At 40.9% G+C, this 69,239-nt stretch overlaps 5 protein-coding genes and 1 non-coding gene across 8 annotated transcripts; 4 read left to right on the plus strand and 2 right to left on the minus strand.

Moving 5' to 3' along the window:
* Positions 1-231: 231 nt before the first annotated feature.
* On the minus strand, positions 232-2,733 carry MRPL18 (mitochondrial ribosomal protein L18). The gene is made up of 4 exons (XM_064649009.1): positions 2,563-2,733; positions 1,947-2,127; positions 703-937; positions 232-439 (listed from the first exon to the last, which is right to left on the minus strand). Exons 1-4 carry the CDS (start codon positions 2,618-2,620, stop codon positions 368-370), a joined length of 546 nt encoding a protein of 181 aa, XP_064505079.1. The 5' UTR covers positions 2,621-2,733; the 3' UTR covers positions 232-367.
* A 1,148-nt stretch (positions 2,734-3,881) lies between these two features.
* TCP1 (t-complex 1) lies at positions 3,882-12,535 on the plus strand. 2 transcript variants are annotated; one of them, XM_064649001.1, is made up of 12 exons: positions 3,882-4,064; positions 5,550-5,635; positions 6,343-6,471; positions 6,985-7,082; positions 7,370-7,480; positions 8,152-8,333; positions 8,916-9,042; positions 9,364-9,539; positions 10,281-10,404; positions 11,347-11,539; positions 11,830-11,993; positions 12,234-12,535. In XM_064649001.1, the coding sequence occupies exons 1-12, from the start codon at positions 3,992-3,994 to the stop codon at positions 12,445-12,447; spliced, it is 1,677 nt and encodes a 558-aa protein (XP_064505071.1). In that variant the 5' UTR covers positions 3,882-3,991; the 3' UTR covers positions 12,448-12,535. The 2 variants fall into 2 exon arrangements, with proteins under 2 accessions (XP_064505071.1, XP_064505072.1); XM_064649002.1 differs by lacking the exon at positions 3,882-4,064 and adding an exon at positions 5,067-5,087.
* Positions 4,878-5,013, plus strand: LOC135412539 (small nucleolar RNA SNORA29). Its single transcript, XR_010429735.1, has one exon. It is a non-coding gene; the product is annotated as a small nucleolar RNA SNORA29 (small nucleolar RNA).
* A 164-nt stretch (positions 12,536-12,699) lies between the features above and the next one.
* On the minus strand, positions 12,700-21,917 carry ACAT2 (acetyl-CoA acetyltransferase 2). The gene is made up of 9 exons (XM_064649008.1): positions 21,688-21,917; positions 21,444-21,578; positions 20,065-20,246; positions 19,116-19,233; positions 18,199-18,342; positions 16,491-16,613; positions 15,635-15,789; positions 13,518-13,628; positions 12,700-12,939 (listed from the first exon to the last, which is right to left on the minus strand). Exons 1-9 carry the CDS (start codon positions 21,734-21,736, stop codon positions 12,772-12,774), a joined length of 1,185 nt encoding a protein of 394 aa, XP_064505078.1. The 5' UTR covers positions 21,737-21,917; the 3' UTR covers positions 12,700-12,771.
* A 7,639-nt stretch (positions 21,918-29,556) lies between these two features.
* On the plus strand, positions 29,557-54,898 carry WTAP (WT1 associated protein). 2 transcript variants are annotated; one of them, XM_064649012.1, is made up of 8 exons: positions 29,557-29,664; positions 33,763-33,800; positions 33,885-33,940; positions 39,196-39,254; positions 40,951-41,078; positions 46,742-46,920; positions 51,656-51,810; positions 53,674-54,898. In XM_064649012.1, exons 2-8 carry the CDS (start codon positions 33,771-33,773, stop codon positions 54,255-54,257), a joined length of 1,191 nt encoding a protein of 396 aa, XP_064505082.1. In that variant the 5' UTR covers positions 29,557-29,664; positions 33,763-33,770; the 3' UTR covers positions 54,258-54,898. The 2 variants fall into 2 exon arrangements, with proteins under 2 accessions (XP_064505082.1, XP_064505081.1); XM_064649011.1 differs by having other exon boundaries at positions 29,606-29,711.
* Positions 54,899-57,963: 3,065 nt separating this feature from the next.
* Positions 57,964-65,151, plus strand: SOD2 (superoxide dismutase 2). Its single transcript, XM_064649013.1, has 5 exons — positions 57,964-58,088; positions 59,252-59,454; positions 62,405-62,521; positions 63,123-63,302; positions 64,635-65,151. Exons 1-5 carry the CDS (start codon positions 58,060-58,062, stop codon positions 64,778-64,780), a joined length of 675 nt encoding a protein of 224 aa, XP_064505083.1. The 5' UTR covers positions 57,964-58,059; the 3' UTR covers positions 64,781-65,151.
* The last annotated feature ends 4,088 nt before the right edge of the window (positions 65,152-69,239 follow it).

Here is a 69,239-nt window from a genome sequence, read left to right on the forward strand (position 1 = left end):
TTCACATAATGACTACATTTTGCTAAATTAGACTGGCAGCATACAGGGATCAAATATCAAAGCATTTCCAGAGTTCATGTTAGAACAAACAAAATCAAATATCAAAAATAAAATATACCTTAAAATTGTTGAATTATGAAGTAAATTCTGTCAACCTATCAGGCTGACCTATGATAAATTTATTCTAGCCTTAAAGGTGTTGATCATTTTAGAATCAAGAATATGACACAGTTTTGCCCATTTAAAAGTATTTTATTATAAGATGACACATTTCAATTTTTTCCAGCTCTGGTCCTTCACTGTGCTAATACACAGACTTAAAGAAGTGATCATTTTTCCTTGGAAAGTCTTCCTAGAAGTCTCTATTTTACCGATAGATTCTTCGTGGCTCGCGCAGAACAACACCACCCTCCTCCATTGCTTTTTCGAATTCCTGAATCTTGTTTAAAAGATAGAGACATGAATAAATACAAAGAAAAGCCATCAGTACTGAAATATCAGTGAGGACATGTTAGGTGGAGGGCAGAGCTTTACAGCCTCACAGAAGCATACTACCAGGAACTGCAGCTTGTCAAAGCTGCCTTTTTGAGTGTTGCAAGGAGGGACTGTCAAACCACATGAAGAAAATTAAGAGGGACGGGATGTAAAATTAATGCCTAAAAAGGAAAAAAGAGACAAAGAAATAAGGAGATGGGTACTTGCCGAGTCACAACGATATTCCCAGGGGATAATGGCTTTAAAGTTCACAAAGTTGATTCCTGCTTCCAAACAGCGCTGTGCCATTACACGGCCAAGGTTTTTGCATGCAGCTACTCCCTTGGGACTGTACAAGTGTCTTTTTATGGCCCACTCTCGGGTGGAGGCAGATACCACAACATCCCCATTGGAGCGCTCAACAAAGGCTTCTACATAATGCTGTGTCCGCTCAAGCCGCAATCTAAGTGCAGGAAAGAAATAACACGGGATTATGTCTTTTCCAGAGAACACATTCATATGCTTAAATTACTCCCTTTGTGAAATAAAGCTGAATGTACTAGCATGATATTATATTACATTACATTATATTATATTATATGTAGGGTTTTGCTTATTAGGACAGAAATAAGAATCGTATTACTGGTTGAGAAGAGTGAAATTCCAAGAGCAACTTTTCATCAGTTACTCAGGTCCTACGTTGCCTCAGACCAGCATGCACTCCAAACCAAGCACTGTACACCTGCACAGTGTGGAACAGGTACATATGGGCTAGATGAGGGGAACTTCTCCAGCAGAAAAGGAGCTTTAGGGCTGCTATACACTCTCTTAGGGGCTTGTGCTGCCACAGCAGGCAAGAAATTGTTGAGAAAGTTGTCAGAGAAAACATCATAAATCTCTACACATAACTACACAGTATTTATTAGGAACAACTATTTCTTATTGCACTGAGGCAATTACCAGATTTCCCGGTGTGAACGAACTGAATGTGGATCTCTCCTCAAGAACAAAATAATGATTTTGAAACCCTAGCTTAAAATGAACTTATTTTCTAGAAGACAAGCAAATAAAAAATAAACCAACACAACCAAGCAACCAAACCCCCTCCACCCCAAAACCCCACAAAAGAAAAAACCCAGACAATTATGTTGCCTCAAATAAAACAATGAAGCTGGTCAGCACAGAACTAATAGAATCCTGAGTTAAAAAGCAGTTGCTTAAGCAATATTACTGCTGCCTTAATAAGAGATGGAAAGATCTTCACTGCACATGGTGAGCTTCATGTGATGTTAGTCTGCTGTTTTTTAACACAGATACCTGCTCATTAATAAACACTAGCATGATAACTGATGCATCAACCCAGAAAACACATTTTGAATAGTTTCCACCTGGTGGGTTTCTGGGGTTTGTTTTGTTGTTTGTTTTTTTTTTCTTTTGGAGTCTTCATTGCTGCTGGTGACTTTCTGACTCACCTATGCCAGAACTCACGCTTTGGCCATGTTGTCTTCCAGCCACGCTCCTTCCTAGCCAGGGCCAACTGCTCCAAGTTACGAGGATTTCTGTTAGTGAAGTCTGGGGCAACAACCTCATTTTCACTAGTGTCCACTTTGATCTCAGGTTTGAGACCGGCTGTAGTTGATGCAAAATGAAGACCTTGGGGGGAGAGCCGAAAAAAATACCACACAGGTTAAAAAAAACCGTAGTGCAAACAGTAGAATGAATACAGTACAGAACGATACAGCTTGTAAAAGTCAGCAGAGCAAAATCAGGTTTGTGGTGTTTTTTTTTTAAACACACTTAACAGATGTATAACAAGACCTCAACCTGTTCCTCCAATTTATGAGGTGAACTGCTAGTATATAAACGCTGTTTCAAAACTTATATGTAAAATATAAACTCACACGTGACTAGGAAATCGCTAGGACCAAGGCTTTACAAAATACTGAAAACGAATTACACAAGGAACCAATGACAGCGCTACCAAATAACAGGGTATAATATTTCATTCCTTGGCACAGCAGCACCGCCAAGACGCCCCGGGAGCGTTCCCCCGCCGGGAGCAGCCGGCACGGCGACCCGTGAGCTTACCCGCTGCCCGGAGCCGGCCGGCCGCCAGCAGCAGGCGGCTGGGGCTGCTCAGCGCCATGAGGAGCCGGCGCCTCCACAGCCCCGGGGGGCGTCCCCTCTGCTCCCTCCGCTCACGGACACCTGGGCGCCGCCATGAGCGTGGGGCGGCACTTCCCGCGGAAGCGGCCGCGAGAATTCCACCCGACGCGGGCGGGGTCAGGCGGAAGCAGCGAGCGCCGGCTGAGCGCCGCTTCCAGTGCAAACGCCCCGGGGAACTGTGCTCTGGTGTCAGTCACGTCTCACAGAATAGGGCAGAAAACACTTACCCGACTCGAGGGGTCATCTTTTAACTCTTCCCCGTGAGAAGAGGGCTTGAGGGAGATACCGGGTTGCAGAGGCCAGGTCTGCGTTTCTTGGGACGGGTCTAAGAAAGCGGGAGCTGGGGACATGGCAGAGGTGGGCGGGGGGCTGCGAGAACCGCGGGGCGGAGAGGCCCGAGCCGCTGCAAGAGCTCCCTGGCGCTGCTCATGGTAACACGGTGCCGCTCTGCCCGGCGGGGGGCGGCTCTGTCGCCGCCGAACGGGCACACGGGCCCGCGGCAGTGCCGGCCTCGGCTCCTGCAGCCTCGCTCCACTTGCGGGCAGTATATGGGAATATTAGAAGTATAATGGGAATAGTTACAACTCAGAGACCTTCCCTTCGAACAATGCAGTTGTTGCTTTTGCTTTAGAGGAGTAATGGCAGCGTTCTAGAAGAAATAACATTGTACCAAAGGTGCCATTATCAAGTGCAATCTCAGTCGCGAATTAAGGTAATTCTAAGTGTTCTGCCTAAAGCGTCACCAGAGCTGCAGAGCTCTTAGGATCATCAGGGAGCAGGTCTTCAGCTTTTTCCTTTGTCTACTCAGAATCTGAGATCGGTCTCGGAATTTGCAACATTCCCCCAGGACTTTGGGTACAATCCTAAGCGATGTGGAACGTGTTTGAGAACCACAATTAAAGACAGTTATCCCGAGGACGGCCCCAGTTCCAAAGGCAGCCTAGTTCCCTGTGCTGGTCAGCACGGATCTCCCGCTGCCGCTCCCCGCCTACTCCGCGCCCATTCTTCCCCCCAGCGCCCCCCAGGACCGGAGGAACCCCGCACGCCTGCGCGCGCAAGCCCCCAACACCTTCTAGAAGCTCCTGGAAGCGCCCCCGCCCCACGTCGCGCGCCGGCTTTGTTCAGGCGCGCCCGCCAATCGCGGCTCGAGGCTGGGCGGTGCCGCGCCTCAGGATTGGTCAGGCTCGAGGTGTCCCCGCCCCCGCGCGCGCGCAGGGCCGGCCCCTTTCCCACCGCCCTCTCGCGGGGGGAGCGGGAGGCGCGTTCCCAGCGTGCCTCGCGCCGCTCCGGCGATCGTGCCAGTCCGCGCCCTGTGTTGCCTGTGCCTGTAGCGCCGCGGCCGGGCGGGAACATGTCGGCAATGGAGGGGCCCTTGGCCGTGTTCGGCGAGCGCACCAGCGGCGATACGGTCCGCACGCAGAACGGTAACGGCGGCGCGCCCCGGCGGGGACCGGCGGAGGGGGGGCAAGGGAGGGGCATGAGGGAGTGAATATGGCGCGGCCATGGTCACCGCCGCCATGTGCTCGCCCGGGAGCGGCCGCGCCCTCCCGCCAGATTCCCTGCGCCCCGGGCCGCTGCCGCCTGCGGGGAGGGAAAGAAGGCGGGGGGAGGCACTGCTCCTTCCTGCGGGCAGATAGGGGATACGCGCAATCCCGCGCCTCTCGCAGGCGTCCGAGTGGCGGGGGGGATCCCGCGTCCCGCGACCTCCTCCCCTTGGTAGCGGCGCACACCGGGGGCAGGGCGGCTGCTGGGCGGAGGTCGCTCGGTTCCGTCCCGAACTGCGCAGGGTGAAAGCCAGCAAGGCCTGCGGGCTGGCCGAGGAGCCGGGCGGGGGAAGGGACCTGCTAACCAGCCCGGGGGAATAACCTGCTTCTGGAAGTAGACAGCATCCTCGGGATGAGCGTCTTTAATTGTGGTTCTCAAACACGTTCCGCATCGCTCAGGATTGTACCTAAAGTCCTGGGGGAATGCTGCAAATTCCGAGACCGATCTCAGATTCTGAGTAGCTAAAAGACAAAGGAAAAAGCTGAAGACCTGCTCCCTGATGATCCTAAGAGCTCTGCGACTCTGGTGACGTTTTAGGCAGAACACTTAAAATTACCTTAATTCGCGACTGAGATTGCACTTGATAATGGCACCTTTGGTACAATGTTATTTCTTCTAGAACGCTGCCATTACTCCTCTAAAGCAAAAGCAACAACTGCATTGTTGGAAGGGATGGTCTCTGAGTTGTAACTATTCCCATTATACTACCACTTTTTCATTTTCTAGATTAAGTGGCTATGCTTGTGGGATAGAGAAAAACTTGCCACGGTCTGAAGGAAAAGGTTGATTGTATCTTTTTCCTATATGAAGTTGGCAGAACAACCTTTGAATGAGCTTGTATCTTTGCTTTATGCTACTTTGACTTAAAGGTCACCTTTTTGCTTCAGTGACTTAGTTGCAGAGTAAGTGTTTTGTTTCCATCACGGAGCAAAAAGATGTTTTACTGATTGATATACGGTGATACCATGGATTTCTGGGTAGAACTAAGGAGTAAATGAGAATGAAGTCTCATGGCGTGACTTGCTGCAGTCAAAAGCAGCAGTACTCTGCTCTTCTGACCTCAGTCCTGTCCTCCATTTTACCCAGCCAACAGAAAAAGGATTCTTTTTCTATCAGTCAGTTTTGCCAGGTTAGTTAGCTAAACCAGCGTGGAGGGAAGAGTAAGGTTTGGCAGAAGTGTATTTTTTAGTAGCAGCAAGGATAGCAAAGTAAGATAGAGCTTCAGGTTAGATAGGCTGAAACCTACTCCTAAACTAGATCACTTTATTTCTAGTTTCTGAATAATGGGTTCTTGGAAACCTGAGACTCACCCTGAAATTAAAAGATAAAACTTTATAGTTTCTTTTTTAATTTCCTTTATTCAGTTACTGCTGCATCTGCTATTGCCAATATTGTGAAGAGTTCTCTTGGGCCAGTTGGTCTGGATAAGATGCTGGTGGATGATATAGGGGTAAGTAAACTTCCTTTAAGAAATGTCCGGAGGACTTGTATTGCTGTGTAAAAGTGCTTCCACGCAGTGTGCTTCATAGGCTTAATGTGCACGTGCCTTTTTTTCCCATGGTTCTGAGGGGGGGGGGATAGGAGAACTCTGGTAAAATTGACTATCAGGTAATGTGTGCTACATCGTTTTAGTTTCATCTGTTGTGGTAGTTTACGTCTTACAGTTGTCTCTTTTCTGTATGTAAGTTCTTGTCACCACTTTGAATATATCATAAGATTCCAAGAAGTGAGTATCACCATTTAAGTCAGGCTCTGGTCTCCACATCAGGAGAAGTAACCAAAAAACCCCAATTTAAATAACCCCATAATGATTTTAAGGCAATATTTTGTATTTTAAAATATTTCAAGCAACTGAAGAAAGTGTGTCATTTTACAGGCTGTTGTAATCAAATTGTGTATTAGAGGGTACTCATTGCACAACTACTAATAAGGTACGTGCAAAATATGTGATGAGATTCTGTAACATAAAGGCTTTTCTGATAAAAAAATGCAGATTCTGCATTTCTGTTGTTAGAGCGGGACTTCTGGTTAAAAAGAAGCAGGAAATTTTTGGTATAAATATTTTATGGATATTTGCAAAGAATAATTATCTTTGTATGAAACACAACAGTAAAAATGTAATAGAAATTAACATCACACTTCATTTCTGAAAATTAGGATGTGACCATTACTAATGATGGTGCAACCATTCTGAAACTACTAGAAGTGGAACATCCTGCTGCAAAAGTTCTTTGTGAGCTGGCAGACCTGCAGGACAAAGAAGTTGGCGATGGGACCACCTCAGTGGTACGTAGAAAGTTTTACAGACAGATACATCAAAAGTTAATGTTTTATTATTATCACAGTGCGGCTTTTCATTTACCTGTTACAAGTGTCGATGCAGCGTTGATTAATGACATAGAATTAAGAACCTTGGGGTTGATTGTAAGCAGTTTTTTAAAGTTGGTTGCAGAATAAAAAAAACAGACTTTGTGTTTTTCTAGAGGTGCTAGTTTCCATAAGTACCTGGTGCTCTGGAAGGGAATTTGCTTCCCTCTTACATTATTTATTTTTTCTTTCTTGAAGGTTGATGATAGAGGCTGAATTAAAGTTTTTAATTTTTAACAACCACGAGAAATTAAAGTGTTAGGACTAACAAGGATGCTGAGTGTTGAAAACTTGCCTGAGACTTTAGACAGCTTGGTGGGGGGTGGAATCAGGTGGCCTTCACCTGATGTCAGAAACTATTCATAGTTTTAGGTTGCAACAGGTAGTTATTTTGCTTATATGGAATATATTTAATGTTTGTATTTCAAACAGGTAATTATTGCTGCAGAACTTCTCAAAAATGCAGATGAGCTGGTGAAACAGAAAATTCATCCGACCTCCATTATTGGTGGATACCGACTTGCTTGCAAGTAAGAAACTAATACAGTTAAATTTCTGTAGTTGTGACTGTATTAATAGAGACTTCTTGGTGCCAAGTGGATATGGTGCTTTGTTGGGGGGGTGTTGGGTTTTTTGTTGGTTTTGGTTTGGGGTTTTTTTACTTGTATTTCTGCAGTCTCATTACTGTCCTAGGAGATGAATTGATTTCATCTCTTTGTTCTTTGAGGTGATATTTAAAAGGACTGAAAATATGTATGTAAGTTTTTTGTCTTTTTGTTGGGATAATTCTTTACCAGTATTTGTCTTTATTCTACAGGGAAGCTGTACGCTACATCAATGAAAATCTTGTTATTAACACAGATGAATTGGGCAGGGAGTGCCTAATTAATGCTGCTAAAACATCAATGTCCTCAAAAATTATAGGAGTGTATCCTTTAACTTGATCGAGTGAGTTAAGTGAGAGGAATTGATTGGAGAGCTTGAGGAGCTGGGCTAGTTTCCTTTGCAGCAGTTTATATGAACAGGGTACAATATTTAAGCTGTTGTTTTTATAAAAGGAGTGTGAAAAATGTTTCACAGATAATATTACCTGGCATGGGAAAACATGTTCAAACTCTTCCAATTTATTTAAATCTTGATTGACACTGGTAATAGCTTTAACAGCACATTGTTTCCTAACATTTGCATTGCTTGTTAGCGAGACTGGATAAAGAGTTGTGTGAATGGAAGAACGTGTTACAGAAGTACCTGGCAGTGAATCTAGAAGAAAGAAACTTGCATTTCATTCCATAGTCACAGAAAACCTAGCATTTTTAGCTTTTGTGAAGACTGAACATAGGATAGGTTTTTTCTTAAAGAACAAAAAGTGCATAAAACGCAGATGTGACAGTGGCCTGTCACAGTTTTCTTACCAGTCTTTCAGTTTTTATAATTACTCATTCCTTTAAGGCAATAGAAAAGAGAGCTAGCACTTTGCCTTTCTGAAGTTCTTTTTTGGAAACTTAATTTGGGCACTGTTAGTTACGTGTTTGTTTTGGGTTTTTTTCTTAAGTGTAATACTAGTTTTCTTCTTCAGTCTTAACCTTAACAGCATTTTAGTGATGGTGATTTCTTTGCTAATATGGTGGTGGATGCTGCCCTAGCAGTTAAATACACAGACCAGAAGGGGCAGGCTCGGTATCCAATCAACTCGGTTAATGTTTTGAAGGCCCATGGCCGCAGCCAAAAAGAAAGCATTCTTGTGAACGGTTACGCTCTGAACTGCGTCGTGGGCTCACAGGGTAAGAACATGCTCTGTTTCACGAATGTTTTGTGTGAACTCAGTCCTCTTAGTCTTTCTGTGTGGCTGTTCTTACTGAGTGCATTAGTCGCAAGTGAATTCCAGAACAACTAACCAAGAACACAAAATACTGCACTTCAGCAGTGGTTTTTAAACTAGAGTCTACCAGCTAGCAGTGATCCACAAATTGTTGGTACACTGCTGTAGTTTTCCTAGCTCAGTGTCAGCATGGTAACACTGTGATTTGATGGAACTTTACCATCTCCCTTGTGAAGAGCCAGTGCCAGGTTTGTGGGGAACTGTTACATTTAGCAGAACCGCAGCGAGGTAACTTGGAGGATGCAAGACCATAGGTCAGATTTTCGTGGTCATTCGCATTTTGGGGACAGGGTATGTAAAACGGTAACAGGTTACAGGAGCATCTTTATAAGCATTTTTCTACACTGTGGCAGAACTGGAGGTGGAGAAGCAAACAGTAGAAATATGAAACGTGAAAATCTAGTTTTCATCTCTAATGCTGACTTGATGTTCTGTTAACTCAATTGGACAAAAACCCTTTTTCTGTCTTGTTTTTACTTGCCAGGTATGACCAAGAGAATAGTTAATGCAAAGATTGCATGCCTTGACTTCAGCCTGCAGAAAGCAAAAATGAAGCTTGGTGTTCAGGTTGTTATCTCAGACCCTGAGAAGCTGGACCAGATAAGGCAGAGGTGTGTGGAAGCTTGAGTAACTGAGACAGTGGGGTTTCACAGGCTTGATTTGGTTTCTCCGGTTGAGTGGCTCGATGTAATTTTGTCTGAGTGCAAGAGGTAAAAATATTTTGAATGTTTACATTTCCCAACAGTACGAAATGCTAATGGTAGAAGTTTTCGCTTCTGGAGGCAGAACTAGTTTTAAGTCAGTTTTTGAGAAATCCAAGAGTGTTTGTGCAGTGGTCCATTCTTGCAGAGCTCTGCATTAAGTTTCCAGGAAATGGGTTGACAGGTAGATGGTAGATTTTTAAATACATTTTTATAACTTTATCTTTGTAGAGAGTCAGATATTACCAAAGAAAGGATCCAGAAGATTTTGGCCACTGGTGCCAATGTTATTCTCACCACTGGAGGTATTGATGATATGTGTCTGAAATACTTTGTTGATGCTGGGGCTATGGCAGTACGAAGAGTTGTAAAAAAGGACCTTAAGCGGATTGCTAAGGCATCTGGAGGTATGTGTGTATAAAAATAACTTTTTTTTTTTAATGTATTCTTTAAAGTAAAAGCTGTTGTCATATTAGTTACTAATTTAAAAAATACAGCTTCTTAACATGCAAGGCCTGGATGAGTAAAGCTGAGCCACTTGTTTTTAACTCTACTGTTGCTTTTAAGTGATTTCTGTCAAAGTTAATGACTACTGTAAGGGTTGATTGCTGAAGATTTACAGTGGGGGAAGAAAATAACTGCCTTGCACTGTGAAGACTGGCCTCTTGTGGAAATGGGAGCCATAATCTCTATTTATTTAGAAGTTTTCTATTATGCATGCATTCATAAGCCTCTGTTTAGACAGTTAAGTATGTTGTTTAGATAGTTCAAGACGAATGAAGAACTCCTAAATCACTGAATACGTGCTTAAAAAAATTCTGGTCCTATACGGATTTTATCTGTCAGTTCTAAAATTTGGAAGAAAACATTTTCATTTTGGTAAAGCATGGGAGCTTGTCCTAGCTGTGGAAAAGTAAGTGCTGTAAAAGCTGAGCAAAAAGAGGCAGTGTCAGTTATAAACTGTGGAATATTAAATTGCTGCCTGAGAATTAGAAGTGCTGTTTAGTTTAAGAAAAACCTACTTATGCAGCTTTTATTTCTGTTTTCAGCTTAGTTTATGTTTTTCTTTCCATATGTCTGTTCTGGTAAGTTGGCAGGGGATAACGTGCTGGAATTGAATGCTAACTTCACTTTTTTGTTTGTTAAAGCAACCATATGTTCAACCCTTGCAAACCTTGAAGGTGAGGAGAGTTTTGAGGCATTAATGCTCGGACAGGCAGAAGAGGTGATTCAAGAAAGAATCTGTGACGATGAGCTGATTTTAATCAAGAAGTAAGGATCCTTTTTAAAATGCTCAGTTTTGTGTATATTTTCTAAGCTCGAGATAAAATCTCACTTATTTACTTCCATGCTATCACAGTGGTCTGAGTAGTTACTGAGTGCATGGGAAAGAGTATACAAATCCAGTGCAAATTAGAGGTGAAAGTATCAGTTTTTAAATCTCTTTTGCTGGGGCTGATCAGCAGTTTCAATGTTCAAGACTATCAGGTTGGTAGACAGATTTTAGTTAAGTTTTTGTTTATAAACAAATTGTTTCAAAACTGGCTTTCCTTTACAGACAGTAAAGGGCAATAGGTACCATCTGAGTAATTTCATATGAACAAAGAGGTGCAAGCTAAGTTTTTCCATTTGTAGTGGAAGACAGTATTTAGTTGTGCTGGTTTCATTGTTGTCTGGTACCTTGTTAGTTCATTTAAGTAACACTGCTTGTTAGTTCATTTAACAAGAGCATACCTCGGATATTAACTTTTCCACTGCTTCAGTATCCTTCTTAAGTGTTTAACTTTCTGTAGTCTCATTTGTGTGTGAATGAAATGCTCTGAATGTGGCACTTGTGGGGCAGCTACATGATCGCTGCATACACAGTAATGTTGGCAGTCATTAGCTTACTTGATGGGTGTGCAAAAGAGATCTTTCTTAATATCTAACTACACTTTCCCCTGTTTGATGGGAAAATATCTTGTCATCATACTTTGACAGGTGACTTTCTTTAAAAGACTAAAACTCAAACTAGGTTCTTGCATATTAGAAATCAAACTATTGACTTTCCAAGTTACAGTGTACATATCCTGCAAGAATGTGCAACAATGTTAAGAATTTAAATGTTGAAAGAATGGGGCTCAACTGAACTTGGCTTTAGAAGAAATATTTTTAGCAAGAAGAGTTTTATATTCTGTCCAACACAGCTGACTTCTGGTTCCTTTTTTCTCCTAGCACAAAGGCTCGTACTTCAGCATCAATTATCTTACGAGGAGCTAATGACTTCATGTGTGATGAAATGGAGCGATCTATACACGACGCTCTCTGTGTTGTCAAAAGGGTTTTGGAATCCAAGTCTGTTGTCCCAGGTGGTGGTGCTGTAGAGGCAGCACTTTCAATATATCTTGAAAATTACGCAACCAGCATGGTAAGCCTTGGACAAAGCAGCAACAGTGTGTGTGTGTTAGACTGGGACAATGAATTTTCAAGCATTTGTTTTCATTTATTAGAAGTCATTTCTGTGGGTCACCTAAGATGCTTCTTTAAAATGGAGGATACAAATTATTCTTTCTCTGATAATTGGACTATATGGTTCTTTGACCCAACCACGTTTTGCATGTGAAAACCCCTACCTATTATTGATGTTCTTGATAATGGCTATATTTTTTCCTCTTTTGTGGCAGCCAATTGGTTTAAAAACTTTTTTCCTCTTTCTAGGGGTCACGTGAACAACTTGCAATAGCAGAATTTGCAAGATCCCTCTTAGTAATTCCAAATACATTGGCAGTCAATGCCGCTCAGGATGCGACAGATCTTGTTGCAAAGTTGAGAGCATTCCACAATGAGGCTCAAGTTAACCCAGAGCGCAAGAATCTAAAATGGCAAGTATCTGTCTGTTAGGAGGCAAGTAAAGTGATGTGGGTTGGTGGCTTAAAAGGAAAATTGTTCTCCCAGTGTGCTGAACCATGATTTGTGTGGTAAAAAAAGGGTGTATGTTATCACTGATTTTCTGCCTTTGCCCTTCAGTCCTATGTCTGTCGCTGTGACATAGTAGTAGTTACACAGCATACTGTATTTCTGCTTTTTCTGCCTCTCCATCTGACAACATTTCTTCTTTGCAGGATTGGTCTTGACTTGATCAATGGAAAACCTCGTGATAACAAGCAAGCCGGTGTCTTTGAACCCACCATGGTTAAAACTAAGAGCCTAAAGTTTGCAACAGAAGCTGCAATTACTATTCTTCGAATTGATGATCTTATTAAACTGCACCCTGAGACGAAAGAAGAGAGAGGGTGCTATGAGGATGCAGTTCAGTCTGGAGCACTTGAAGAATAACTTAGGCTTTATTTATGTTTGTTTCACTTACACTTCTCACTCTTATAACTAAAATGTTAATAAAACAGGTGGTTGAATGTTGCTGCTATTTTCTTGTGAACAAACTAATTTTTGAAAGCAAGGTTGGTCCTTGCACTGAGAACTTAAGTTCTAGTGTGTGTTAACAACCAGTCTCTGACAAGGCAGTGATTGAGTGGCAAAAAGTAATGGTGTAAGCTTATTTAATTTTAGGCAAAACAGACAACTGTGAGCTCCATTAGTAGAAGTTTATTAGTAAAATGTTTCAAAGCTAGTTAACGTTAGCTGTTCATTCATTCATTGTGTTCATCGCTCAACGCACATGGCAATTCCCATTCCTCCTCCGATACAGAGAGCAGCAACACCACGTTTTCCGCCAGTTCGTTCCAGTGCATGTAGAAGAGTTACAAGGATGCGACACCCAGAGGCACCAAGAGGGTGGCCAAGAGCAATAGCTCCCCCTTGGATATTAATCTTGGGGAGGAAAGAAAAAAAGAAAACCCAATATAGATGGTAAATCAAGAACATTTAACTAGCTTAGCTGACTTTCAACAGGAATGACTTAGCTGGATCTAGCCCTTTGATTACACGCGACCCTGAAACAACAAACACCACTTCACAGAGAAAGTGAACAGGGGTGAAACAGCTGTTAATCAGTATTTCTTCTGAAAGGACCCTGTCTCTGAAGATAACTGAGGTGAATTCAGGGATGGCTTTTTGCCATCACTGGAATAATACCGTGGCACAAACCACTTTCAGCATGTTCAAATTGTGAATTAATTACAAGTATGCTCAAGCAGTTGCCTAGATTTGCATAAAAATCCACTGCAACAGAAGTTGTAATCTCTTCAGCTGGGAAACTGTGCCTGCTAGCAAAGCTAGCTGATGGCATAGCAGTGCAAAGAAATGCCTCCTGGGCCTCCTGTCCTATTTGCTTACAGCAAAATGATTGCAAGAGGGCCATGCTCGCCAATACAGTCCAGATGCACAGAATGGAATAAGTTTGAATTACAGGAGGCAAAGTAATTCCAGCCTACAAATATATTCATTACCTTTTCTGGTTTTACTTTCAGTTCTTTTGCTATTGCAACAGATAGCGATGCAAAGGCTTCATTAATTTCAAACAGGTCAACTTGTTCTAGAGTCCAGCTGGCTTTGTCAATCTGAAAAAAACAGCACAAGTAGGAGCTTATTATCTTTAAGGTTTTTTTTAAGCATCAGAGGAAGATTTTTAATAAGATTTAAATTGGGTAATTTAAAGCTACCACTTCTAAAAAAGTTAAAGGAAAACAATTTTTTTATAGCCAGGGCTGACGACAGAATTCTTGAAGACAGACAAAATTTCAGTGTCAGCAGCAGTCAGTACAATGTGCTGTAATGTGCTGGCTGCTCATAAAAATCCTGACTAATTTTACACACATAGTGGTAGTGGGGCAATTATGGGGAATCAAACTGTTCATGATGCCCTTACCAGAACAAGTACTAGAAGACTGAAAAGTAGGCTTTAACAGAATAAAAGCAAGTTTTTCAGGACATAGTCAGACTATTATTATAGAGATTCCCTACTGAGTAAAGACTTCTATACAGGAAATAGTGAGGTGTCGATCATTAGTGTCATGTGTAATTTGTACAGTCCTGCCTTTAAGTCATAAGTTTCCATTTGAAGGAAGCTCTTCACAGGCAACTATTTTGGACGATGGTTTGGCTCATGTTTTCACTTGAGAAACTTGTGATGCAATTGCCTACTCTGGTACAGGCTTGGACATGTTTCAAGTGTGTACATTTTTACTTCCACTTTGTTTCTAACAGCAGTACTTTCTCAGCAGAATCATCTGCAGCAATGACGTTTTACAACCTAGGCTAGCCAGATGGGTACACCTCCAAGGCTACAGGCAAGGAGCAAGGCCTCTTTCTATAAAAGACAGTATGGAAACTGTTCTCCCTCTGGGAGAGGGTTAAAATACAGTACGTCATAAAACTAAAATGTATAACCTAGTCATTCTCTCACTATTTAGTGCTACGGTAAAAATCTGAAGAGGTAAGCAGATAATATATGAAGGATGTGAAGTATTTGATAACACACATTACAAAGTTTACATTAAGAAGCAGTGTGCCCTTTTTCAGAGTACCTACGCAGTTATAGGTACTGTTAAATACAACTTGTCTGTACTACAATTTAAACTAAAACTGTATTGTATATGCATTTACAGCATTTTTGATTTAAAAGAACAGTTTGAGATCTGGTAAGAAAAAGCTTCAGCATTACAATTCTGAATTTCTTGTCAAAAGCCACAGAGCTTGGGTGAGTTCAAGTTAGCCTTCCATGTTGCCAGGACATTTCAGAGGTGAACAAAATAAGGCCGTTACGTAATATTAAAAAAACTAAGAAGGAATACTGAAGCAAATCTGTTCTTAGTTGTACAAGAGTTCTTTTCGTGCTCAATTTCATAGCGCAGTTTTAACAAATAATCAGCTGGGGTTGCAATGGGCTACGTCTTTATTAGCAAGCAGCGTGGTACCATCAGGGCTGCTCACTGGGGTGTTCTGTTTGAGAACCTTGTCCTGTGGACTGAACCCTGAGCACATCAGTGGGTGCAGTAATGGTCCGAGCACATTAGATGTGGTTTTGGAGTGCACATTGTTCCGTTTGACCTGAAAGAAATCCAGTTTGTATGCTCCAACCTTTTCGCAGGACAAACTGAAACACAAAGGGCACCCTCCCATTGCAGATGCACTCACTGGCCCTTCTTAGTGTTGTGCCGTCGCAAATACAATCAGGCAATGATCTGAAAATTAACCTGGCCAGACGCATTATCAGAACCATACCATGGCAGGACTGAATCATCACTAGGTTAGTACACACACCCCTGAAATTTGACCTTTAGCCTCCAAGGTTGCCTAGGTGCCCTTCCACAAACCTGACTAGTTTATGCTCTAAACTCCATTCGGACACCTATATATTTGGGTTTTTTCCCAACAAGTAGGCACTAGCCTGATGGCACTAGAAATCTTCATCTTACCTACTCTCCGCTATTCTGAGTCTTGTTTTCACTTAGTTTATTTTTTTCTACTAAGTTTTCCTCAGAACATAGAAAAACCAAGGCATGGCTGGAAAATGAAAAGCAATTACAAACAAGAGTTTTAATATAATAGTTAGATTATTACTTACAGCTTTCCTTATTGCTGAAATGGGCCCTACTCCCATTATAGATGGATCTATGCCTGTCTGAGCCCAAGATACAATCCGAGCCAAAGGCATAAGACCTCTCCTAGCAGCTTCCGATTTCTTCATTAGAAGTACAGCTGCAGCTCCATCATTTAGACCTGTGGAATGACAAATAACTTGTATGTATTTGTTGGGCTTTTACTGTACCAGTTTTTCCTGCTTGCATAAGTTCACAATTTAGACAAAACAAAAATCACAAATATTTTATTGATTTAGGTCAGTACTGTTCAGATCAGCCAAGTCTAATCTCTGCCACGAACACTTAAAAGGGAACTTTTAATTACTGCTGGAAATGTGACACATTTGTGATTCTATTTGGAAAGCAGCAGGTGGAATAACTGACAATCTGAAAAAGAAGTACATCAGATTTCTTAGGTAGACTTTGGAAGAGGACAAGGGAAGAAGTTTCAAAGCTGCCTGTGGCAGTCTCACACAAGTAACATATTCAAACACGAATCATTCAGCTTTCCAGACCTGCAGTATCAGAAACTCCTAGACAGCTGCTTTCAAAAAGAAAGGATGTAGTTTCTATTCATTCCAGTCTATCAAATACTGATGTTAATCTTCAAAATCTTGTATTGTTTCATAGAAAACAAGCAAACAAAAGACAACTCATCTGTAAAGAAATCCTCCAGCACATCTAAAATTGAGTTCTACCTATGTTGTCAAACACATTGCCATTTCCTGCAAAATACATTCGGCAGTACCCACAAGGCAGCCAAACCCCTTGTAGAGACCCTGCCTTGAGCCACAGGCAGCTATTGTTCTTTTCCATTTCATTTTAGCCAGATGGACCAACCTGAAGCATTAGCTGCTGTGACTGTCCCAGTTCCATCTGTCAGGAAACAGGGCTTTAACTTTGCCATTGTTTCCAAGTTGCTCCCATGTCGAGGGTGTTCATCTGTTTTAACTTCTATAGGACCTGCAAAACAGAGCATTATGCCCTCACAGGAGAGTCTAATCACACATCTCAAACAGAAAGCCAGCACAAATAACAAGCTGAGTGAGAATATACACCATATTCCTTTTAACCAACAAGCCATTCTTATGTCAGAGTCCAACCCAGTCCAGTTTAACAAACTGTTGTAACGCTCCAGCTCCTTCTAGCAGGGCAAACAGCTCAGGTTTCCTCAAGACAAACACTAACAACTGAAATACTGGCTAGTTGTATAGAAGTCAATCTTGTTCTCACTGTTCCTAACCCAATAGCTTCTCTTCTGGCAGAAGGCTATATTTCAAATGACGCTTGTAGTAATCTTTTTACAAAGAGCAGCCAAGTGTCATTAAACATTATTATCTAAAGTGGTGTCACAAAAGCCCTTCATTGGTTTATAACTGGCCTAAAGCCATGACTCTTCCTGCAGGATCTAGTCAATGCAAATGTTGAACAACTTTCTGGAAAATTCAGTTTTTACATCTACTTCACAAGGTGCTGGGGAATTCCCCTACTCTAGAAACAGACCTCTGGCTCCAGCACCATAATGGGCCTGTTTATATCCCAAAATAGAAGCACACCTAAATAGAAGCACACCTAATATAAGTAACTTCACCGAGTTAATTATTGTCATAGTGTATTGTACAAGGTGGGCAATGTCTGCCAGATCAACAAGACTATTTTTAAGTTTGGTGCAGCAGGAGCCTTAAAAAAAATGAAAAATACTGATTTTGGTACCATATCCCAGCCTATGTTAAGTCAGTGATTTGTCTAGGTAGTAGTCATGGTTAGGCTTTGCAAATGAAGATTTGGGAAGGGCTCTACCCACATTTGTTACAAGTGCGCTGGTGGCTAAAAAGGCCAATACGAGACAGACATATCCGGTTGCAAAAGGCACAGCAGAAAGATTCCTTAGGTGGTATATTCTGCAAGACACGATTCTTTCTCCTCGAGAGTGATCCTGCGTGCGTTCTCAAAGGAAGCAGCAGCATTAAAGATAGTGTGTCTGACCTCCTGATTGAAGGCCAGAGTAGACCAGTTATGTTGATCAATCTGGCCAAGACTGAGATGTTGTTTCAAGGGAGTCCTTGTATCTCCTCTTCGGGGCTCCTCTCTTGCAGCAGCCAGCGGCAAGTTCACCATAAAGCACGTACTTAGGAAGGCGGTGGTCCTTCATCCTTGAGACGTGCCCTGCCCATCGCAGCTGTGTTCTCAGCAACATGGCCTCAATACTCGTAAGTGCTGCCTGTTCTAGAACAGATGTATTAGTCACATAATCTGACCAGTGAATGTTCAGGATTATATGGAGACAGCGTTGATGGAAGCGTTCTAGGAGTCGCAGGTGGTGGCGGTAGATGACCCATGATTCGGATCCATATAAAAAGAGTGACCCTGACCCATGATGATTTGTATTGCTTCTCTTCTTATTTAAAAATTATCCACTGAAAGCTGAAAACAGGCTACATACTTACAAAAAGGCTGTGTAAGTGGGAAATCATTAATTGATTATAGGAGACACAGTAGAAAACAGATTTTTCTTTAAAATCACCTCTCATTATCCATTCACACCTACCTTTTTTAGAAGGTACAAGAACAGAAACAATTTCTTTTGTAAAATAGCCAGCTTTCTGTGCTGCCTCTGCCCTGTTTTGTGACTGTACAGCAAGCTGGTCTTGTTCCTCTCTGCTGACTTGCCACTGTTTGGCCACATTTTCAGCTGAAATAGGGACAAAGTGCAAACTGCCATCAGGAAATGCAAAAATTTTAAGTTGTAAAATTGTAAGCACAAATGTAGTCATTAATGTTTGCTCTAGCAAGCAGCTGAGCTTGTTGAACAGTTTCCATTCTGACTTCCTCATTTTGTTTGTTCATGATGCTCATAGTTTCTCTTGAGGGTGAAAATTTCTGTGTGGGATCTCCCAGATGTTATATCAAAATAAATAAAAATGCAAACAAGCTTTTTCTAGTTTTTTTTTTTTCCTAGTTTATTTCTTCTCTGGACTATTAAGATCAGTTCTTTCTACAGCTGCTTCAGAAGAGGGAACAGTTCTGAAGTTACTCTGTTTTCTAAGCAGGGTCTGAAAAAGCAGTTGGCTGACTATCCATCCAGGGTGCAATAACCTGAGGTTGTGGAACCATGTGTACCCACAGGACACTACGTAATTCCCCCTAACTGTAAATCTGTGCTGCTAAGTGTTCCAGTTACATACAGGGATCATTTTGTTTATTTTTTTTTCTGAAATTAAATTTCTCAGATGTGGTGGAGATTAGCCCATACAGAAAAAACCCCCAGAACAGTAGCTTTACAAACAAAATGGAAGATGCCTTCAATGTCTTTCAGTATAATGGATTTCTTTCTTTTTCATGATTACAACTTAAGGACAGCTTGTAACACCTTATTTGTAACTTCAGGTTTCTGAAATTTCTTGTCAGTGAATTCTTTTTTCCTCCCCAGTTAAGCCTTTCCTTTTCTGGACTGTCATTACTTACCTGTTATACCCATATGATATTGATAAAAAGCATCTGTAAGGCCATCAAGGATTATGGTGTCTTGCAAGGAAGCCTCTCCCATTTTCACTCCAGCTCGCATGTGAACGACATGAGGAGCCTGCAAGAAGGTATTTCAAAAGGAGTCAGATGGTTTACATCTCTCGTGCACAATACCGCCAGACCACTGAAGAGAGAGACTCCTGCCTTGCTAGTAGCTACCCCAAATCCCAGTAGTCTTCCCAGCTGTCTGCTCTGCCTCTCCCTCCAAAGCCTGCCAGCTGGCATGTTGTTTGGCCTGTGCGTTCCCCCAGCAACAGATCATGGAGAAGCATTTCTTCTCCAGACTGAATCAATCGTCCCTGGGGCCACAAGGCCATGGGTCTCTCATCCTACCAGTCTGCTCTAGAGTGCCAACATCAGTCTCAGCACAGGCAGCTGAGCCCCAGCAGAAGAGGCCATCCCTTTCTTGGGCATCAGACCACCAGCCCAGCACCATTCCTGAATACAGCCTTGGGATGGACACCTTGAAATAAAACTGCTTTGCTTCCTTTCCAAGCTCAAATTGCTTGATGAACAATTAACATTTTCAGTTATTCCTTCTTTGGGCTTCTTGTAACACAAAAAAACTGTCTATTGCCAGCTGTCACAGGCAAATCATTCAGAATAACAGGGCTAGATGGAAATGAAAATGGAATTTGAAGTGCGGTATGTGTTTGCATGGCACCTTTTCAGTAGCTACAATATGAAGCCTTTTCCTTTTTTAATTTTTTCAAAGCACACAACTGAAGTCAACTGTTGCATGTATAAATTCATTCGCAAGCAGAGAAATCACAGCTACTCTTTTGATCTGTCTCCCAAATGTCCGCCTACAAACACAGGGTTTCAACATAACTTAATGCTGTTTGCTCCCAGTAAGCCAGAACAATGTGAGTGCAATCCTTTGCTTTACCTTGCTCATACTTTCCATGCCTCCTGCAACAACGATGCTGGATTCTCCCATCAGTATGGACTGAGCAGCCAGACATACCGCTTTCAAGCCTGACCCACAGATCATCTGGCAGCTCCAGGCAGGCACAGAGTATGGGATTCCTGCACCAACACTCGCCTGCCGGACGGGGTTCTGGCCAGCACCTGTGGGAACAGGCAGCATTTTATCTTTGTTCTTAAAAAATGAATGTTGGCCTTGTCGCTTTTTACAACAGTACCCCAATTCCACCAAAATTTAGAGCTTGCTCCTACTTTCAGTTGGTAGGGAAGTTCCCAGCAGCAATATGTAAACAGGAGTCTCTCTCATTTACACTGTTGATCAATAAATGCCTGTAAGATCAGGGATTTACTACAGCTAGTTTTATATCTGCCACTCTGCTTTTGATGGCAGGTCAGATGAAACGCCCACTTCAGATTAGCGCTAGCCCACTGCACATCTGTAAGATGATAGCTCATTTAAACTGCTACTTTAAACTCTTGCTGAAGAGTTTTTCTTTTGACATCTATACATCACCAGCAGACAATTTTCCCTAAAAGTTCACATGGAAACCAAAAGCACAGTTATACAAGAACAGTTTCTGAAAGTTTCCAGTCTTTGTTGTAATCCCGATGGATATAATAGGAGCGCTATATTCAAAGAAAAGAGTCTTCATCTGCATCTCCCCAGGCCAAAGTAATGTCGGCTCTTTATATGCAAAGAAATGGCTAAGGAGAGCACATCATTCGGCATGCTAAAAATATATAGGAATCTAGTTCAGCTTTAAGTAAGACAAAAATATTTATTTCTATTATTTTCTTCCTCCATCTTTAAAACACAAACCTGTCCTATGACTCTGCTGATCAAACATGACCCTGGAACAAGCAGGAATCTGTTAAAACAAACGATTCCCTATCACCCGCATTTTCATTAAATCAAAATATTTGTCTCCGAGCAAATGGCATTACAGATCTTGCAGGTCGATCTTGCAGATAAGCACAAATGCTGGCCTGGCTCTTAAAATTTCAGAGTTATCATTACTTAGGACGTTAAATTTAGGAGCAGATTACCAAGGTGAGAGAAGGGATGCTGTAACAAAGAAAATAAACTGACATTCACACACACACTGTTACCTGCTTCGGGGATTTAAAAACACCCCAAACTATCCTGCACCGCATCCTTTCCAAAAACCCAGCAATGGGTTCGGTCACCCAGAGCACACGGAGAAGTGACCACGCTGCCGCTCAAGCGCTTTAATAAGGAACCGCGTGTTTCTAATGGCAAGGGATAACGTCCTGGAAGATGAAACCTGAGCTGTTTCACTGGGGCAATCACGGAGAGATGCGGCCGTGGAGAGGGAGTACCTGCGGTGAGGACCTGCCCCAGGATCACCTCCGACACCTCCTCGGGGGCCAGCCCGGCCCGCCGCAGCACCTCCTTGATGACGGTGGCGCCCAGCTCGTGCGCGGGGAGCGCCGATAGCCCACCGTTGAAGGATCCTGGGAGAGAGGACACAGAGGGAGAGCGATCAGCACACGGACATCCGCCCAGCCCTGAGGGAAGCATCTGCCACCCCGTCCCGGCGGGGCACCCGGCGCTGCCTCTCACCCACGGCGGTCCTGGCGGCGGACACGAAGACGACGGGGTCCGTGCTCATGGCGGCGGGGGCGGCGGAGCGGAGCGGGAACAGAACGGGCGGGAGCTGCAGCGGGAGCAATAGAGGGAACAGCAGCTAGGGCTGGAGCGAAAGCGGAGTCGGCGCCGGTCCCGCCCCTCCCGGCGGCTGGCGAGGGGCGGGAGGAAGGAGCCGGCGACGCGGATTCGTGGCCGGGCACCTGAGGAGAGCGCGGGGGCCGGGCGGGCGGTGGCGCGGCTGGGCCGGCCCACGGGGCGATGGGGCGAGGGCGGCCTCAGCCGCCTCTCTCCAAGCTCCTTCCCAGCTCTTTCACGGGCGGGGCCGAAGAGACGAGCGGCTCCGGTGGCCAGGCCGGGCCCGCTGCTGAGGGTCGGTCACTTCCCTGTGGCCCCCCCCGCGCACAGAGCCGGTGCCTGTTCCGCGTCCGCTGACAGCGTCGTCTACTTCTCTATAAAATAAAGCATGCGGATCAAATGCTCTGCTGTCACGTTGAGGCTTTAAGGACTGTTTGTTTATTTCATGACGGCATTTCACGGGATCTGTACGAACAGGAAGAAGGAATAATGATTTGAATTAAACTGTGCAAAACTGCCTGTCGCTGGTTTGATCTGCTCGGCACCCGATGCCCAGAGATTACCAACACCCTACTCGGCCTTCTCGGCCTTTTCTTTTTTTGTTTCCTAAATTTAACAGAAGCCTAACATATATATGATATATATATTAGCATAAACCGCTGGCCTAAAAGCTGTTTCTGTCTGCCCTGCCCAAAGAGGCAAGCAGGGAGCTGCTCCCAGGCTGCCTGCATGGGAGGTGAGTGCTGCAGGGGCAAAGCCGAGTTAGCCGAGGAGGGCGCGGCGCTGGCCGCAGGAGGTCCTGGCATCCAGGGAGCTGGGAGGAGAGGAGGCGGCTGCAGCAGTGGTCGCAACCCTCAGCAGGACGGGCAGGCAGGAATGTCTCTCTGCCGGGAAATGTGTGTGGGAAGCCTAGAGATCCTTTTAGATATTTCGGTCTTACTGAAGAATAAGGTCAAAGGAGAGAACCGTGTGTCGTAAGATTTCTTCCGTTACTTTGGCATTTCCAACTTTTAGCAAGAGAAGAATTCTCTTAGATATCTTTAGAAAGGAAATATCAGGAAAATCCTGTGGGCAGCCAGATATTTAGGTGGACTGATCTGCCAGTCTCTTAAGGATTCACTGGCAACAGGCGTGCAACACTGCTTTTCTTTAATGATGCTGTGCACTCAGAGGGGCTGATAACACTGACTAAAACCTCAGATTAGGTTTAAGTCTTTTCAAAAGACTTAAAAGCAATTTGTAGATCTAACATAGAAGCAAACCTCAGGAATATATGATTTTAAGCAATCCAGAGTGATTATTTTAGAAAAGTATCGTATGGTTCTGGAACAACCCTTTATGACTGAATGTAGTCCCTGCACATTTTCGAAATTCAGTAGAGAGTGAGTAATATAGACGTATGAGGGCAGGACACATACCAATATGTAATTCTTAATGCAATATTGACTGATTACAACTTAAAGTTTTCAATGCAAATACAAAATCAATAACATGAGATGAGCTCAGATTAACACTAAATGCTAGCAGGTGTTCAAAGTCCACAACCGACAACACACCTGAAGTAAGCCTGACGGACAGGATTGTCTTGTATTTGAAACTTTTCAAATATCACCATAAATACTAAATTGAACAATTCCCTCCCCACACTTCACTAACAGACAGAAAAAATTTGAATGTGAAGCAGCCCTAGGGACTTCAGGCGAGCTCACCCCAGTGAGCTGACCTGCTGCACCTTTGCTCTCAGCCCTAACTAGAACTGTTTTGTAAATCAAGACTAATGATGAACCAACCTGCGATGTTGGGCCACCCTGAAAGGACAGAGATGAATTTTATCTTGGTATGTTTATCAGATCTGCAGTATCCTATTTACCTCTGCTTGGATGGTGTCCAGGATTGAGATCCAAATGGATAAAAGGGGCGTGTAACAGAACAAAATAACGTAGCAATTGCACAAGGGCAAATAGTTATGAAACATGTATGGTACAGATCAAAGTTAAGTTATTTAAATGCAGAAAAAAACCCTAGTAAATGTGACTAGGCAGGTGTGGTTTTAAATTCAGTGTAGTTAATGAGCAGCATAATACACAACAGCAAACTACTGCCCTATGCTGGTACATTTTGACATTTCTTGGAAAATAGTTCTGTGAAATTAACTAAGTCAGTATAATTAGGACATCAATTCAGAACAGAATGCGTACCTGCTATCAGTAAAACAGTAAGGCTACATTGCATTAGGTTTATTTATTACCTTGCTGTGAACACAATGAAATGGACTTATTCCTTCTTGGAAATATCAGAGTGCAAATATTTTGGCATTTTTATTTGGTAATGATGGCTCAGTTTTAATAGAAATAGGCTAAAATTTGGAGGATTTTAGTGTTCACAGATTTACTCTTCTGCTAAATAATTTTTTTCTAAATTTGACCTTTACAAAGAGCAATGTTGTTACCAAAATGTGAAACCCTTGCTTTTTACCATAAATCTGACACTCTGTTGGTGAATATTTACAAAAACAGTTTTGTTGGGGATGCGCCTTTTATAGGCAAAAACATAAGGACAATTACTTGAAATTTATAAATCTTGATGTGAGGTAATTCTTTAATTTTTTTTAAAATTAAATTTACCACTTTCCTGTAATAGTCAATTCTCTAGTCTTTAAAATCTTATACACAAATAGTGGTACAAATATCTGCTTAGGGCACTCAGGCTTGCTGGACACCTTTAGTACCTTAAGGCTCTTCCTCATGTCTAGAAAGACAATTCATTCTTTGTCTACGTTTTCTTAGCAGTGGACTGAAATTCAGTTTTCTGTGGGTAGGTTCAGCACATAAGGCATGTCTCAAAGAACACACTGTTTTCCCATTGAGGACGAGATCTACATTTCCTAAACTCTCCAACCTCATTGACTGTGTCCTTGGAAATCAAGTTCCTGATAGGCAGAAAAATGTTCTTGGCTGTGTTAAGAGCAATCTGTGTTTTCCTGGAATCTATTTTTGTTAGGGAATGCTCATAATCTAATCTGTGTTTAATTAAAAAATGCTGGTTTTCCCTCAGACAGGAAAACATTTACACTATTAAAAATATCTGGGCCTTTCTATGGTTTTAAAAAAAAAGTATAGTAAACCCCTGGGTTTATATCCTTAGCACCTATATGCACACCTGTACTCCAAATATAAGCTGCGGTATTTATCAAGCATCCTCAAAAATGAGTCATAATTTGTTTGTAATTGAATTTGGATTGATTATCAGTCAGGGGATGTCTTCAGGAGAGGCTCTGGAGTTTACTCACTGGTGTGGTCAGACCTTAACATGAATAAAATTTCTGACCACTATGTGGCACGCACCAATTCACAGGTGTATGGGAGCATCACAAGTGCTGCAATCTGGGAAACAAAAGTTGCAAGTCAAATTGAGTCTAAGTAGCTGTACATTATCATAGTGCTGATTTTAGTGCTGTTTTCCTGGGGTCTTTTATATATATTTATGCACAAACACACACATACATATAAATTGGTAAACACACTAGTAATTAAAAAAGAAATCCTTGTAAGAGGTTCCTGAAGAAGTTTAATTACTTCTTGATATAAATATGTAAGAAAAATATGTGATAATTCCACTGAGACCCTTAAAAGCATATTATCAGGGGATATAAAGACAGCATTAAGCCTGCAGCCTAGTATTCAGGAAGCTTGTCTAAGAGAGGGAGAGTTCACCACTGTCAAATTTGGGCTTTATGCTGCCCAGATCTTTACCTACCCAAAGAACCTGTCTTTATCACTTTCTTCTCAGTGAAGCAATTGTACATTTTATCTTTCCCCCACACCTGTTGGCTATAGCAACCTTTTCCAGTGTGCCTGAGAGCTCATTCTCTGCTCCAGCAGATGCACTGTGGTTTTGCCTTGCTCCATCTCCTATCCTTCCAAGTTAAGGACAGCCTCTGCAAGAGCCGACTGGCCTTTTTTTAGTTCCTGATATTTCAAAGTATTTTAAAATGCTAAGAAATTTATGTACAGCACTCCAAACAGTTTTTTTAACTTTGAAAAATGCTTTATCTTCCTTTTACCCTAATTCTTAGCTTTCCTGAACTGCAGACAAATTTTTCATAAGTGTTTTACACTAGGAAGCGTTTCCCTTGGAGCCTGCCTTTTCCTTGCCATGGCATGTCACCCGCCCTTGCCCATGGTGTGGGAATGGCCCACGTGTTCCCACAGGGGGTTTGGGGCCACTGCACTATTGGGGCCCCACATTGCTCCCCCTGCAGTCACCACTGGGGCCTCAGGAGTAGCCCACGCAGAGACATGGTGGAATGCAGACAGAAAAATGAGCCAAAAAAAAAGAAGGGACAAACAGCATCCCTCTGAACTGAGAAGTGTTGTGGTGTTTGTGTTGTTACAACTGGCTTCCGTCTGAAACCAAAGCGTAAAAAAGAAACGCAGAACCAGGCAGGTGAAACCAAGGAGGAGCCATCCAGTTAATTTAATTAAGTTAACAAGCAACATACTGTCATTAGAGGAACTTAAAACTGGGCTAGCTGTCCTGCCCACTCATTCGTAATCTGGTTCTTATTCTATCTTATCATTATAGGTGAATGAATATATGAAGTTTGCTTTTGTGTTGGTGCTTGGATAGATCATGGTATGTCCTCTCATCTGGGGACTGACAATACTGCTGGGGGTTATGCTACCACCTATTACTTGAAAGCTTGACTAATTAGAGGACTGGGCAATCACCAACCATAGGAAATTCAACAATTCTGGGAATGGGGTAATTCTGGGAATTCTGGGATGGGGTAACCCTGGATGCTCGTACAGACTGGGGAACGAGATGCTGGAAAGCAGTGCTATGGAAAGGGACCTGGGGGTCCTGGTCTATGGCAAGTTGAATATGAGTCAGCAGTGCCCTGGCAGCCAGGAGGGCCAACTGTGTCCTGGGGGGACATCACAGAAAGCATTAACCTTATCTTGAATATCGTGTGCAGTTCTGGGCACCACAATATAAGAAAGTATTAAGCTACTAGAGAGTGTCCAAAGGAGGGCAACAAAGATGGTGAAGGGCCTTGAGGCCTTGCTATATGAGGAGCAGCTGAGATCACTTGGTCTGTTGAGCCTGGAGGAGACTGAGGGGAGAATTCATTGCAGTCTACAACTTCCTTGTAAGGGGAAGAGGAGGAGCAGGCACTGATCCAGTGCTGTATCTGTGGTGACCAGTGACAGAACTTGAGGGAATGGTCTGAAGTTGTATCAAGGGAGGTTTAGGTTGGATATTAGAAAAAGGCTCTTCACCCAGAGGGTGGTTGGGTGCTGGAAGAGGCTTTCCAAGGAAGTGGTCACAGCACCCAGCCTGACAGCGTTAAAGAAGAGTTTGAACAGCACATGATGTGACTCTTGGGGATGGTCCTGTGCAGGGCTAAGGGTTGGACTCTATGATCCTTGTGGGTCCTTTCCAACTCAGCATATTCTGTGATTCTGTAAAAAAGCAAAGTTACTCCAGTTACCATGCTGTAAACACAGCCCAATGTGGGTGTCAACATGTTTGTTCCAGTAGCACTAAAAGGTCCCAGATTAGTTCTCACTGTGTTATGGGATGTGCAAACAGAACAAAAGAGTATTTCAGTTAAATGTTCTCTTCTCAAAGGTATCAGAGGACTGGTTACCAAATTGCTGCCCTTATTTTCCTAAACAAAAATTATAGGTGTAGCCTGATAATACATGTATTAATTTGAAGGCACAGAAGGAAGGCAGTCCAGACTATGAAGCTCTGCAGGCTGATTCCACTTATTTCTAGATGTCCCTCGCTGCCTGCCTCTTTCTCAGCTAGCATATTTCCCACAAACGTAATCTAAACTTGTAAAGATAAATTTCAAATAACTACATGCTGACAAGGGGTAAAAAATGTAGGAATATTTTCTACATGCTCATGAAGACAAACAATGGTGGAAGGTTTACCATCCTACACCTTACAGTGTATCTGAGCTAGGCCTTTATCTGTACTACTAAAAAGACACAAAGGAGGCCCAGGTTCTGAATTTAACAAAAAGTAGCTAATCTCCAGACAAAATATTAGGAAATCTTCTGTTTAAATCACCACTAATACAGAGAAAATGTTGGGTAATTTATATACAAAATAGAAATATACAGAATAGAAGCAGCCCCCAAGTGTATATCTCCATCTACTTTATGTGGAAAAAGTTTTAATTTTTTTGTCCTACATGGCTTATATGCATTTTTAGCATTGTAATGCTTACATCTGCACTCAGGAAAATCAAGCCAGTTTGCTATATTACTGTTCATATTGAAGCCTACTCTAATATTTCAGCGCCTCTTCCATGCCACCATATCCTGTGATGGTTCCATCTGTCAACTGGTATCTTGAATGCTTGAAACGAGTATCTGCAAGGAAAGCAGATGCAGGAGCATCTGAGTTGAAAGGGACTCACACGGATCATTGAGTCACACTCTTAAGTGAATGGCCCATGCAGGGAACGACACCACAACCCTGGTGTTATTAGTGCTACGCTCTAACTAACTGAGCTAATCTCAGTTGACAGAAAACACTGTACAGTAATCACAGGTTATCTTTTTTGACTTTAAAAATGAGGTAAGACTTCAAAGAAGTTTATTCAGGTCCTTTTTCCTTATGATCACCTTACCTGGGGTTGCCATGTCAAATCACATGTAGCATGACTGAATGTTTCAAATTCTCACTGAAATATCTGTGTATTCATACACACAACACACACACACATATCTGGTTGCCAGGAATCGTGCATTGGATTCTATACTGTAGTGAATATATTCTCTCTGCTACCAGTAACAGTCAAGAGATTCCTGGAGCATCTTCAGCAGTGATGTAGCAAGTGACAGTCGATTTCACCTGCGCAACCCAGGTGACAAACTAATTTAGCCTGCAGTAGCTTTACGACTTGGCCGGCAAGAGGGAAGAGTATTTACCTGTCCTAATAGCATTGCTTGAGAAATCATGGATAGTAAGTAAGAAAGGTAAACTTTAAAATCGATTTTAAAGTAGCAGCTCAGTGCTAGACTGCAATGAAGGGCGAACAGTGTGCTGTATTGTTTATTATTCCCAAAGGCGGAGACTGATGTTTAATTTCTTTGGAAGCAGCTGGAATTGAAGTCCTTTATCTACCATTAACGACACTGGCCTGCACCGGCACTGCCGGCGAGCAGGAAACCCCGGCAGTCACGCCGAGCAGCCCGGCGCCCATCTTGCAGATTATTAACTGCTATGCGCAGTTTTCCCTCCCAGAGATCCCATTTTCTCTGCCAGCCTTCCGGGAAGGCGCCAAGCGACTTTCCCAAGAGGCACCGGGGTCCCGCTCCCCTCAGCCGGTTTGGCGGGCGGGGGGCGCCGCTCGCTCCGTCCCGCCGGGGAGCAGCGCCCCCCGCCGGCAGGAGGCCGCGCGGCACCCTCAGGCAGGCGTAGGGACACGGGCGCTGCGCCTCCTGCTCGGCTTACGGGCTTTACATCGGCGCTCAAACACCCCATGGGGCCCGCCACAGCGGCGGCGCTTCCCGGCGGGGCGGGCGACGATTCCCCACGGGAGGGACGGGACGGGGTGTCCGCGCCAGGACCCGACAGTTCTGCGGCGTCTCTCGACTCCGCCGCCCCACGCTGGGTGCGCGCGCAGCCGCCGCCCGCGGGGCGGGGCGGGCGCTCATTTCCTCCCTGGGCGCCATTTTGTAGCGCAGAGAACCCGCAAATAAAGAGCGGGCGGGAGCGGCGCACGGGGAAGCCCGGGCGGAGGGGCCCGGTGGTACCGGCTGTGGAGCGGCAGTGCCTGCGCAGCTGGTGGCGGCAGGCGCGGAGGCGGCGGCGTTTCGCCCCCCCCTTGATGTGAGGAGGAGCGCGGCCCAGGCAAGCGGCGTGCGGGGGGCGCGGGGCCTCCGCGCCGCGGGCGGGAGGTGAGTGGCCGCGCGAGCGCTCCGCCCCGGCGGGACGGACGGACAGACCGAGCACCCCGCGGTCCTGGAGCGCCGAACTCCCGGCGGCGCTCCCGTCCCTCACCCCGAGCGTGGGGGGGAGGAGCGGGAGCATTTAGAGCCATTTTGTGCGAGGCCCGGAGCCCAGCCTGGCTGCGCGGCCGGCATCCTCCTCCCGCCCCTGCCCTCGGCAGCCGCCGCGCCCCCCGGCCGCGGGAGACATGCTTGTCGCGTCCCTCGTCGGAGGCGAGCGAGGGCGGCGGGGCGGGCCCTGCGTGCGCTGGGGGGCGGTGGCAGCTGGGTCTGTCAGACACCTGCGGCTGCGCCCCGCGGGAGGGGGCAGGGGGGACCCCTACGGCTGCCGAGGCGAGTGTGAGAGCTGGCCAGTCAGTATTACTGTGAAACTTTCCTTTTTAAGCATAAAAAGGCAAAGACAGAAGGTCTTGTGAAGGGCCACGAAGATGATTAGGTGGTCTAGAGCGCCTGTCTTATGAGGAGGGACTGCGGGAGCTGGGCCTGTTTAGTGTAGAGAAGACTGAGTAGGAATCTTACTAATACATAAGTATCTATTAGGCGGGTATCAAGAGAACGGTGCCAGACTCCTCAGTGGTGGTCAGAGACAGGACAAGAAGCAATGACCATAAACAAAAAAAACCCAAGAAGCTCCGCCTCAACAAGAGGAAGAACTTTACGTTGAGTGTGGCAGAGCACCGGAACAGGCTGCTCACGGTGGTCATGGGGTCTCCCTCTCTAGAGACATTCAAAGCTCCCTTGGGCGTGTTCCTGTGTCACCTGCTCTAGGTGATCCTGCCTTGACAGGAGGATTGGACTAGATGATCTAGAGGTCTCTTCCAACCCTAATAATTCTGGGAATTCAGTGTGGTATATGTATATATTCACAGATTGGGAGCTGGGAGTCCATCCTGGGGATTTCCCCACAGAAGTCTTTTTTCATGCTGTTTAAATAACTTACAGTTACTTTAGGTATAACTAGTAAAGCATCATACCTGATATTATTCAATTGCTTTTGTTCACTAGGTTTTTTTAAAATCTTTAAATCCTATGTTTTTTAAATGTTTTTTAAAAGGTGTGCAGGCTCCTACCAGAGTTCCTAAAATTAAAATGCCCTTTCTTCATTTCACGTCTTTGTATTGAAACTGCCATAAAAGCCTAAAACATTATGAGATTTCCTAAAAATTCTGTTAGTGCCCATGACAATGTTACTGCATTACTGTTTTAAGCATGGAATATGGTTTTATGTTGCTGGTTGCCAGGAGCAGATATGCAGAAGGAGTAGTGTGTGGCAGCCACCATTTCTGCAAAATCATGAAAGTGCTTAGTTAGGAAAGTACAGTTAAGCTGTTCATAATATAAATCACAAAATATAATCGTGTTAATTCCAGTCAGTTATGTAGGAATGTTGTTTACGTTGGTTCTTTTTATTGTAGAAAGTAGAACTTCATGCTCTTGCAAGATTTCTGATCTTGGTAGGTGAGAGATTATCTCATTTAGCAGAGAGCTGAGTGATGAGAAGCACCTCTTGATGCACAGTGCTTGAAAAGTTACTGTATTAAATTCAAAGAGTGAACATTTCAGTTGCAGTGTTGTTGTCTGTAGCATATAAGTTCACCTGTTTATTAACAGAAAGCTAAGGCAAATCATTGTGAAAATTGTTGTAGTCAGCCTGATACTCCTAATGTTTCTGAAAAACACTGAGCACAGTGATAGCAGTATATAGCGGTAATAAATGCGTAAGCCTGTGGGAAGTTACTGTAGGTGCCCAAAAAGCTGGAGAGTAGTGAGGTAAAATTGTACAGAAAGAGCACTAAGTGTTTATTTGTAGGTATTATCAACCTAAGTTTTCAAAAATAACCTATAGAATATTTCTTGCTGATGTGTTATTTTTTAGTGGGTACTTCTATCACTGTGAATAATGATAGGTAACAGGAAGGTAGTAACTTCTGTAACATGGTGGACAGTAACTTCAGTCTTCACTTTCGGGCTCTTGTCTGAAAGCAAGCGATGGCTTTGTAAATGATGATGTGCTGGGCACAGAGGTTAGAGTAGCCTGGTCTGGTGCTGCTGTGGAGAAAGGGGTGCTGGAATTTTGTGTGAGGTCTGGAGATATGAGGTAGACTACCTGTAGATGGAGCGTCAGTCTCTGATTTCTTGCAGTCCTGACAGTAATCAAGTCTTTATAATTGTTGTATGCTGCAGAAGGATTCACAAGCCAAGTCTTTGGGGAAACTCACCTTTTTTGGTATTTGTGTGCTTCTGGTACTTTTTTGAGGAACACACGCATAATGACTTGACATAATCCGTGCACAGTTTAAGCAGTGTTAGCTGTAGTTGTGTGGAACAGCTGAAAAACATGTTTCTCTCTGTCAAGAACTTAACACTTGCCAAGATCTTCAAGACTACTTCTGAACTATGAAGGAGTTAAAGATTGTAAATAACTTTAGGAATTGCCTAGAGGTAGGCAATCTAAATACAGGGGTCACAAATGTTCCCTCTGTGATCTCAAGTTACTCTGCATGAGCTGGGCACTGGCAATTTCTATCAATAGCCTCTTATGCTTTTATTTGATACTTAAGGTTATGTTTTTGGTAAAACAGTCTCAAATAAGGAGCTGCATCCAGAACTTCAAGCAAAATGCTTGAGTAACTTCTCAGGTGTGGGAGGGAAGGGGGCTGGAGCGGGGGAAACTTCTTAGTGTGGGGAAGCACTTAAGTGCCTGTGTGTTACTAAGCCCAGCAACAGGAAGCTGCCATTCATAAGTGAGATGCTTCTACTAAATGTTTTCTTTACGTGAGTTCTAATGTCAGTATTTATTACAGGAAGGGAGTGTGTGTTGGTTGTTTTGTTTGTTGTTAACCAGGGCCTTGTTTGGTAGGGTTCTGTGTAGCTGTCTATGGTTAATGTAGGTTCAAGAGGCTTTACTTCCCTGGCATGTGTTTGCATATCTTACCAACAATTTTAGGATTTGTCCTAGGATTTGGAGAAGTTAAATTAGTTCATTGGGCATCATTGTGAAAATAGCGTGGTAGTCTGTAAAAATCCTTGAGAAAATAAAATATTTACTACTTAAGAGCATTGTTTCTTTGAACTTAAGTGTTCACAACCAAGGAGTTGACATGTCCTTTCTCTGGTATACCTGCATTGTAGCAGCTTTACAAGTATGTTGACTCTTAATATTATATGCAAAGATACATGCCTCTAGCAAACCTTGCATTTGTTGTTACATTTATGCTTATAAGATTTGCAAACTCAGTATTTTTTATATATCATAGTTGTAGAAAATACTATGTATAGTATTATCCTTTTGAGATAAGGAAGCATGTTCTGTAACTCAGGGCAATGTGAATAATTAACCTAGCACAATGCAGTCCTATTGTGCTACATATGCACGAGGGGAATTGAATTTGATGTTGTATCCAAACCATTTACTTTATGTCTTACTTTTCCTGAAAATATTCACATGGGTTTTAAAATAACAATACTTCCTGTCTATTAGAATCTTAAAAGTAAGAGAATAAGTTCTTGAAAGAACATGTTGCTTTGACATAAACAGTAGTAGTAATGTTCACAAATAATTCTTTTTTTTCCCCAAAGAGGTTCTGAAGTAGTAGTATAAATTGCTTTCCTCAGACCCTGATTATCCTTTACTTTGTAAAATATGTTAAATAGGTGTAGACACATATGAAATGTCTGTGATACAAAGTTGCATGGTTTTGCTTAGTTAAATAGGAAGAATTGATTACTGATTGGCAATTTAGGCATTAATAGAAATTTTTGGTCAACTTTTAGAGAAAATGGATTTGACTTGTTTATATCTAGATTACAGCAGCAAACTTACATTGTTTGTACTCTGGCTCTGTGGAACGCTCTGTGTGGAACAAATATTTCAGTAGTCTAATAGTGCAAATAAAAAAAAATAAGGCTGGAAGTACAAGCTTCTGACTTGCTCGGTGTTTCTTGCACACTAGGAACTACACTAAATAAAACTCCTTTTTTTTTTTTTCTCTCCCTTCAGAGTTCACAATGACGAATGAAGAACCTCTCCCAAAGAAGGTATGTTTTAAAATTACTTGTGAGTTCACCCTCCCAGGTAATCATGACAGCTTGATAAGTTGTGCTTCTCTTTTTGCTTCACAGGTTCGCCTTAGTGAAGCAGATTTTAAGGTTTTACCTAGAGATGAGCTTATCCTAAGGTAAAGTAAAAAGTGTGGTTTTCATCTTAACATTGTAGTGAACTTCTAGTGGAAGATATGTGAATTGACTTTCAGGTTTTTTTTAGCATCCTTGTTCTGAAAAACTATTTTATCAATTTCATGATACATCTCTTCTGTAAAGTTCTCGTCTCAAATATTTTTATTTGTAATTTGTGAGGGAACGCTTTTTCCAAAGAGACAGAATTCCTGAATGATATTTTGTAATACATGAATAGGAGTGGGTTTTTTTCTTTGCTCATAACAGTAGAAGATACGATTGCTTACGTTCCTTGCTAGATAGGAAGTTATTTTCAACATCAGAAAAATGTCAACTTCTTGTTCCTACAATATGTTTTACGTTTTATTAATCCATGCAGTCATCTTCTCAGCATGTTCAGATATTAGTAGTAAAATGTTAAAATTAAGTTTTCATTACCTAGAACTTGCATAAGGAAGAGCCTGGCCACCTTTTTCGCCTTTTAGAAAGCGAAGGGTCACCATGGAAGCAGTAATAGGCAATCCTGTTGCACAGACCACTTGCTTAAAGAAACTGACCCAAGCCACTCCTGTCTGTATGCCTGAATTTCCTAATTTGTACAACAAGGAGCTAACTAAACTAGACATCTGTGGGTCATCTGTTTGTCTGCTGGAGTAGTTTGCGCATTTTGGTAAATTTTAGTTCTTGGCTTTTTGTACATGGTAAGTTGTTAGCATTATTAGGGTCTCAAGGTAAATTTTGCTGTTTCATAGAACAAAGACTAATTGTTTAGAAACCTGGGGATACATGTGCAACACTTAATGTATATGATGATCAGCTACTCTTCCTCCTGTCTGAGTAAACTATCCTACCAGATACTTTTGGGGTGACAGTTCTTTCTAGGGAGTAAACATAATCTGGCTCCTTATATTTAAAACTGGTTTCTGGCTTCCTCTGAGTATGTAGTCTTCTGAACAATAAAGAATAATATATTTAAGCAGTAAGGAAAAATGCTGCTTTGATATTAAGTGGTTCTGGCCTTGTGATCCTTTGCATAGAAGTTTCTGTGCTCAAGATTATCTCTGGAAATAGCGAACTCCTAAGCCTCTAAAGCTGTGCCCTTACTTCCAGCTATAAAATTCATGCAAAAGTACCAAAGCATAGATTCTGTGCCACCTGTTTTCTGACTGATTAGTGTGAAAACAAAAAAAGGCTTCCCATTGTAATCGGTTTCTGTAACGTGCAATGATTAGTTGCAACTGTAGAAGAGATGAATTTCCAGCATATATTCAAGTGAGAATGTGATGGGATACACTTAAGGAGGTAAAGTATATTAGCAGCTAACCTGTGTTAACAAAGAGACTGGAGGGAAATTGCCAATAACAGATATGTCGCTATTGAGTCATATTCTTAGTGTGTAGAAAAAGTAACTTATACTCTCAAAAAGGGCAGTCGATGGATGTAAAGAGAATAACTGTTCACTATACCCAGAAGAGGAAATTTAAATGCTGTTTTGGCTGTATCTGCTTTATTACTGTGCCTGTTTTGAGCAGTTCTACGAACACTGTTCATGTTTGTATGGGGTGCATATTATGGATTTATAGCAAGTTCACCTCTAATTGTGATTTCACATAAAAATAGCAATTATTACACTAACTGCTGGCTTCATTTGTAGATTGGAATAAAATATTATTACTATTATACATATATTTTAATCAATGGTGTCTCAACTACTTTGAGATATGGAAAAGCATGTATTAACTGCTAGACTGTCTTAAGATTTGGAATATGTTTTTTGGTCTATGCTTTGGTGAGGCAGATGCTTTCTAAGATGGATATGTGTCATCGCCTTTTGGTCTTTCAGGTTGCAGCAGTATCGTACAATTGCAGCGATAAAACACATATGTGGAAAAGATTAATTTTTTTTGTCAGTTTCTGTGCTATGAATCCCAATTTCACTGTTCTTTTCTGTGAAGTACATAGTTTAGATTTGCTCATTTTAACTTTTGTTGAGTAAACATGAGCAGGATCGACACAAAGCCTTTAGATCTGGTCTCTTAAATTTCTGCTTGTCTCATGACTTGTTGCTGTGGGCTCATCTTCATCTTTCCCCTCTTTAAGGCAGTAGTTACTTCGCTTGACGGTGTAGGAGCTTCTGAGAGGAAGAAGAGCCAAGAATGCTGTAACAAAATACTATGGCTTGGCTAAAAATCTGATCAGTATTGCCCTGATCGTTTAACCTAGTGGTTAGTTGGAAAGACACTGAAGCACCCTGATTTATACAAGCAGTTCTGAGGAAATGCAGTGCTTTTACTGAGCTTCAGTCAACATGGACTTAGAGCTAGTCACTCTTGGAACACTCTAGGTGCACTGCTGTGTGTGCCTTACCCCCAAGTGCTTTTCTTATTGTGAACCCTAAAAAGCATAAAAAATGTGTGCTTCAAGAAAAAGACTCCATGGCTTCAAATTACCTCTATAAACTCTGCTTAATATTTTTAGAGAAGGAATGGAATTAAGTAACTGACATAATGCTGCTCAGTTACCTTCCAGTTTTTGTGAGACTGTGACACATTAAATGTAAGTCAGATTCAAGACTGTCCTCCCAGTTTCGTGTACAGCTGTCTTTGTTCTTCAGTGCCTTTCCAAGTAGCAGTTTTGAAGCTCTTCTGATTGGCAATATTGAACCATCATATTACTGACATAAACTACTAAATAGATCAAGAAGCCAGTATGGAGTGGAAATCAAACTGACTGGAGAAAAAAGCTGGCTTTTAGCCTAAACAGAGAAGAAGGAATAAGGAGGTAAGAATTAAACGTTAGGAGTTAACAGGGTTGGAGCACTGAGAATACTGTCAATGATCCTCAGTATCTTTTTTTTTTTTAAACTACTTGTTCTATAGTAGTTCCTTATTTTCCTTTTTGTTTTCATTGGTGTTAATTTCAGAAGCTACAACTTCAATTTCAGAAACTTTGTAACTTCAGCTTTCCAAAGGTCAGAGTTTTACTCTCCTACTGCTGTAAACAAGGGAAAACAGTCAGTGAAATAAGCTGGAAAGACCACTTTTAGGAAAAAAAATGTTATTAAAGGCACAAGAAAAGATGGAAAGAAATTGTTGGTCACCATAACAGCAGTTTAGTGAAGCAAAAGCAAAGGCTGCACATGGAAGCCAAGGGAAAAACCCATATTGATTCTCTGCTTGGCAGGCAGTGTCTGGCCACTTCCTGGGAAGTAGGGCTTTACACACACTGCCCCATAGCAGTGGGGAATATCACTTTGGTCTGTTTGGGTCTGGCTGTGTTCCTTCTGAGGATCTTGCCCATCCCCAGCCTACTAGTGAGGGGGGAGTGTTGGAGAAACAACCCTGATGATGTGTGAGCACTTGTCAGCAGTGGCCAAAACACAGGTGTGTTACCAGCACCTTTATAGCTACCAATGGAAAGCACAGTGCTATGAGGGCTGCTGTAGGGAAAATTAACTCCACCTCAGCCAGACCCAATAGATGTTTCTTGAACTGCAAGTCTTCACCAGGTTTTTGACAAAAAGCCGTGTCTGAAGAGTTACATTTTCTAGAAGAATTGGCTGCCATGTGACTTAAAATCCCTATGTGACCTAGTGCCATTTGGGTTTTCTTTTCCAGGAGTTTGGTTCTTGCCTAAATACTAGCAGTTGTTGAGAGGTGACTTAGAGGTATTATTTCCAGCATTCTTGGTAACCATAGGCTACGTGACTTGTTTGTGGGTGGTTATTTGGGGGGGTTCTCCTTTTTTTTTTTTTCTTCAGGTAGGGGTCTGTCACGTCTACTTGACTTGTGTTTCGGGTTTCACTTGCTCTTTTTATTGCTCCTGTTATGAGAGTGTGGCTATGTCACAATTTTAACAGAATTAATGGTTTTGAGCTGTGAAGTATAACTTAGAAGTCAAGTAATCCTGTGTATTTGAGGACCAGCTGTTTTATTGCCTACATTTTTTTCATGCACAATTCTGTTATTTCTTTCTGGCTTTGGTGTTTAGTAGACCTTTTCAGTTTTACTTTTGGGGGATTGAAATCTTCTGAACTAACATAGAACTTTTAGTGGTCAAATGGTGAAAAGTCTTAGAGCAGAGAGATAAGTTAGAGGGTTAAGTAGAAATACAGCTGCTCTCTTTTACGGAGCTTAAGAGAGTTAATTAATACTGTTTTTGTGTTCAGCTGAAGAGATGCAAAATTTTGTTGTTGCTTGAAGGAAAAGATCTTGTGCTTCCTTTTGCTTTTTCCAGTGATGTGATCTCAGTTGCTGTTACAGATCTGATGCTTTTTAGAGCCTTTAATGAGCTGTTTGAATTCACTAAATGGTCAAAAATTACCTAGAGTTAGATTTTGCAGTTTCAATTCAGATAGTGGTGTAGATTATGGAGTTAAAATAGAGCAGCTGTGATGAGTTTGGCAGAAAATAGGTGTTAGAGAGAAAGGGTAGGTGGGAGGAGGGAACAGAAATCTTTAGTGCTGAGCTGTTAGATGAATTTTCTTCATAATGTGGAATTGTATCATCATGAGGAACACACATAGTTAGGTGCAGAGTACTACTTTAAAAACAAAACAAAATCCCAAACCACTACCCTGTGAACTTTGTTCATATGGCATTTCATGCTCAACTTCACTGAAGACTTTATTTGCTACTGATTTAATGGTTTGTATGCTTTTAAGTGTGGTGTTTTCTGACTGTGGATGAATTACCTAAATAACATACCTTCAAAGAGTTATTAAACTGTTGGTCTGGTTGATGAATATAATCAGAGAATGGTCTTGATTTGAACAAGCTAATATAACTACTTAACCTAGACTGCCATTTCTAGTGTATTATAATACACTTCTGCTTGTCTTGTTCACTTGGTAACAGACTTAGATTTTGTATTTGTATCACAATTTCTGTTACAGAATTTTGTTTGAATTGTTCTGTGAGAATGAGATGCCTATTGGATACATTACAAAGATAACAATTAGTGTTTGATCCCAGTGTTTGTCTAAAATATTACAGTAATTTTTAAGATGTCAATTTTAAGTGTTGTAATGCACAGCTACCTTTTAATTCTTTTGAGATGCAAAGTGGATTTAACTATTTTCACAATATAAAGCCCCTTTTTTAAAACTGGAATTGCCTCTTATGCAATTGTGTCATTCCCTCTTGACGTTTTCTGATTATGGTATCAATGTATATTCTGGAAGCTTAGGAATGAGATGCCTTGATTTAATCAACTGAGCTTCAGAAAACACTTTTTTTTCTGCTTATATCTGCAATAGGTGGAAACAGTATGAAGCATACGTGCAAGCTCTGGAGGGCAAGTACACAGACCTTAACTGTAAGTTGACCAAGTTTCAAAATGGTACAAGTTATCTGAATGTTTGTATAAAGCAGAGCAGTCAAGTAATATCTGTGTTTTCTAAAATTGCTAGAAATAAGAGGTAATAATCTATGATGTGAGTTACTTGTCAGAATAAAAGCTCCTGTTTTTTCTACTGTAAGTTTTCAGCCTCTCCCAACTTTCTCATCAACTTTTCTGTTGCAGATTTATCACAGCATCTAAAAAGTCTGGTTTTTAGGATCCAGACTGCTGGGACAGGGATAAGCTTCAAAGCATAACCCCATAAATACACGTCTTTTCAGAACTTTACCATTAGAAAGGAAACTTTATCTACTGAAATACTCCATGAATGTCTGTGCCTTTAATAGTCTTACAGGATTGTAAGATTGGCAGGGGGAATAGTTTTAAGAGGTAAATGTCTAAAGTGAGTCCCCCAAGTAATGTTTGATCTGATTAGACAAAGTTGATTGTTCTTACATGGTCGCTAAAACTTGGTCTTTTAAAAGAGTAGGAAAAACGTCCTATTCTGAAACGAGAAGATGTGAATACATTCTGGGAGTGACTGAATAGCCAATCCTAAGTCACTTTTAAAAATTATGTTGGCAGCTGGAGATGGTGTATTTGCTGTTTTCCACTCACCTTTTCAGTCTAAATACTTAAAGACATAGTACCACTAAGTCCAAAGGGTATTTTACTGTCAGTCCAAGGGCATGTCCTCTATTTTTGCTGTTCTTACATCCCTCTTTTGCTGTTGTCCCATAATGTTTGAGTTTTGGAGAGACTAAGATATAGCAAATGAAGCAGTTGATTTCATTCACATCTCACACTGCCTTAGATAACTTGTTTCGACATTCCCAGTTTCTTGATTTTTGGGGAACAATACAGGCCATAGTAATCAGTATTACTGAATTATCTGCAAAGAATTATTTAGAAATAATTGTCATGAAGCAAATGTTCTTAGTTTCCATTTATAGCTGATAAATTAGATTTTTTTTCTAAATTATTCAAATTTTTCATTGTTTTATGCATGACAAGTAGAAGTGAATGTATACAGTTGGTATTGGGTTGCTTGCATGTGTTCTTGTTTGAGTAGTTTAGAAATGTGCTGCGTTCTCTCATATTTAATATATAAATTTTCATAAATGTTCATGGATCCAGAAGAATTTCAGTTGTGACCGAACTGCCATTCCTGAAGTTCTTGAATGTCTTACTGTTTGCTCATGGAGTGTGGAGTTTGAGGATTGCCCACAAACAGCAGTTTTACAGACTGCAGATTGCTTTTTGCCAGAGTATATACTTCCCTCCTTCCCTACCCTGGCCTCACCTTTTCTTTTACATGCCAGGGCAGTTTCAACTTCCCAAGTTTCAAATTGCAAGTTGTAGTAATAGTTGGTTAAACAAGCAGTTTAAAAGTTGTTTCCTATAGAAACATGGAAGCATCTTCAAAATTTGAGTAAGTCTTAAGGAAGGACCAGAATATGGATTTAAAGCCTCCTGTTGTAAAGCTTTTCTAATATTTAGTAATATTTTGATTTTTATTTATGCTTGTTATAGTTATGCCTTTTTCATTCATGCTTATTTGTGACTACTTCTGCTTATGAATTTGGTTTTTAGATTCTTTTAGCTGTCTTTTAAAAAAATTTTCATGAGAGGATACTATAAAACATGCTTTTTGTGTTGTTGCTTGTATTAGCTAATGATGTGACGGGGTTGAGAGAATCAGAAGAGAAGTTGAAACAGCAACAGCAAGAGTCTGCCCGAAGAGAAAATATTCTGGTGATGAGGCTGGCAACTAAGGAACAGGAGATGCAAGAGTGTACTGTAAGTATTTATAAAGGATAAGTGTGTTTAGACAGTTGGAGGAATATCAGCTTTTGAGCAGTATCCATGTGCTGTGTTTTTTGTGTATCTGTAGCATCACACTTTCTGTGTTAAAAGAAATGACAGGGCACTTAAGCTTTCATTGAATTAGTATAAATCGCTTCTTAAAGTTTGGGTCTTTTTAATATTAGTTATTTCAGTTGATTTTCAGCAGCAGTTGTGATTGGAACGACTTTTATTTTAAAACCAAGCTAGTTCTTACATGTGCCGTGCTGGTTTTTTTCTAGCATTTATCAACTGTGCATGTGTACCAAAAATGTTACTTCTGACTGTCATTAGAGTCAGGAACAAATTAAAGCATAAGGATAAGATTGAGTTTACTGGGTTTCATTTGGGAGATTTTAGACTGATAATTACCTTGGATTTGGATACCAAGGTATTTGTAAGCCTTTGTATCTGTTCGGCTAGGTAGGTGAAAGAGTTACTGATTTTTCAGAGGAAGTTCTTTTGAAATTTGGCAGATCTGCTACATGGTTTCTAATGTTTGTTCTAAATAAATTTTTTTGATGATCTTTGTTTCTCTCTCCCTTGTTTCTAGTTATTTTCTATGACTTTTTCTTCTATATTTAGTTTTGCTTTCTTGAAAATATCTTCTTTTGATCTGGGGTTTGGATTGCCTTCTTAACATTTTCATCTGCTGAACTGGGCAGTTCCTGAAAGAAGACTGTAAAAAGCTTCTTATTGCTAGTTCTTGTAACATACTCTTCAGAAGTTCTCTTATGAAAAAAAACAAGCTCTGTGCAAAACCAATAACTAGTATTGTAGTTCTCCTCTGGTTTTTCAAGCCTTCTTGAAGATTTTCAGAGCTGTCAGGTGTAGTAGTGTGACACTTAACTCTGTACACAATATTTTCACTGCTCTTAAGACCATAAGATCATTTTAGTTCATAGTAAGTAGTGTTAAAAACAGAAAAAATAAAAAAAAAGAGGGGATAAAGCTTACTTTGCAGTGGCAAAAAATTAATCCCAGAATCACTGAGGTGTCTAGTCCAGCCTGCCTGCTCAGAACAGGATCGCTTGGACCAGGTTACTAAGAAGCATGCATAATTGGGTTTTGAGCATCTCCTAAAACTCTTGATCACACTCACATGGTGAACTGTGCCAGTATTGATTGACTGACACAGCAAAATGTGTTATCTTATGTTTAAGTGGAATTTCCTGTGTATCAGTTTGTGCCCATTGCTTTTGGTGGTCACTGCTGGCTCTGCCTTCTTTACTTCCCCATCAGGTATTTATGCACATTGATAAGATCTCTCTGAGCCTTCTCTTCTCCAGGTTGAGCAGCCCTAACACTCTCAGCCTCTGCTTGTATGTCACATGCTCCAACCCCTTAATCATCCTCAAGGCTCTACTGGCCTCACCCTAATATGTCTGTGTCTCTCTTGTACTGGGGAGCCCAGATCTGTACACCATACACCACATCTCACCAGTGCTGAGTGGAGAGGAAGGATCATCTCCCTTGACCTGTTAGCAACACTCCTCCTAATGCAGCCCAGGATACTAATGAAGATCTGTTTTGGTACTATAGTGCAACACTTACCTAGTAGTAAGAGTATTATATTGAACCTGCTTCCCTTGTTAGTCTTACTGATAAATTCTGCTATGCAGAACAGCAGTAATAACAGGGGTTTTTTTATTCTTTTGAATTCCTGAGCGTATAGCTGGAACAATAAATACTTAAAAGTTTTTCACCAAACCATATTTGTATGTATTGTATTTACCTTTCTTTATTCCTGTCTTTAAAATAATGAGTTAAAAACTTCAAGTATTTAATGCTGTGAATTTTGACAAGATTATGAACACTATAGGGTTTTTGACTGCACTTAGATGGTTAGATGTTTGTGGCTGCATAGTCTTTCCAGAACATCTGTTTAGAAGAACTTCTGAAGAGCTTTTATTTTCAGTGTACTTTAACAAAGAACAAGAGGATGGGGAGCAACCTACCAAAAAGAAGCAGAAGACAGACATACCCACACACTCATGTGGCTTACATTTTTCCAGCTATTGACTCATGAATAACATCAAGAATGTAATCTCCATAGTTTATGGAGGTAGGAAAGTGCATCCTTGAAGAAGAGGCATAAAAGCTGTAATTGAGACATTAGCACTTGTAGGTGTTTTCAAGTTTAAATGCACATAGTTTCAAGATGGTCAGAAGGACTGCTTGACTTTGTATCACTAGAGAGTATTTTTTCAGAAAAGTGACAGTAGAAAAATAAATAATGTTGGATGAGATGCAAAGCTAAGCTATGTTGCTAAATCATTTAATAAACAAAAGCTATTCACCATATGACATTATGTGACATGTCTAATTTTTAATCCATAGAATAACTTTATTTTTGACAAAGTTATTGTTACTTCAGGGAAAGGCCTTAGCCCCCTTCCAGGCTTTACTGCACGGTTATTGTAGTCAATAAACAGATAGACATTTGGAAATACTTGCTACTCAAATAGGTTTTCCATGAAACAGATAACAATGAGTGGAACTTACTGTGAGTACGATTGGACTGTAGCACCTAGTCATTACTCTTGTAGTTTAGATTACAAGTCTGTGCTTTTGTTCTTCTTCTGTGCTTTCCATCCTCCTATTCCTTCCTTATAAGGATATATAGTTGTACTGGCTTAGATTGCTTACAATTTCTGTTAGGCACCTGTGTTCTGTTTTGTTAACTTCTTCATGTCAGAGAGTCTGTACTTCGAGGCTATCTTTGGATGATTTCAGCTGAAAGGAAGCAACTGTTTTCAAGAATGTGTGAGAACAAGAGGGATTGAAAATGTTATTGTCTGTCTTAACAAAAAGAGATAAAAATCCACCCAAACAAAACCCCACACAGCCTGATGTCCTCTAAATAGACTACTTTCAGTCTTCTCCTGCCTTGGGTTAGAACAGAGAGAAAACTGATACCAAGGGTTTTTTTCTGTTTGTGAAAATTATCTCTACTTGTCCACCTGATAGGCTTTTGAAAAACACCAACTAGTGTGTGCTTTCACGTTTGGGAATATGAACAGTCAGTAGGCACTTCAAGTTTAGAGTGGGCATCCCCTGGGGTCTGGCATTGGACGTGACTATTCCTGTATATTCAGCTGTAGCCTGAAGTTGGTCCTGACTGCAGGCAAACTGTCCTGTTCCCTAACCCTATCAATGGGAGGTGACTTGTACCAGGAAGTGGTTAGAGGGAGCAAGAATGTGAGGTTTGGACTGGCTAAGCAGGAAGATGAATGGAATTAGGAAATAGGCAGAAGAGGAAGAGATTTGGGCTTGCTTTGGGAGCAGATCATATTGGGAGGAGGTTGGTAGGTCTCCAGGGGTGAAAAGTTTGACAGGTGAGAACTCTGGAGTTAGAGCTGTGGATACATGGAGAAAATTTGAGTTGGAAAAGCTGGAGTAATAAATGGTCTTTAAGTCTGGGGAGGGAATGAGCAAGGGTTGTTCAGCTTAAGTAAGTTCTTTCTACGTGACTGTTTTAGGAATGACAGTTGAGGTGGAACCCAAATGGGCAAGTGCCCTCTGCTGGGTACAGGAGTGTGAGCTGGGGAGACCCCAATGAGACTGTCAGATAGCTAGACATGGCACAGCATCAGCTGGGTCCCTGAGTGTTTTAGTGCATTTCTGGCATGAGAGCAGTGGCAGCAATTCTGTGTGCTATCAATGCAAGGAGTCTTTTATAGTTCTTAGGCTGGCAGTGGAAGAGGGAGGGATCTGGGCCTACATAAGACAAGGAACATGGCCTTTTTCCCCCCTCAGTGATTCCTGTCTAAAACCAGGTTGAGAATGATGTTGCTGTATCATTATATTTCTGAAATGTATTGCCAGTGAAGTTGTCTCTGTGTGTAGCTGTTTCACCCTCTACTAGCTCTAGCCATGCAAAGAATTGACAGGTTGTTGAAATACTTCAGTAGTGGAAGAATCAGAAAATTAAGTGGATAGAAAAGATACATCAGTAACAATAAATAAAATAGATCTTTATTGAGTGAGCAACATACTGTGCATTCAGTGAGGCAAAGGACCAGTGGGGATAAAATGCCATCCAGGAAATGTTAGAATAGCCTTAATTTGGACTACCTATTTCTATGCAATGTTTGCAGGTGGGTTCTTGAGTGCTTTATTTCTTGGAAATATTTATATGCAGTGCTTCATTCCCCTTATATTTCTTTTTAGGCAGATAAAAGTTTGTCTATTTAAAGTATGATTTCAGTTTTTGTAAGTAGCTAAATGTTTTTATTTTCATGATACCAAATTAATGTGTCAATGGAAATACTTCAGTTATTTCAGTACCTTTGAAATCACTTACTTGAAATAAAATTGAAGAATTGTTGCTACTTAACAATATATAAATTAAAACATGTTATCCTCAATCTAGAAGTGACTGAGGTTGCTACTGCACATTGAATGTAAATAAGATTTTTTGTGCTTCACTGTTGCTGAGTAAAGACCCTGTAACAGAGTAACTGTATATACAAGGAAATGATTAAACTGACAGTGCTTTTGGCTGTGCTGTGTGTCGCAAGTAAAGCCAAGGGTGGAGGGACACACTTGCCCTTTACTGTTTGTCAGCGAAATTCTGTTGCTCTGAAGTCTGGTTGCAAGACTGCATGAAGCAGGAGGCAAACCATGTGACTTTCAATTAATGTTATTTAACATCGTGCAACTTTGTTCACCTCTTACTGATGAAAAAATGTGTGATTTAGGGAGCATAATAAATTAACTTTAAGGATTAACACTGTGTAGACTGCTGTAATACTGGTGATTAGCTGAGTTCTAAACATTTACTATTTAGTACAATTTAAGAGAAGTCTGTTGTGATGGGAATAAAATTTAAGAAAGTTTCAAAACAAGTTCATCCTATTTTAATAACATACAAGTTTTGACTAATAAATTTTATATTCAAAAGAAAACCTTGAAGTTACTGCGTCTGAAATTTTGAGTATTTTAAGTTTTCTGGGTTCTAAATATATAAAATTGTGGATCTTTTGGGTTATGGTTGTTGCAAGAGAATAAAACCTAACCAAAATCTGGTTTAGTTGTTGTTAATATTTCTAAGTCACTTTGTTTAAAAATACACAATCTTGCATCATAAGCGACTATTGCATTTGCAAAAAAACTTAGAAGTTTCTAAAATCCTTTTTATTATTTGCTTAAAATATTTCTTGTCAATTTTAGCTGGAATGTTCCTTAATAATTTTCGCTGAATGGAAATGGAAATTAGCTCTCTCTTTTAAGCGGGTAATTCTTTCTATATGCTTTTTGTCCCCTCAAAAGAGTACAGGCAGATAGAAAAGAAGGGAAGCATTCTAATGCTTCAGCTATTACTTTAACAAATGTAAATTGACATACAGAAAATAATCTGTACTGTAGAGGGGAATCTGCCTTGGAAGGTTAAGCTTGGCAGGTGGTGGGATGGGGTATTGGGTGAATATATACACTGATAGGGTACAAGTGCACAAAAGTAATTTTTATCTTGCAGTTTTCAGGTTACAGTGTTGAGACAAGGCAAGCTACCTTGACATTATCTTTGGAGTAACTATTTTTATTTGCATCTAAGTGACTTTCAGTTTTTATTTATTATTGTATGAATAACAGTCTTTTTTTCTTGTTTTATGCAGAATCAGATTCAGTACCTCAAGCAAGTCCAGCAGCCTAGCGTTGCCCAACTGCGATCAACAATGGTGGACCCAGCCATCAACTTGTTTTTCCTAAAAATGAAAGGTGAACTGGAACAGACTAAAGACAAACTGGAACAAGCCCAAAATGAACTGAGTGCCTGGAAATTTACGCCTGATAGGTAAACAAAACAAATACTCCCCAGTCAAGACTTCCCTGACAGTCCCACTACGAGAATGCTATGGTGGGACAGCCAAGTACTCGTTTCCACACCAAGACTCAGACGTTTTGAGGCAAAGGCCACATTCTTATACTGTCCAGCTTGTAATGCTTAATGTAAAACTTACCAGATGAACCTTGTGTTTCAGCTTTTTTCTCCCCCTTTGCTTCAGAGGCCTGACAGCGTCGGACTGTTCTGAAGAAATGGCCATCTTCGAAAAAAATCTTTTCTAGAACATGTAGACATTTGCAAAATTGTTCTATTTGAAGAAAATAGAGGGAGAAACAGAAGTCTAAAGTCTGTGGCACACTGTGTCTTCAGACAGTTTGGAGGAGAGAGAACCTAGAGATCATAAATCATGAATTGAACATGTAAAATTCCCATAAAATGTAGAAGTGGAATATGCTTCGCTCTTAACCTTGAGCCTAGTGACTTAGAGACACTGTAAGTCAGTTTTGCCAATAAGACTGTGGACTTCCTGCTTGTTCACTGAACTGCTGGGTCAAAACTCGATGAGGTGAATTTTGCATTAAAGAGTTTACTTGCTAACCAATTTTGAATAGCCACGAGAGTGCTATTTGATATCACAACAGTGATATGTACACATTTGACTGTTTAGCCTTTGGGCTCTCTAGCACCTGATGCAGCTTTAAGTCACTGTTGCTAAATAATGAACTGTTTTCTGGATGGTTGGTAATACTGTGGATGCCTCAAAATTAGGATTGTACGAAAATGTACGTTCCATCTAATTGCAGGTTTTAAATTGTTGGAAGTAATATATATTTGGTCACAACTAGCATGTATAAAAAACCTGGTTGTGATAAGTATTTCACTGCATGTTTTCATGCAGAAATGAGATTTTTTCAGTCTTCCATACTAAGAACTGATCTCAAATGCTCAATACAGAAGGCACATGATGGCAACTGTCTTCAGTGTTGGTGGGATGCTTTTATTCCGTTGTACATCTGGGGTTTTTTTTGTACTGCGCTTCTATATAAATTGTGCCTTGAAATAGTTGTAATTTATAGTTCAAGGAACACTACTGGTTATACTGTTGTATTGTGAAACTTCTGGGATGAACGAGAATTGAACAGGTTGTTATTTCTGCATTGTCTCGTTCTCTGAAAACAAAGTCAGTATTTTAACAAACCAAAAAAAAACTTCAATGCATGCATTTTCCTTGGTGGAATCAGTGAAGGAGTCTTTGCTACTCTATTGATGCCTCTGTTCTGTTGTCCCAAGTTACTTGTAAGTAGCAATCTGGGACAGTTGGGAGTGCACGTCTGAGGTGTGTAAAGCAAAATGTAGATTTGGTGTAGCATTTGTGTGTTTGTTTTTTTCCCTTAGAAAATAGAGTTCTATTTAGGAATCTGAGGTTTTGATTTTTTTTAAACAGTTTGGCAATATTTTATGACTCAGTCTGATCGTAGAAAATTCAGTTTTAAAGTTAAAAAAAAAGACATCCAGTTGTCACAGAAGGTGATGTATTCTAACTGTTTTGATTTTTATTAAGATGCCATTACATAATTTTCACTCAGAAGTATCTTTAACTGTTTGTGCTTCATTGACTAATATGAGATCAAAGTGAAGTATACTTATGCAGGTTTTGTTTTTTTGCATGAGTAATGACTTAACAGCAAAAGACAAATTTACACAGAAATTTTACCTTTTTAAAAGTGATACATCTGGAATGATTTTGCTCTAGCAGTATCTAAGATTTTAATGATCTAGCATCAAAACAGAGGTAAGACTTACATTAAGAAATTGTTAACCTGTTACCAAGCCATTTGTAAAGCTCACTGTGTGTTGAAAGAGGCATGCCATGCAGATTGCTTGTTTAACTTGGAGTTCAGAAAATTATTTAATACATTTAGATACAGATTGGGTGTTTTCTTAAGTCCTCAGGCTCTAAATGTGTGTTTACAACTGAGGAGAGACAAGTAATTTGCCACTTCCTTTCAAACTAAAGTATCAAAAGAAAATGTTATTTCTGTAGCTGCACCATACCCTAATTTGCATAATATAATTTTAAGTCAGTGGTGTGAATGTTCGTAATTCATACATGCAGTAGCTGGAATATAGAAAATTAGTTATTTCCTGGTAAATAATTGAGGCTGTCTTTGTTAACTGGGTTAAGATTTTACTGTTTGTTTTTTTTTTTCTGGAAAGGTAAAGAAATGATGACTCATGTAAAATACTTTGAGGTTTTTTTCATTCTCTTTGCATCTTGCCTCCCTCCTTAATTGCTTCAATTGTCCACCCTTAAATACAGCTTCTCTTAAATCATGGCATCTAATGTAGTTTTTGGTCCTATTCAGCTCCTAACTGAAGCTCTTGGTGTGAGTAACATGTTATAACTACATCCCTAAGTGGAGTTAGTTCTGGACCTTAACTGTAGATAAGGCCGTGCAGCATAATCATTGCTGGTGTCTGGAGGGGAAAATAAAAGGGCACGTAATCAGAGGAATGGCTATGCTAAGCCATTTCAACCATCATTAAACAGTATACACTTGGAATAAAAAGGAGTAGAAAAGTCATTTGCAGTAAACAACAAACTAGTCTTCTGATATTTAACCGCTTACATTCTTACAGGTTTTGTTGCATGTATGTTCAAGAGGATTTGTGAAAACAATGCTGAACTTAGTTTTACAGCTAATAGGATTTATTTTAATAGTTGCTGGATTTTGTGTTCTTGAATGTGTTGTCGTTTTTGTAAATTGCAAGGGGAGGTTATTTGCTGCCCTGCTAGTTCAGAACATCTGGAAAAATTTTGATGGGGAGAAATAGCATTATAGGTAACTATGCAAATTTCTATACAGGTAATAAATATTTTACATTTTGGCAGGAGTTAACATGAAGAAATTAATGGGATTCTAAAATTGTCCCAATTCCAAGGAAACCGGTACTTGCTAATTCTACAGTTGGCGTTGGTTTGTGAAAAGCATTAAATGATTTAAGCATTGTAAACTTTTTCTACTTCTAGTGATGATGAATACAGTAACAGGAATTTGCAAATGGCTAAAAATCACGTCTGCCTAATAACTTTTGGGATCTGTCACATTGGTTATCTCCAAAGTGGTCCTGCTTTACACAGAATGAACATCTCTAAGGAAACTTGCATCTTAAGTGTGCGACTTGGACTGTGTTAGGTCAGCACAATTTAAACTTCAAGGACCTGGCATTGGACATCACATCAAGAAAGAAAACAGGCTGCTGCCTTTAGCAGTTTCAGGCCTCCAGGACTTTACACAGCCAGATTCCTTCTGGAGCAGCCCATCTGAAAGATTTGGGAAAGTCAGTCGGAAAATGTTAAATGGGGCATAGTTGGCAGAGCTTAAAATTTGTCTAAGGCTTGAATGCTCAAAAGGTAGTTGATAAGGAAACTGTTTTAAGGTTTTTTGGTTGGATATTTTGGTTGCAGGAGAGAACTGTGGCTATGATTGTAGCAGAAGTTTCCTGTTCTACTTTTTTAATTCTCATTTTTTTTTCAATACTTGTCTCTTGTTTAAAAGCAAACAAACAAAAAGCTAAATGACCTTCTTGGTCTTGAAAAGTAATGCAAGTCTTGCCATTGAATTCACAATAAACCTGTTCAAGTTTGGGTGGTTTTTTGGCAGAGGTTACATTTCTATAGAAAATAGGACAGCTTAATTATGGTGCTGAGCCTATTAAAAGGAAAACTGTTTGAGGATGCTATCCTGACTTGGCAGACCAAGAGTCCTAAAGGACTTAAATTTTTTTCTTTTATGGAGTCAGCTGTATTGCCTATATATTAATTTGCATACTACTTCCTATAATGCTTTACAATGTGATTTTTATCATGAAGATTAAAGATGTGTAATGTTACCAATTTAGTAAAAAAAAATCTTGTCAGTTAAAAATAATTTTCCTGCTTTTCTCACTTCTTTCAGAAACTAAACATCCTAATGATCATTAATTATTAGTGAAATCTGTCAGTCTAAAGGAAGTAGATAAGTAATATACTCCTTCCTTAAATGTCCTGCCAGTGTTTATCTACATTTTCACTCCTCACCATACAAGATGTACTTAAGAAATACTGACTGTAGAAGTCATGAAACAAACTATGCATGTGGCTGTCAGACATATAAGTTGAGTTGAAAAATGGACATCTCATTTTTTAAATAAGAGTACTCGGACAGCATTTTAAAGAATGCTTAAGCTTCTTAAAGAAAATTGGATGTCACTATGAAAAATTAACATGGGATTTATTATTTCCCCCAAGCAACTTTTTCTTCATCCAAATTTAATTATTCAATTTTACTAGTACAATAAATGGAGAAGGTTTTTGTTTATGTAGTTTTTATGCAGTAGTCGATCTTTTGAATTGCAAAGCACATCTTTAATCAAATATTTAGGTCTGTTGAGAATTGGCATATGCAAGATTGTGCATACTGATAATCCAGATGTTGGTATCAAAGAACAATATGCTTATTCATATTTTCAGTAATAAAACTTGCCTTCCACTTTATGGGACAGCGGCAGAAGATCTACTGGCGTTGGAACAGCATGTGGTAACTATAGGGAGACTTTCTGCTATGACAATTATGTTGAGGCATAATGTTCCTTGAATTGTGACATGCAGAAATCGCATCTCCTTTTTGTCTGTAATTGTGATTGAGGAAGATTACTGAAGGTTTTGTATTCATTTTGTGATAGATGGCTCTTTCCTTTGCAGCCAAACAGGGAAAAAGTTAATGGCGAAGTGTCGAATGCTTATCCAGGAGAATCAAGAGCTTGGAAGGCAGCTGTCCCAAGGACGTATTGCACAGCTTGAGGCAGAGTTGGCTTTACAGAAGAAATATAGTGAGGAACTTAAAAGCAGTCAGGATGGTAAGGGATTTTTTTAAAGAAAACGGAAGTTGCCTTGCACTTCTGCTAGTTTAATTTCCTGATTATACACATAATGTAAAACCATCTTTGCCAGAATGAAAGGACAATATCAAGTAAAATAGGACAACTGTAAGTCTTCACTGGTAGTCTTAATTAAAAACAAATAAACAAAACGCTTAACTTTGGGGGAACTGGTGGGATTTGCAGTCCAGTAATGCAGCCTTTGAAATTGAGATTTTTTGTACTTTAGGTCTTGCTATTTAATAGGAAGTGTTTAGACTGCACGCATTATTGGTGAATTGGCAGGATGAAAGCTGTTAACAATACACGAAGCCTAAGCATGCACTGAGAACAGAAAGCTTCTTGTTAACTCTGATTCATTTTGAATTTATTTTAAAAAATCAACAACTTTCTAACAATGCCAAAGAATATGAAAAATAATTTTTTTTTTCCCTTAGGTAACTTAGATGAATGAAAATAACTCATTGTGTTCACAGTCCAAATTTTACAACAATGTAAATCTAAATTGAAATTGCCTTTCAACTCTGACCTCTTGTATAAATTAAATGGAGGGGAAAATGCAAGTTTGAAAAGTCCTCAGTCTTGAGTTCTACGTAGGATCGGTGGTTCTTAACAGAATGTTAAAGTAGGTTACGTGAAGTTTTAAGATACGACCTATTTAGACATCACATAAACCTGAATATCTTTGCTTGTTTTACATCTGAAATCTGCAAAATAGCATAGACTTGGTTTGACATCAGATGTAAGTCTGAGATATCCTGTAAAAGGATATTTCTTCCCCCGATCATATTTTCATATTTTTGACAAAGTAGTACTATAAAATAACTAGAATCAATAAGGTAAATGATTCTATAATGACATTTTGTTTGAATAGTTACCCTTTTGCTTTGTAACTATTTTGATAATGTACTTTAGCAGAATTTATCAAGTATGTAATTGAAGAAAGTATAGCCATTCTTTAAAGACTTCTTCTCTTGAATGCAGTAGTCTCTAGAACTGAGAAATGTTCTTTAGCCCCTATTGCCTCTTCCCTGTAGGAGGGGAAGTAATCCTGCAGTAACAGTTTTCCTAATGATTGTTTTCCATAGCAGGAAGATCACCTTAATTTTATGAATTTTTACAATATTAAGCAGTTTGCACTTTATTTGCTCTGTCAAATTGATGGTGCAGTTGAATGGAAGACTGAGGAAGTTAGTGTTTCTTGTACTGTTTTGAGGTCAGATTCATTTTGCTCCAGAATGGAGTCCTAATTATAAAAACTGTTTTCTGGTACATAAATATTAAAACACCCAGTGGAATTAATTTACAGACTAGTTGGTAAGAAAGCCTTTTTGTGCCTTGTCTTGGAGGATTTAAAGGATTAAACAGAGTAAGAGCTGAAACTTCCTTTAAATATGACGGAAACTTTTTTTTGTTACTGAATAAGCTTTTGCAATTATTTGCAAATAATATGCAGTTATTCAGATCTGTTATATCTGGATATGGTTCATGGTCCTTCTTTTACAGTATTTCCACTAAGGTTTTATACTTGAGTAAGAGTAGACACACTAAGATCTATTTGTGAAATATTAATTATTGGAATTGAGCTTTTTTTCCATATATCTTCTTACCCAGAAATTAATTTTTTCTCATGTATTTTGAATAGCAGTATAGAAAGTAAGTAGATATGACAAGTAAGCATTTTCTCCTTCAGAGGCAGAGTATCAAAACCAGTGCATACTTGATGGCTGAAAAACAGTTTATTGAAAAATTTCAGCATAAAATGTTGAGTTATGGGATTTTAATTTCTTGTCTATATATGGGCTATTAAGTGTTTGCAACAAATGTGTTTTCTTTACATAGAATTGAATGACTTCATCATCCAACTTGATGAGGAGGTAGAGGGTATGCAGAGTACCATTCTAGTTCTTCAGCAGCAGTTGAAGGAGACTCGCCAGCAGCTGTCACAGTATCAGCAGCAGCAGTCCCAGGTCGCCAACCCAGGTACCAGCAGGACTCCATCTTCTGAGCCTACAGACCAGGGAGAGGCTGTGGGTAAAGACTGCAGCCGCCTGGCAAACGGACCAAGCAATGGTAGCTCCTCCCATCAGCGGACGTCTGGGCCTGGATTTTATAGGGAGGGTAGCGGCACAGAAGATGACTTCACAGCTTCTCCAGGGAATGGTAATAAGCTGTCCAACCACTCTGAAGATAGAACTGGTAGAGGAAGTGGTAGCTACATAAACCAACTCAGTACTGGGTATGAAAGTGTAGACTCTCCCACTGGCAGTGAAAACTCTCTCACTCACCACTCAAATGACACAGACTCCAATCATGATCCTCAAGAGGAGAAAACAGTGAGCATGAAAGGTAACAGAACTGTGGGTTCTCGTCATGTCCAGAATGGTTTGGACTCCAGTGTAAATGTGCAGGGTTCAGTTTTGTAACATTTTTCTGCAGAATTTTTATACAGTGTCATTGAAACTGGGAGAGGATACTGTCCAGAAGCCGTTTAAATTAGTGCATACTTGTCACAATTTTGCCTTTTTGTGGGTTTCTTTTTGCTTCAATACCTCTGCCACTTTGGAAATTTTAACAGTTAATTACGTTGAATGTTGCTAAAAGGACGTTTGTGTAGCTCAAGTTATTTTTATATGAGTTAATGTGAAGTTGAAATGGAAATTATTTCCATAAAGTATAACATAAATGATGTCTGTACAAATCTGTGTATATCTAGAACCTGTGCTGTGTAAGGGCATTCTTACTCATACTGTTATACTTACACCACCTTCAAGATTTGTCATAATAGCTGTGGGTTTATGACTGCCAAGTTTGCCCAGTACAGTAGTTTTATCACTAAAAAGAAGGACTTACTGAAGGAGTCCTATAGTAGTTTCAGTGTTAATTACAGTTTTTCCCACCATACATCTGTGCATTTTCTCCTTAGGTGACCGAATGTTTATTAATTGTGTGCATAGTTACTCAGTTTTTAAGAACTGTTGTATCCTGTTGATGCATATTGCTCTGTGACTCCAATATTATCTTACCTGTACTGACCAAACCTAAATAAAAACTTTTAATAATGTAATTTCTGCATTGTTCTGCATTGGCTTACATGTCTTATTTGTATGCAGTGTATTTATAGTACTTTTTTTTAAAAATTTGTTTCTGTGTCAATCTGGTCTCATACAGCATATGCCAAATACACGAAGTTACAGGTGTGTACTAATACTAATTTCAGGACAGCCTGATAGTGCTTGTCCTTAGTGGCAGAAAAAGGGAGTGGGGGAAAGGAGAAAGCTAATAAAAGTAAACCTTATGAGTTGGGACCTGCGTTTATTAAGGATTAAAAAAACCCAACAAAATCTAGAAGTATCTAACGGGTAAATATACAAATTGAAGTACAAAAAATTAACATGTTAGTTATTCAGCCTTTTAAACCAGATATAACTTGTCTTGTTTTGAAATGCCTGTCTAAGGAAACTGATTTCTTAGCATGCAGAGAATGTAAGAATTACCTTTAATTAAGTATATCTTTATTGTTCAGTAGCAATGAGCTATGAATTTGTCAGAACCTGGATTTCTAGTGGTTATTTTCTATCTACTAGTTTACTGATGGTAGCACATAAGCAAGGAGATGAAAAAGCACTGGCTTTTAAAGCACTGTTCAAAGGTAAGACAGAAGTTAGCTGTATGTCTTAGGGTAGACTTAAGTCCAGTTTCAGCATTTTTCTACTTGGGAATCTTGTAGTTGTCAGATAACTAATAAAATTATCACATATGTAGCCACTAAAATAATAGGAAGTAGCTTATTGCTTTGCAATTCAATGTGGAAACACACTTGTTTGAAAACAGTATTTCTCCAGAGTTCTAGAGCATACTTGAAATCGTTTAAATTTACAGTTACAATAAATTCCTAGGTTATAGAAGGGATTCTGTGGTAGCATTTTTAAGTGGCATGTGACAATTAGTATCTGCTGTAATATTCTCCATGACAAGTGGATGTAATTAAAATGCTACCAGCTACTGTTGTCTGTGTTAGAGACATGCTAGTCCATGTACCACTTCTATTTTAATTTCACAGCGTTCATGTCAGTGTTTTAAAACCACATAGTAGTTGTCACTGGAAGTGTAAATCCATTGGTGATACCTGGTTGCTTTTTGAATGTTACTTCAGCCCTTGTTGCCTGAAAAACAGCAGTTAATAATTGAATGCATGAAAGGGAAATGACAGGTATCTACACAAAATGGTACTGGCATCTGGCACTCAAAGTAATTTCTAGTTCAAAGAAATCTGGTGGTGATTTGTATTTGATCTTAGTATCATATTCTTTTCTTATCTGTAGCATGTATATATGTACTTCCTGGATCCTGTACATGTAGAATATAATATTTGTAAGAAGCTTTAAAGGCTCATAATAGATTATAATAATGGCTTTATCTGATCAGATGGTAAAAAGCCCTGTGAGAAAATCTGTGGTCATTAAAAAAAAATACATAGCTTTTGGGTGATGATAGCTTGCTACTTAAATCTGTCAGTTACTATAGGACACTTGTGTTTTAAAATCTCATGTAAAGATGATCTTGCAGTGTGTGGTACATAATAAATAGTAAAAAAAAAAAGAACACTTAGCTAAAGAGTTAAAAAAACCTCAAAGTATACCCTCAGACTAGAAGTCAGTTTAACTTGTTCAAGAAAAATATTAAGGCAAGGTAAGCCATTCTCCTTATTATCCCCTGCTTAGAGGGTATCTTCTAAATAAGCAGGCATGGAGGGTGCTTTTTTTGTTTCATCCCCCCCCCATCCCCCCAAACAAAAGCAACCCAGCAATTGCACTAGATAATAACAAAATACATCATACTGATTTACTTTCATGGAACACTTTCTACAAGCAGTAGTTAACTACAGCATACTATATATGCAAATGCTAAAGCTTGTAATATTCATGTTCTTGTCTGGCTGTCAGTGCTTATATTATGGCACTTAATAATCCTGAATATAGTTGGTTAATTTTAACAAAAGATTACATTTTATTGATCACTAATAAATAAATTAGGTAGTGCCTATATCTTGCTGCATGTATTTTCAGCATTTGGGGGGAACTTGTTGATTTTGGTGAATTCACCTTTTATCTTAGCTACTGAGAGATATTTTCATGTCTCAGATTTCTGCAAGAGTACCACTGGCTGATCAGAGGAACAAAGTGTGGTTTTCTGGAGTGCCTCAAGAGGTGGGGGGGATGGATACACTACTGCCCTGTGCCTCACAGTGGGCTGAGATTCCCTGTGTGGGTCTCTCCAGGTGCATTTCCTGGTAATTGGCAAGTTGAGGTTATTTATTTTCAACAATATTGTTCAGGCCTAACCCCCACTGAAATTTTGTAACTTGAGTTTTTTGTAGTCTGGTAAATGTGGGTGCTGTAAGATCTTAGAATATAGATGTTTATTTAAAAGGACAAAATGTAAAGATTGAAGGTTTTGTGGGAAGAGAGATGACTTCCACACAATTTAAATTTTACCTAATGTTTGTCTTGTCTGCAGAGTGCCTCCTAACTGAGGGATGAGCTCTCCTCACTGACCTTTCTGGAGAACCAGTTTCTAATGGGTCTCTGAACTCGTTTGCACTAACCATACTGATTATTTTAGCTGATGGGAGCTGAATTTAGCTGAATTAAGGATTTTCATGAGCACCAAAGGCCACTGATTTGCTACCACGAGGAAAGCAGACGTTGGGAAGCAAGATGCACTCGAAAATGGGTAAAAGAAATGAACCAACAAAAGTAAGTCGTAGATAAAATAACTGAAAAGGCATTTGTTAGTGCTGCTAGTCCTGGCACTAAACTGACAAAACGTATCTTAGCCAGGCAGGTTTTCAAAAGCTTATCACAGCTGTGCTGTGGTGCTGTCGCCTCTCGGAGAGGAGACAGGAGCCGGGTGCCCAGCAGCCCTACAACGGGCACAGGTACCCGGCGCGCTTCCTTTATGCTTCGCAGGGGCTCCCGGGCAGCCTCGCCTCGCTTGGAGCTACGGAGGGCCCGAGTTTTAAGATAACGACTCTAAACAGCGGTTCTGCTAATAGCGACGCGCTACGCCCGTTGTTTAAAAAATGCTGTTTTCCTCCATCTGAAGAAAGATTGTGACTGCGGGGCCAGGTCACCTGCGGCCCGGCGGAGCTCGGCCCCCTCAGCCGCGGGGGCGGGCGGGGACGCGGCTGCGCCGTCCGTGTCGCGCCCGGCTCCAGGCGCCGCCATGTTGTGCCGCTTTGCCTCCGCGGGCAGGTGAGAACGGGGCCGCGCGCGGGGGCAGCGCGGGGTCGGTCAGAGCCCCGCGGCGTGAGGCGGCGGCCGCGCCGCCCTCGCCCTCGCCCTCCGCCGCCGAGCCGTGGGGGGAAAGAGGGAAGCGGGGGAGTAGGGGGCGGGAGGGTCTTCTTCTCGCCCCTCGGCCCCCCCGCCATTTCGCGCGGAGGGAAGTCCCGCTGCTGCCGGCTGCTCCTCCCCGGCAGCGCCGGCCCGCGGCAGGGGGCTGCTGGCCATCGTCCTTGCGCCCTCCCACCTTCTGTTGGCGCCCTCCATCCAGGGGCAGTGGTGGCCCGACATAGTGCTGCAGACCCTGTCGTCTTTGCTGTCTGGAGTCGCCCCCCACGGCCACTCTTCAGGGCCCCGAGGGTTTTGCTTGTGTTGTGTCCCAGGGTTATGTCAAGGTCACCAGCGATACGGCGAAAGGCCTCAGGAGCTCACCGTCCTGCCGGCCCGGCGGTTCTCCTGTCGTCGTGGCCCTTGTCATGTCGCCTGACAAGTGCGAGGTGTTAAAATGGGGAAGGGTAACACTACCTGCGCGGTTTTCTGTGCCGGTCATCGCGGGTGCCCCGGCATCACGTTCAGTGTGCCTTCCCGGTACCCACTGTGCAGAGAGGGAAGCACATGTTGTCAGTGTTAATGCTGTAGAGATTCGGTCCTGGAAACTCGGTGACTGTACAGGTGTTTTAGCCTTTTTATTTCGCAGTACGGGGACCTTGTGAATAGTGAGGGAAGGGCACCTCAGCAGCAGCTTTACTTCTATTTTTAATCAATAAAGATTAGGCGAAGCTTTGAATGTCAGCGTGTTATTACTGTCTTTCCATTCCCGTCCCTGCTTTTCACTGGCCTGCACCTTTGGGAGAGTGTGTGACTCTTTGCAGTGGTCTGGGGTCTTGGTTTGAGAAGCAGTAGCTTTACGCTGCAAAGCCCCGTATATGTGACCTTTCTATGAATTCATCTCTGCAGTTAAGCTACAGAGTATGCTTGTTTTGAGCTCTTGAAAAATGGAAATTTGACTTCTTCACTTAGGATACCCCAGTACTTAAAGCAACTAATTATAACAGTGATAGTTTCAGTCTGTTTCACTGGTAGAGCCCCAGTATTACTAAGACTGTTTCCTTCTGTTTTTTTTTTTTCTCTTCTAGAAGCAGTGCTAAGCTGGTAGCACCATTGGGATGCTTGGTTCCTAGGCAAAAGCACACTCTTCCTGACTTGCCATATGATTATGCTGCTCTGGAACCTCATATTAATGCAGAGATCATGCAGCTGCACCACAGCAAACATCATGCTGCCTACGTGAACAACCTGAACGTTGTAGAGGAGAAATACAAAGAGGCACTGGCAAAAGGTTTGTATTATCCACAATCAACAGGTGAGATGGAAGCTTATCGGCAAAGATGATACAGGAGAGGAAAAAAAGGGAAATAGTTTGTCTTAAAAGTTTTGGATTATGTACTTGTAGTATTGTTAGGTAAAATCTCTCATTGTAAGCTTCAGTGGTGCTGATAATTGGAAATTTAATGAAACTAAAAAGCATAGATTCTGTTCTCTGTAGTACTGTATAACTAGAAGAAAATTTATTGATACTGGTGGGTTTAGTCCATATTTACATTAGTAACTAGAACCAAACAAAGTCTGAGACAATAGGAAATTTCAGTCATTTTACTGAATGAGTACTTTGTAATAAAAGGTTAGTAGCAAAGGTATATAAAATGGAATTTGTGCATCTTGATGGTTTTCACATCAGATGCTCTGCTTAGTCTTGGTAAATAATCTCAGGTGCCTACAAGTGGAGGTAAGACAAATATGCAGTTAACATATCTGACACACAGTGAAGAGACCTGAATTTGGGTATCAGTTACATCACTGGGCTGGCTTAAGGGGTCGTGTAGGCTGCAAGTCTGTGTGAGACACTAAAATAAGTAGCAAGCCATCACAGAATTTTTTTTGTTGAAATCTGAAATCTTGAGAGGCACTGACTTCTGTGAAAACTTTGCAGTTGTAGCAGAGCTACACTGCAACACAAAATGTTTTTTTCCAAAACTACTTTTGGTGGGACCGAGGAATATGTCTGAAATTACGTGTCTATCTTTTTAAGAAGGTGGAATATTTTCCTGGTTTGTTTTTTTTTTTTCTTCTTGTGTTGATCTTCATAAAGGGTGTCAGTTTACCTCAAAGAAGTGATTACTGTATAGGCTCACCTCTGGCTATTTGCCAGGTGGCTTCACAGTGTAATTTTAGCTGGGCTCAGTTGAAAGTGAGAGGTGCCGATATCTGTGTAAGTTGAACTACTCATCCCTTGCTAAATAATTGCCAGTGTGTCTGAATAGAGAGTGGAGATTTTCAAGTGCTGAAGTAAGCCTAAAAATAACTTATGCAGTCTAAATTAATGAAGTAATGCGATTCAGTTAAGAATCAGGAGATCAAGATTGATTGCTGTCTTGCCCTGCCAGTGGTGGATCCAGGAAAGGTGTATTCCAGAGATGTAATTAGTGCAGACACAACTGGGGAGGGAACTGAACTCTAAGAAAACAGTGTGTCTGCTGCTGAGGTTACTGGTACTGTTTAATGACCAAGGCTTCAGCCATTAGCAGAGGCAGAATTTTTGGTTATCAGAAACACTGGCAGTGCTGTGGATCCTTTGAGGTATTTTTTAAAAATTGTGGCTTTTGGTAGCATCTCATGGCTTACTGTTGAAATGTTGTACCTAAAGGTAGAGATCAATTTTCCCTAAGGATTTTGTGCAGATTATTTTGCAAATGGATTATTAATTGGTGGTGGTCATGCACATCAAAGCAGACAAACACTTAACTGAGATATTTGAGAGTGTATTGTTTGGTTTGGTTTGGTTTGGGTTTTTTTTCCCCCCTAATTGGTATCCTTTGTGTAGTGTTTTGACCATCATTAGAAAAATTTCTAAGACCAGACTTTAGGAAAGGACAAAGTCTGAACTGTCACTTCATTCTGTCAATATTGTCAGTTTTTTGAAACTGGATGGTCAAAAATCTTGCTGCGCTCTTTATCAGTGTCAGAACAAATCTGATCACTATCTTAATATCTCTTCTGGACAACAGAACCTTGTCAATGGCTCTTGTTCAGCAACAGAAGTGAAGTATTCTTTTCAGATTATCTTTAACATGTTCTTCACCTATCTATATCTGCGTAGAAAAAAGTAAAAGCTGTTCTCTTGGCTTATGTTTTCGACTTACTTGAAAATGAGTATGCACTTCTGTGATAGGGTGCAGCACAGGACTTTGTTTCAGCATAAACTGGTTCTGATTACTGGTCCATCAAAATGTATGAGATTTGATAATTGAAGGATATTCACCTGAAACTTAGTTAAAACTTTTGAGTACCACAGTTTTTCCTGCTGCTCTCTGACCATCAAGTGACCTCTGCTGCACCATTGCAAGGAAACAAATGACTTTGACTGAGAGAAGCTGAGCTGACTAGTGTCCTAAGCACCTCTGAGCTGTCTGTCTCGATTTACTGAATTGTCCATGGACTCTGTATACCAATAAATTCCAATATACTTTCACTGTAACTTCGTAATTTAAGGGCAAGTTACCTTTTTTTCTTTTTTTTTTCTCCCCAGTGCAGTGTTCAGCAGCACAAATATTTTTGTTTTAAGGGCAATGGTCAAATGCCAGCTATGGTTCCTAGTGGTCTTGTGGAGTGAATTCTTCTAAGGAATGGTAGAATAAAGAGTGATGAACATATTAAAGACATTCTAAGTTATTTTTTTTATTTCTGGCTTGTGATACGTTGTGTGCTCTGAATGAACTTGAAAGTGTTATTAAGGCATGCAGAATTCAAGGAAAATGTCCTGAAGGTGCCATTTGACTGGGCATGAGAGATATCTTATCCTTGATATCCAGATAGTGTTTTTACAAACTACATTGGATGCTTTGTTTCAGTCCTGTACCTGTACTGTCTCAGTCCTGTACCCTGTGCTGGGTGCTTAAAGAGTTCTCTGGCTGTACTAGTTGCTTTATTCTGCTGTAGAATGGCAGTAGATCTTATGTGTGTACTATGGACTGCCTGATAGTTGCAGTATTGGCAGATCACTTATCATTACAGCATAAGAAAAGGTAAAAGATAAAGAAATGTTTATTACAGTTTGTCTGTGACTGTCTAAGGTAGGGATAACAGTCACAAACCGTATGTTTTCCATAGATACATTATAGACTGGTAGAAGGATTTTGGAGATCAGTGGAGGCCTTGTGGCAACTTACAGCCTACTGTGGTGACGATAATGGTTTTATTTATCTATGTATTTTTATATTCTGCATCTTTAGGTGATGTTACAACTCAGGTGTCACTTCAGCCTGCACTGAAGTTCAACGGTGGGGGTCATATCAATCACACCATCTTCTGGACAAACCTTTCTCCAAATGGAGGAGGGGAGCCTAAAGGTTAGTGCTTGTTACAGTGGTTTGTTGCATCAGTTTTAATTAACAAGTAGAAATGATGATCTCTTTTTTCTTTGAAAGAGTCTAAACAATCTTTATTTTTCAGAGTTAATTCGCCTTTCTGTGTGACAGTTACACACTTCTGAGGAGTTTGGGTGTTTTTTTGGATGGAAGCCAAGAGTATAAACAGCTAGCCTTGTGCGAAGTATTTTTAATTTCTAAAGCTGATTATGTATACACTGCAAAATACTTGACTACTGCTCTATATTGTCCTTTCCATCTTTATAAGAGAAAATGCTTGTATAAAGCTATGCTAATTAAGTTGCCGTAGGTACTCGGGTTCATAGAAAGGGAAGAAATGTCCTGCAGACCCACCCAGCCTAGTGACTGGAGTTGTGCTCCAGTTCAAATAGGGATAGGTTAGCAGATAAAGCCTAAAGGAAGAAATCCCCTTGGGGAGGACAGAGTGCTGATTACCTACAAGTGACATGCAATTAAAGGTGAGGGCCCTGTAATACAGATCTCAAAAAAGCTGTTACATAAGCTTGAGGGGGTTTGAATGAAGTTTATATGCCTCTCATCTTTCTGTGCTTTTTTTTTAAAGGGGAATTGATGGAAGCCATTAAGCGTGACTTTGGTTCCTTTGCAAACTTCAAGGAGAAGCTGACAGCCCTATCAGTTGGTGTTCAAGGATCAGGCTGGGGGTGGCTTGGCTATAACAAAGAGCAGGGACGCCTACAAATAGCAGCTTGTGCAAATCAAGACCCTTTGCAAGGAACAACAGGTCAGGTGTCTGTCCTTCCCCTCTGCTTCTGTCTTTGTAGATTTCATAGGCAAGGGTATGAGATCTGAAAAGCGGTTTGTGGACAATGCTGAGAAGAAATTGCTGGATAAATCTGGAAAACAGAATGTCTGTACCAGAAGAAGTGAAAACTTGCAGTTTTTAAAGCAGCATTTGTAAAGCAGGACTTAAAAACTGTGAAGAGCAGTAGGGTTAAAAGTCTCTAGTCCAAGACAAAATAGATGGGCCATATTGTGGAAGTGTTTTCCGCTTAGACAATAATTTTAATTTAGGCTTCTTTGGATTATTTTTGAGTAACTGGAGTAACTTGCCTGTATCAAACAAGATTAAGCCTCTTGCCTTTGGATTTTTTTTTCTCTGACAGAGGAGCTATTCACAAAATCATCAGTGTAGGCCAAACAACAGGAGAGGGGAAGGTGCACATAGTAAGTTGTTACCATGTAGGCTGGATTTAAAATGGAACCTTTTGATTTGCTTCCTCAATATTGGCAAAGAGTAATGAGTGTCAGTTAAATAATCCTAGGATGTGGATAGATCTTGCAGCTAGGCAAGCATTACAGTACTGGCAGTGATCACTTTTGAAGATATTTTTACTTGCTTAGAGAGACATGGAAGTGGTAAAGACAGGCTGGACACCCTTCCCTGAGAGATCATGGCTAGTGGGAATCCTGCCTGCAGTGACTGCTTGTCCAGATCCTTTTGCAGATATCTTTAAAACATGTTCTGTAGAATTCATAGAGAATTCACAGAAATTTCATGTGTTGTCAGTAGTCTGTGTTATCAGTAGGGGGAAAAAATAGAGATTTTAGTATAGGGACTTAGAGCATAATGGGGGTAAATTTTATCCTCCCCTCATGAAAACTTCCCATTAAAAATTCAGTGAGAAGGATATTTTAGCACAAAAGCGAGGAGGTAATTAGACATTTAAGGAATAACTTGTAATTAAAATATTGGAAGCAAACTGGCATGCCAAGAGATCATCATAGTGTAATTTTTTATGAAAGTGCTTGCATAACTGTGCAAAAGATATAAACCTTTCAAAAATTACTTCATCTGGTTTCAGTGATGTCTTCAGGGCAGTTCTAGAGTATTTATAGATGTGTTTACCTGAATCAGCTGTTTCATTTTATGCAGTATGTGCATGTGACACACAGTTCTGTAAAATGTTGCAGTAAGCACCCATGTGCTGCAGAGCTCTTTGTCTTCCTGCAGATTAAGACTCAGTAATAGGGCACAGCTTGGGGATGCCACATAAAACTTCAAATGTAAAGTGAGTTTTCATAGATATGCATAATTTATCCTCTTTTTTCACAGGTCTCATTCCTTTGCTAGGAATCGATGTATGGGAACATGCTTATTATCTTCAGTATAAAAATGTTCGACCTGATTATTTGAAAGCCATCTGGAATGTGATCAACTGGGAGAATGTATCTTCAAGATATGCAGCTTGCAAAAAGTAGAGTGGAATTCTTTCACAGACTACTAAAATGTCACCACTTCTACTCTAATACCACTCTTGTAGTAGTGCCTGTGGCTTACAAATTAATTGCTCTACTCAGAAAACACTTCACTCATCCAACGAAAGCATTTCATAATCAAGCAAAGTGTCTGCTTGTTTAATTCAGTGAGGTATTTACTTAGAGTTTGAAGCTTTAAACTGTTGTGCAACAAAGGGAGACACTTTAATCTTTTCCATTGCGTATAAAACATAGGTCACCTTGCTGAAGCTTAATGAGGTAATGGATTTCCTTGTTGCAGTAAAATACCTAAGTGGAAATATGTGCTGATGTTGCTATAAACAAATAAAACTCAAAAGAAGAATCTTCTATAACTGTCTGGAAGAGACTTTTTTTTTTTTTTTTTTTTTTTTTTTTTTTAGTAATAGCTGGTCCAGTTACTTGATGTAAAAATAATGGGAAGAGAAAAAATACCTTTCGTACATGGTTGTATTTACAGGCTGTGGAGCTTTTTTACAGGGTGAACAGGTAGAAGAAAGGAGAAAGAGGTGTTGCTGTGCCTGCCTGAATTGACTGTCTTCAGTCATCCCTACCCTTTCCTGTATCTCTTATGTGAGCTCTTCGTGTACTGATGCACGAGCTTTTGAAGTGTTGCCTTGGGCAAGGGATCACAGTCCTGGGTCAGGCAAAATGGTTCACATAGGACTTGAATGACAGCATGGGATACTCAGTTCATACTAACTGTTAAAGTATATCATAGAACATCCTTTAACTGAGACCAATTACATATATCAAGTATGAGTTGTCTCCACATAGCTATGCTCCTGAAGAAGTAATAACCAATTAAACTTAATGCTTGAAGCAGGAATGAAGTAGCATCTGGTGTTGGAGCATGCTCAGGTGGTCTTGAAAAATGTAAGAAATGGTTGGCACATTGTATTTACCATGGTGTCTTCTTGAAGGTGAAGGAAACAGCAGAGGTCTTTTTCTGTTCCTTATTCAAGTCTACAAAATGGTGAAATACCACATAGTAGAGATAAAAAACCAAACTAGTGGAGTGCTCCTCCTCATAATGAGTGAATGCTGAGGCAGGGTTTTGTTGAGTGCCATGAAGTGTATGCCAGGTATCTTCTTGGTACTGCATGCTCCAGAAGAACAGAGAGGTAAATTTGCTTGTGGGCTGTTGCTCTGGAAAGGACTGCTTAAGATATGGAGGAAGCCTGAGTTAGCTCCAGACGGTGAGGCTTTAAACTGCACAGAGCTCCTTGAGCACAACCAGCACTTGCTGAGGCTTTAAAGCCAGTAGTGCTTTAAAGCCAACACATGCTGGTAAGGCTCAGTTTCTGCTGTGCACTACGTTAAGAAGCTCTGCTTATCTCTTCCTTTCAGTCAGCTGGTGACCCTGTTCTGCTGCCTTATGTTCTGCCCAAGTCTGAATGTAGGAAGTCCAAAGCTGTATACAAGCTAGCGTGACTGCTAGATTGGTCTTTGACCTGGGCCAAACAGAAGAGTTGCAGAATTGCATCCTGGCAGTGCCCTGGGCCTGGCTTTTGTCAGTGCTTACCCATGTTGCTGCTGAAGATGCCACGTTTGTAGACACAGTTAATTTGTGTGTAAGCCACAGGATGTTAAAATAAGAACTTGGAATAATTTTCAGGAGGGCAACAAAGGCACTACCTAACCCAAATCCTGGGAAGTGATCGTGTGTTGAGTTGGAAGAACGGTGCATCAGGATGATCCCATAAGCAATACTTGGGGGTGGCAGAGCTGCTGCACACAGAGACTTTAGTTTGCAGATTACAGATTTTGGTGGCTGAAGTTCTTTTCAGAAACAGGTGCAGTCAGGTCTGAAAGGGCAGCACACTGCTGCAAAATGCAAGTGCACGTTTGTGATTTTTTTGCCCACATGCAAAAAGGCATTTGAAGGCTAATGTGAATCACAAAGCGTGTGTACTAGAACAGATTAAAGTAATTCAAGGCCAACTAAACCAAGCTCTTGCAGCCTTTTGGCTGCCCCTCCACAGCAGGCCATGGGGATGATGCCATCCCAGCCCCAGCAAGCTGGCGGGGATGGCAACTTCATCCTGCTGTGAAACAGGAGGGGCCTCTGGGTGTCTTTAGTGAGCATGCAGAAATGGAAATACATGGAAGATGCTTTTTCCCTCCAGCTTCTACTTTCCACTTCACAATTTTTTATTTCACCTTTATCTACAGCATATATTAAAAACCCCCAAAGTAGTAAACCCCCAAATTATCTCCAGAAAATACTGACAGTGACTCAACTTGTGAGCTGGTCCACTCTTCTAGGTCTCTCTACTGAAGACTTACTTGTCTTTGTTTTGCATTCAACAATTTAGTTCTCTCTGGTGTGGCAAAATAGGTTTAAAATGCTGCTGTGCCATTCTACTAGTATTTTACATGCCTGTGGCATTGACCTTGCAGAAGTTAATCATTACACTAGTATAAAGCAAAACAGTTGTGTTTGCAGTCATGTCTAATACTAGCAGATAGAATACTGGTAGCTTGGTAGTCTTAACGTGCCTTTTCCTTCTGCTTAATGATTAGAAGTAATGCTCTCGGATTTCATCATAGCTGCTATTACCCCATTGACTCAAAAAGACAAGCTTCTCTGGGGGTCGGTGTTAGGAGTGTGTGTGTGTGACTGCAGAACTGAAGCAGCTCCTGTCCCAGAGACCCAGAGCTGTGCATTCCCCACTAGGTGGGAGTGTATGTCTGCCTTACTCAGTTGTCTTAGGGCTTCTGACTTGCATTTCCAAGGGTCAGGTTAGGAAGCCTGGCTCGGCGTTCTCAGTGCACAGGCGGGAAAGTGTTTGGGCTTCCACTTTATAAATAATCAAGGTGACCCTTGTCACCTCCTATGTGAGGAGGAGACAATGCTGCTGTGGAGAAGACAGTTTATGGTAATACATATGGTCAAATACAGAATTTAGAGTCAGGCAGGAAAAGGCTAGAGGGAGGTACTCTTAATGAAAATGATGCCTTATCAGTCTCTGACTATGTGTCACATGGAACATGACATCCTGAATGGTCTTTCAAGTGCAGAGACCACAGATTTATCCACAGGGGAGGAAGTCTGTTCCATTGCTATAATTAAGCCAAGTCTGCAGAGAGCATGGACGTTTGCAGTTACAACCTTGCTGCTTTATAGGGCTGTTGCTGCACTAGCTTTTCACTGGATCTTCTCACCTAAAGATATGGACAGACAAATTAGCACAGAGACGAGTCAGTAAACCTACTGCCTGGACCTGCCAGAGCTGGTGGTGGAACCAGGTAGCCTTGTGACACCACTGCAGCAGCTTTGACACGCGTGTCCCACAGAAATGTTTTAGAGCATGTCTGGGTCAATGGCAAATCCCTGGAAGACCAAGAACACCCTTACAGTACAGCACTTGGGAAGTCTTGACATTGGGAAGTCTTGACAACATGAAATGACTGTCAGTCCCCATAGTTGTGGGCTCCTGTTACACATAAATTTGCAGAAGAAACAACAGTTTTCTGGAAGCAGTAATTTCTGCAGAACTCTGGGGAAACATACAAAGGGTGCTGGTTGTTGCACTACCTATTTGCAGATAGGCTTTCAGAATCTGTCTTCCTCTGGTGGAGTTTTGTCCCATTGGGGAAGGTAAAAACTTTGAAAAGTCCAGGTCTGTCTACAATTCTTAGTCCTTTCTTGTTTTCACCACCTTCTTTCTGGGGAGGAACCAAGTCTATACTTCCCTGGCTTCTCCCTATCTCTGCTGAGAATCCTTATTGAGCTCCACTTCCTTCTGCAGTTCTGTTCCTTGCAGCTGTGTTCCTTCTCACCAGCTGCTCCATAGTGCCTGCATCTTAAGATTTATCCTTTATGCTACTGGCAATAGAGCTGTAGCTCTAAAAAGTCAGATTTAGAAGCAAATAGCACGGTAATTCATCTATTTTTGTCCATAAGCTTTGTAACAGCAGTAGCAGAAGATTACTGGACAGGAATTTCAGTTTTATTGTGTTTTTATAAGAGAAGGTTAAAAGTTTTTACATTGCTACTGCAAGAAATGTCACTGACATATCGGAAATCTGCAAGCCAGAAGGTAAGGAGAAAGAACATCTGTTAATTTAAGTGTCATGATTTTAAGGTAATCTCACAGTTCTCAGAAGGACTAATTTGTACTGTTTCAATATTTGAACTTGACAGGAAATGGTTATGTTGCAACCCTTGTTATGCTTCTAGAAATTCAGACCTGAAGTAGCTAAAAGCAAGGCCTTCCAGTTCTCAGGAATTTTGAAATTTGGCTGTGATCAAAACGGGACAGAATCGAAAACTTGTCAGTATTTCCAGGAATCCAGAAGCTCCCCAGGCCCTACAGCTGCTGGGGAAGTCTGATGTTCTTGTCTGTCGGGGCAGCTCTTGTGGGCTTCAAGCCTCAGGCTTCTCCCAAAAGTGATTCAGAACTGTTTCAAAAAAAGC

This window comes from Pseudopipra pipra, chromosome 3 (genome assembly GCF_036250125.1).
Source record: "Pseudopipra pipra isolate bDixPip1 chromosome 3, bDixPip1.hap1, whole genome shotgun sequence".
NCBI classification, from domain to species: Eukaryota; Metazoa; Chordata; class Aves; order Passeriformes; family Pipridae; genus Pseudopipra; species Pseudopipra pipra.

Excerpts from the sequence above, each read along its gene's own strand:
- MRPL18 (XM_064649009.1), bottom strand. The coding sequence starts at position 2,620 with ATGGCGCTGAGCAGCCCCAGCCGCCTGCTGCTGGCGGCCGGCCGGCTC. Across the intron at positions 2,128-2,562 it reads CGGCCGGCTCCGGGCAGCGG|GTCTTCATTTTGCATCAACT; the intron begins GTAAGCTCACGG and ends TCTCCCCCCAAG. Across the intron at positions 938-1,946 it reads AAGCGTGAGTTCTGGCATAG|ATTGCGGCTTGAGCGGACAC; the intron begins GTGAGTCAGAAA and ends TCCTGCACTTAG.
- TCP1 (XM_064649001.1), top strand. The coding sequence starts at position 3,992 with ATGTCGGCAATGGAGGGGCCCTTGGCCGTGTTCGGCGAGCGCACCAGC. Across the intron at positions 7,083-7,369 it reads GGATACCGACTTGCTTGCAA|GGAAGCTGTACGCTACATCA; the intron begins GTAAGAAACTAA and ends TTTATTCTACAG. Across the intron at positions 8,334-8,915 it reads CTGCGTCGTGGGCTCACAGG|GTATGACCAAGAGAATAGTT; the intron begins GTAAGAACATGC and ends TTTACTTGCCAG.
- ACAT2 (XM_064649008.1), bottom strand. The coding sequence starts at position 21,736 with ATGAGCACGGACCCCGTCGTCTTCGTGTCCGCCGCCAGGACCGCCGTG. Across the intron at positions 16,614-18,198 it reads TCTTGTACCTTCTAAAAAAG|GTCCTATAGAAGTTAAAACA; the intron begins GTAGGTGTGAAT and ends TCTGTTTTGCAG. Across the intron at positions 15,790-16,490 it reads CACAGCAGCTAATGCTTCAG|GTCTAAATGATGGAGCTGCA; the intron begins GTTGGTCCATCT and ends GTCATTCCACAG.
- WTAP (XM_064649012.1), top strand. The coding sequence starts at position 33,771 with ATGACGAATGAAGAACCTCTCCCAAAGAAG. Across the intron at positions 33,941-39,195 it reads AGAGATGAGCTTATCCTAAG|GTGGAAACAGTATGAAGCAT; the intron begins GTAAAGTAAAAA and ends TATCTGCAATAG. Across the intron at positions 51,811-53,673 it reads ACTTAAAAGCAGTCAGGATG|AATTGAATGACTTCATCATC; the intron begins GTAAGGGATTTT and ends TTCTTTACATAG.
- SOD2 (XM_064649013.1), top strand. The coding sequence starts at position 58,060 with ATGTTGTGCCGCTTTGCCTCCGCGGGCAG. Across the intron at positions 62,522-63,122 it reads TGGAGGAGGGGAGCCTAAAG|GGGAATTGATGGAAGCCATT; the intron begins GTTAGTGCTTGT and ends TTTTTTTTAAAG. Across the intron at positions 63,303-64,634 it reads CCCTTTGCAAGGAACAACAG|GTCTCATTCCTTTGCTAGGA; the intron begins GTCAGGTGTCTG and ends CTTTTTTCACAG.